Source organism: Lineus longissimus, chromosome 13 (genome assembly GCF_910592395.1).
Source record: "Lineus longissimus chromosome 13, tnLinLong1.2, whole genome shotgun sequence".
NCBI lineage: Eukaryota > Metazoa > Nemertea > Pilidiophora > Heteronemertea > Lineidae > Lineus > Lineus longissimus.
This window is the reverse complement of record NC_088320.1, coordinates 9,310,516-9,382,604: the sequence shown is the minus strand read 5'-3', so window position 1 is coordinate 9,382,604 and position 72,089 is coordinate 9,310,516. Positions and strand designations below refer to the sequence as shown.

The 72,089-nt window shown below is 41.2% G+C and overlaps 2 protein-coding genes and 1 long non-coding RNA gene across 3 annotated transcripts; all 3 read left to right on the top strand.

Annotated features, from left to right (window-relative positions):
- Positions 1–37,325: 37,325 nt before the first annotated feature.
- LOC135498391 (uncharacterized) lies at positions 37,326–38,663 on the top strand. Its single transcript, XM_064788647.1, has one exon. It carries the CDS (start codon positions 37,326–37,328, stop codon positions 38,661–38,663), a length of 1,338 nt encoding a protein of 445 aa, XP_064644717.1.
- Positions 38,664–48,280: 9,617 nt separating this feature from the next.
- LOC135498034 (uncharacterized) lies at positions 48,281–52,498 on the top strand. The gene is made up of 5 exons (XM_064788183.1): positions 48,281–48,563; positions 49,173–49,331; positions 49,431–49,646; positions 49,914–50,054; positions 50,346–52,498. Exons 1-5 carry the CDS (start codon positions 48,351–48,353, stop codon positions 51,441–51,443), a joined length of 1,827 nt encoding a protein of 608 aa, XP_064644253.1. The 5' UTR covers positions 48,281–48,350; the 3' UTR covers positions 51,444–52,498.
- Positions 52,499–63,474: 10,976 nt separating this feature from the next.
- On the top strand, positions 63,475–65,434 carry LOC135498230 (uncharacterized). The gene is made up of 4 exons (XR_010449024.1): positions 63,475–63,758; positions 64,429–64,564; positions 64,688–64,768; positions 65,000–65,434. It is a non-coding gene; the product is annotated as an uncharacterized LOC135498230 (long non-coding RNA).
- Positions 65,435–72,089: the final 6,655 nt, after the last annotated feature.

The window sequence follows — 72,089 nt, the reverse complement described above, 5'->3', positions numbered from 1 at the left end:
TTTGTTTTCTAACAATCCATTATTACAAAAATGTAATGACACAGGTTTTTCATTATGTAATCAGTCATTTAAAAAATCCAAACAAAAACACTTTTTCATTTTTATTTTTTTTGGAAAAAAATTCCATAAAATGACAGAACACACAATTCTAAGATCTTTCAAAATCGAACAAGCGATGGTGGAGATATAACAAAATAAATGCAATTTTATGGGACACACTGTGTAGACAACACAATGGTTTGCCATTCCAACAATAAAACACGTCTTTTCACGCCTACTGTTTTGATCCAAGTGTGCTCTCTTAAAATTGCCATATCTAGAGTTCTGATCGGTCGATTTTGATGAACTAATGGTCAAGATTCTCAGAACTCTGTCTTTTATCAAAAAGAAAAAGACTACAAAAAAAGTTCCAAATAAAAAAATATTTTGTAAGGTTTTTTTAAATGGCTGATTACATAATAAATGAAATGGCCAGGGCCATTGTGCTCACCTCATGTGGAGGAAAGATGGATAAAGAGCATGGTATTGTGTCATGTAGTGTTAGGTTTGATGTAGGTCCAAGCAATTACAATTTCCCCAAAATGGCCAATTTACAGTACATTCGACCTCTGTGACCTTGAAAAGTAGGTCAAATCAAAGAAGACACGGGTGACACATTGAATGGTTGTTAGAATTAGATGTACCTATGATATATAATTGGTGCCAATCGGGCAAGTCATTACTAGGAATAATGGCATTTTGAAGAACTAATGGTCAAGAAAAAAGAAAAAGACTACAAAAAAAGTTCCAAATAAAAAAATATTTTGTAAGGTTTTTTTAAATGGCTGATTACATAATAAATGAAATGGCCAGGGCCATTGTGCTCACCTCATGTGGAGGAAAGATGGATAAAGAGCATGGTATTGTGTCATGTAGTGTTAGGTTTGATGTAGGTCCAAGCAATTACAATTTCCCCAAAATGGCCAATTTACAGTACATTCGACCTCTGTGACCTTGAAAAGTAGGTCAAATCAAAGAAGACACGGGTGACACATTGAATGGTTGTTAGAATTAGATGTACCTATGATATATAATTGGTGCCAATCGGGCAAGTCATTACTAGGAATAATGGCATTTTGAAGAATTTAGGATTTGGCCACCTCCCTGGAGGCCAAACGGCAAATCAGATCGCACCAAACTTCGGTACCTAAGATCACCTGACCAAGGGGTACATGTGTACTTAATTTGTGATCAATAGTCATTGCAGTTAAGAAACGTGCCATAGTGTTACGGCCTGACGGCGAATTTACGCCATTTGACCTCTGTGACCTTGACAAGAAGGTCAAATTAAAAACCTGTGTGACATATACTGTATGGTGGTTAGATGTACCCATGATATCAAATTGGTGGCAATCGGGCAAGAAGTTAAGGAATAATCACATTTTTAAGGTTTTTGGATTTTGCCCCCTGGTGGTCAAGTGGTGAATCATATTGGACCAAACTTCGGTCCCTGAGATCACCTGACTAAGGGGTAAATGTGTACCAAATTTGGTATCAATAGTCATTGCAGTTTAGAAACGTGCCATCGTTTCATCCTAATGGCCAATTTACACCATTTGACCTCTGTGACCTTGAAAAGGAGGTCAAATCAAAAACCCGGAGGATATATGATGCACCTTTGCTAGAAGTACCTACCATATTTTTTTCAAAATTTCCCGACTACTATTAAGGGAGATATTGCATATTTTCACTTTTAACGTTTGGCCCCCTGGTGGCCAAACCATGAAACGAATCGGACCGAAACTTGGTCTCCAAGGTGTCATTACATAAGGGTACATGTGTACCAAGTTTCAACTCAATAGCTCTAACAGTTACGAAACGTGCCCTGCTAACGGACGACGGACGACGACGACGACGACGGACGACGGACGCCACGGTATGGGATAAGCTCACCTCTGCTAAGAGGTGAGCTAAAAACTTATGAAATCGAATTCCTGCTATAATGTATGATAAGAAAACAAAATTTCTGACAATATGCTAAAACCCGCATTGAATTTGGCCCATTAGTTGGTAAACACTGAATTCACCATGGACGGTGAACAAGACTAGTCCCTGCGAAAATAATTTTTGTTCAGATGGTTTTTTGGGGTATATAACTGGAATTAACAGCTCTAAGCTGGATTAGGCTGACACTTTAAGATTGAGAAAGTTTCATCGAAAAGTGACATCTCACATGGGCTGAGATGGGCTGGTAATCTTGGGATTTGTTGGAAATTTGTTTTTTAAAGCTGGAAATTGTTGTCACTTTCATATTAGACTATCACAACATGGAATAAGCTGGAAATGTTATATTTAGGTTACTGACAGCTATTTGCATGAAAAGGCCAGGGGCCATTGTGCTCACCATATAGATTTTTGGTGGTAATGAATTCATGCTGGTCAAGTAACATACTATAGTATATAGCCAAATGGAAATTTTATGACATTTAACCTCGAAAAGGAGGTAACATCGAAAATCGAAAAACGAAATATCACACTTTTTAGGTTTTCACTTTTAGCCCCCCTGGTGGCAAATTAGACCAGACCATAATTCCACACCGGAGAATCCAAATCTGGAACTCCAGGAATTATGTGCCAAACCCAAGTATTTTGGCACATTCCTGAGTCCCTCGATTGTGGGTCGACGAAAACAGCACTCCTGTTCTTCAAAGACGCAATATAATTCTTATTCAACTTGTGCATTCAAATCTGGGGATCTTGGGGAACACAATAGTTGAAATTTCACATTAAAGGTTCCATCCAATTGGCTGCAATAAGTGAAAAGCCAAGGAGGATACCGCGGTGACGTCACATCACGTGATCCCGACCCATATTACTGATCGCTATGGCCAATCAGATTCAGTCTACTGACAGCAGCAGCACTGTACACATCTCCACGTCTCACTGTCTGGTGCGCTCCTGTACACAAAAACACCAATAGACATGAAATATTGCAATACCGAGTATGGATTCTTCCTGTGAAAAATAAAATTTACAGAGCAGATTAACTTCCACGAATAAAAAAGACGTTTGGCGTGGCCAAAGTGCGGAAATAATGTCTCCGCTAAAATACACTACGAAATACACTAGGCAATGCACTACGCAATATACAGTAGAGATGCAGTTAAGTTTGTTATTGTTTTGACTTAGAAGCCCGCCCATATCATAATATATTCATGTATTCATGAAATATGAACTCATTTCTGTCCCATACAACTCTAAGAACAGTCAATTTCTCCTTAAATCATCACCGAAATCGCGATATCCGCAGGAAGATTTCGTTCTGGTGTCCGAAAATGCATGATCTTACAGGGGCGCTAACTCGACAAATAGAGGGGATCTATGGGGATCTATGCGAGTTTTAGGTCCTACAGGTCTCGAACTTGTAAAATCTGTAAACATGCCTCCAAATCCCATTATGATAATGAAGAGATTGCCCCATATCTGGGAGACTGTTTTAAACCATCGCTAATTTTGGAAGATCGGTGCCCGGCTATTTACTTTAAAAAACCCTATTTTTCCCCATCAAAACAGCACTTTTCATTATTCAAATGATAGCTTATTGTCTGAAGACTTATTTCATAGCAGAAAAGTACTAATAACTCTGATTTGATGCGAAAAATCTAACTTTTTTGATGACTTGATTTTCCCTTGGCCGTGGATCGAGTTTGTTTACAATATGCAGCGCCATCTTGGAAAAGCCGTGACGTCACCGCGGTATCCTCCTTGGTGAAAAGCTTTTGTTTTTGATGCTTCCTTTACAATCTTTTGCTTTGTCAAGCCGCCCAAGCAGAGATGTGGTGCTTGTAATCAGCCCATAGAGGGCCCAGTATCTCTAGAATGTGCGAAACTACAAAAGCTTTTCACTTATTGCAGCCAATTGGATGGAACCTATCATGTGAAATTTCAACTATCGAGCTTTACGATTTTGTGCTTCGTCACACCGCCTTATCAGTGATATATTGCTTGAAATCAGTCCATAGCAGGCCATTTAGTATATCTAGATCCAAATGTACGCATCAGTACAAATACTTTATTTAGGTATGCCGTGGGAGAGGCATTTTTGCAAGGAAACAATCTAGTGACTCAGTGTTCAGGAGTACAAGATGACTCGGAATCTGGACTTGGAACGAATTGACCGGAGTTCAGGATTTTGATTCTCCCGTGTGAATTCAGTGTCCGAGGTCACCAAACCTGCGGAAATGTGCCACTGTTTTTGAAACGGGATATACTTGACGACCACAACGACACTGCGGTATTTTATAAACTCTCCTACCGTGAGCCAAAAAGCTGGCATTTGCTGACAATGCAATTTGCTGTATGTACGTTATATAGTTTTACCCATAAACAAGAAGTCTTCTTGTCTCATATCACAGCAATCATATCCACAGGTCACAGCGACACAAATTAAACCAGCTGCAGAATGAGCAAAAGCACACGAACCCTGTGACACCCCGTTTTTGTTTTTTTCCCAGCTACATGTATTCTTAACAATTCCCAGCTATTTTTAATAAATGACAGCAAATGACAATCCCAGGGATCAGTTGCAACAATGCCAGCTATTTCCAATAAATGACAGCCATGACATTGGTAAAACAGCGGTAAGGTTGAGGTTCAGACTTTTCTCACCTAGTTCAAGCTCCAGAATTAGAAGCTCCAGCACATACCATCTTGACTCTCAATGTATTGATATTGCAAAGCTTTACAGACAATGTGCGTCAATCCCATGACGAAATTTACAGAACGCGTTTGTATGCAATCTATTTCAAACAAAGTTGATCCGCTATTATTCACTCATAAACAGCATCATTGTACACACAATGGTAACAAGTGAGCGTGAGGCCACTGACCATCGCTATTGCTCAATCAGCGGTTTGATATCTTGGCAAGTGCAGCATTTTTGTGTATCATTAAAAAAACCACAATATGCTTCAAGTTAAAACTTACGGCGTGGCAAGAAAAGATTAATAGGGCAAACCATGTGAAGTTATTTTAAAATCCAGTTCATATTAGCAGCGCAGTGGCTATGGAAATTGAGGTCCGTGTGATCGAAAAACGGGTTCACCATGTGCTGCTTTATTTACCGTATACGTGCACATTGCATACGGTAATGTGCATGTACTTTGACCTCTGTGACCTTGAAAATTAGGTCAAATCAAAAACCCGTAAGATGTGTGATGTATCCTTGCTCTGAGTACCTACCGTAAAAATAGAATAGAAAATAATTCACTATTAAGTGAGATATTGCACTTTTTACCTTTTTTAGTTTTGGCCCCCTGGTGGCCAGGTCGAGAATCAGATGACAGAAATTCGGTGTCAGAGGTTATATGAGTCATGTGTACAATATTTCAAGTTCATAGCTTTATTGGTTAAGAAACGTGCCACAGTTACACTCAAATGGTAAATTTACACCATTTGACCTCTGTGACCTTGAAAAGTAGGTCAAATCGAAAACACGTATGATATGTGATATATCCTTGCTAGGAGTACTGACCATAAAAATGTCATCAAAAACAAATCACTAATAAGTGAGATATCACACTATTTATGTTTTCAGTTTTGGCCCCCTAGTGGCCAAGTCAAGAATCAGACCGGACCAAAATTCAGTGCCAAAGGTCATCTGACCTAGGGGGTCATGCATACAAAGTTTTGAGTTCATAACCCTAGCGGTTAAGAAACGTGCCACTGTTTTTGAAATAGGATACGACTGACGAAGACGACGACGGACGATTTCTGAACAAAACTTATTAATAGCTGGACCAACCTTATTTGGAAAGACTGGAATATTTTGGGCATAGGAGGCCATGACAATGATGACACCAGTTTTTAAAATTACCCTGCAATGACAACATCACTGAAAAATTGTGGAGCCCTTTGTAAAGTAATCCATCTCTTGTTATATCTAATAGTAATATACTCACCCCGGAGAATCAAAATCCTGAACTCCGGGCATTATGTTCCAAGTCCAAATTCAGATTTGTCTCATATTCCTGAATTCCGAGTCCCTTGATTGTGCATCTAAGAAAACAGTGCTCCCTCCCTCCCTTCAAAGATGTGATAAAGTTTTATTTTAACTTGTGCATTCGGATCTGGGGATCTTGGGGGACATGATAGTTGAAGTTTTGCATTAAAGGTACCGTCCGATTGGCTGCAATAAGTGAAAAGCTTTAGTTTTTGATGCTTCCTTTTCAATCTTTTGATTTGTCAAGCTCCCCAAGCAGAGATGTGGTGCTTGTAATCAGCCCATAGAGGGCCCAGTATCTCTAGAATATGCTCACCAGTTAAATACTACCACATTTAGGTATTCCAGGGGAGAGCCATTTATATGAGGAAACCATTGAGGGACTCGGAATTTAGGAATACGAAATTACTCGGAACCTGGACTTGGTTCAGAATGACCGGAGTTCAAATATTTGATTCTCCAGGTGATTCTGTTAAATCTCTCTGAGAAAATATGTCCTTCAGACGATTTGATGAAAATTAAATCTTGTACCCCTTAATGTTGCCAACAAAAATCATCTTATTTCAGCCTTTTCAAGAAATTGAGACTACAGTCCTTTTTCTGCAACATTCAGGGCTACATTACATATCACAATTTGGAGGCGGCATAGCATACAGAGGCAGAGAATTCCATTGCATTGGCAGAGTTGTTGGCTGGTATATTGGTGCACCATTAACCAGAGGTGGTACATTGGGTATGCTTGAAGCAAGGTTTGGGACTCTTCCTGTAGGAGAGACTGGTACTTGTTGGAATCCTCCAGGGCAGTGTGGTGGAGGTCCTATCAAGAAATCTGAAAGTACAAGACTACATTTATTTTACTGTCCTAACATTAAAAAAAGAAATTTTTACTGTCGTATACTGTTGTTTCTTCGTTAAAGTCTTTAGTGCCGGACTACTCCTGGAAATCGTGTGAAATTTAATCTCAACAACCTGTTCAATGTAGGAGTTATGGATGCTGCGCATGCGCACCAGTGGCATAAGTGCCTGTCGCTTTGTGTCCATATTGATCGATGTCATCATGATTGGGCGAATTAGTGCTCAGTTAATTCAGAAATATTTGCAGTTTTTGACCATTTTGATGGTAAAACATATGCACTGTTTTATGATATTTCTTTACCATGATTTTGCCAGTAATTTTGATGCAAGTCAGCCTAATTAATAACATTAAATTGATATCACTTTTTTTTTCAAATAAGACTGTCAGGCCATTAGCAGTTTTCTACAAACCATGGCAAGTGTAAATTTTTGTGATAGTAATCGCCCTCAAAATCGTGTTAACACTGCATCAGACAAAATTAACTCGTCAAAGGTCAAGAAAATGGTCTGAAGAATATATTTGTAGTATAAGTTTGGCTGATTATGGGGAGACCGTGCATCTAATTGAAACAAACTTGTCGCTGTGTCGCAGGTTTTGTGTTTTGAGATTTCGCAAATCCTCGACTTGGAATATTCGTCGGTGCAAAGTGTGGTTGTGTCAAAAGCACCCAACAAATCTCTGGCTGGGGTTAATTATAGTTGAACAACATATTGATAATAATCTTTAGCAGAGTTTGTCAGAACTTATGCGATATCCAATCAGAAAGTTCTGAGAAACCGGCAATCGTGGATTGCGATTATCCTGATAGCTCATAAAACAAAAGCTAATGGTTTGGTGAATCTATTCTGGCTGGTTTGCCGGGTTTTTGGTGGGAATTGGGCATGGCACAAGGCAGCAATAATGACAAAAAGACAGTTGTCTTCTTTTACAGCGGAGGAGTTGACTGATGCATTTATGAATAACTTAGACGGTGGGGATGATGATATCGATTTAGGAGAGTATGGTTTGAGTGACTCTGGTGGGGAAAATGATTCCAACTGGAAATCTGATCGTGTTGATCGGAGGAAGACTTGAGAAATTCATCTACATTTATTTCCAAAATAATATCAACAGCAACAGGGGTGGGCATCTGAGGCTACTGCCTTTGATGCCTCCAATAAATTCGATCCCTGGCATCTTGAATTCTTTTGGATATACCTCATGAAAACTGCATCAAAAATAGTGCCAAGGGCACTATGTTCCCCTGGTAGTAGGAATTCGGGGGAGGGGATGTTTTCAAACTCGGTGAAATCAAAAACTTGTATTATATATGATGTAACTGTAGTAGCTGCACCTACAGTAGAAATATGGGCATCTTAGCTCAAAGGATATATAGCTCAAAGGATATGGGAGTTAGACCAGTTTTGAGTTTTTCAGAAAAAGCCACCTAGTGGGCAAGCTAAAAGTCACACCACTTTGAACAAGACCTAGATTTTAGGGTCTTATAGATACATATGAAAAATAAAAAGGAACAAGAGGCCCAAGGGCCTGGCGCTCAGCTGAGTTAATATCATTAATATCTTCCCGGTGTTTAGTTCATTATGCATGAAAATGGCATGATTGCTCCATGGTATTTGATATCCTTTTGCGTTCACTACGGTACCAATGTTTTTGGTTGACATAATTATGCCACTGTTCATTCCTCAATCCTGACCATAATTCGGGTGAAATCATCGTATGAAAATATTTACCGAAACATAAAGTTTATGCCATGAATGAGGATACTCATTGTCATAGCCTCGTTTACAAGTACGAAGTATTTTCCCGCGAATATTCAAAACTGCTTGGCTCCTTGCCAGTTAAATAACATGTGACTATACACAAAATAGAAAACTTTGATGGAAATTGTAAATCATTTTTTTATCTATCAGGGGAAACAAGCTGATGATGATCAAATAAATCATTCATGAGAAATCGTTTTGTTGCTGAAGCTTGCATGACGAAGTTAATGCTAAACCTTTTCTTGTGCTCTACTGCGCCACCGTAGTTTTCTATTTAGACCAGCGATGACGTCATTTCTGGTGATTCCCTACGTTGTCCAATGAGCGCTTTTTAAAATGTGCCATTTGGTATTGTACAGTATGCAATGTATTTTTTCAGCGCTGCCAGTTGCCGAACAGAATGCCGTAGCTCCCTCAATTTCCAATCAATTTTTATGGGAGTGACATTATTGTATTGCTTAGAATGTCTACTTTTTACTCATGAAAGAATCGTAGAACTAAAACATAATAGGCGAACAGAATCATGCCGATTCACTGCACATACTGTGGGAATTCTCCACTTCAAAATACATCGGCGATGTCATCGCGAACAGAGCATGCACTTCCATTATCGTTTTCACAGAAATGTGGCCAAATTTTCAAGAACTAATTTCTGAATTTAGTCCCTAAAGACCTTATGACGACCACTGAAACGAACTAGTGATAATATCGCCTACCAGACTACTTTTTAAGCAGAAAATTGGGTACTTGAGTGTCATTGAGCTCCAAGATTATTGCACATGGCGTAAACAACATGCCGCCATTTTGTCTGCGCTTCGGTATTTCGTACACCGCTTATAATGCACCTTCTCAATTAAAACCAACATAATAAGGCCTTACATCGTTGATTGAATAGGAACATCACACAAAACACAATAAGGTGGGGGTACAATCGATTACGAAGCTGAAGTGAACAGTGATTTATTCCTGGAGCTACTGCTTTTGTTGTGTAGCTGCCATGTTTTGAAAACTGGCAAATAGGAGACTTCATTGATGGCTGACGTCATCGGGCGGGAATTTGAATCGGCAGAAATAATTAAAAGGCAGGTAGCGTCCTCTCCTGTTAAAATTTTGAACTTTTTCTCAATAAAATAGATTTTCAAGAATTTTATCTTAATATTAGAGCATATTTCGACTAATTCTGCTGCTCCTAGGCCGATATAGGCCAGTTTCCTTCATGCACTCTCGCTCGCAGGAAGTAGGTCGAATGGCGACAAATTTTGTTTTGAAAGTAGAGTTTGACCAGAAGTATCCAGAAATGCAAAATTGAAGTCTCTAGGTCTTACGGTTACAAAATGCCCAACATGGCTGGAAGGAAGGATGGCTAGATGGCAGGATGGAAGGACGGACACCAATCCATTAGCTATTTGACTAACTCCGCTGACTTTGTCAGCTGAGCTAAAAACTGAAGACGCTAGAGCGCTGACAAGGGCACCAATAAGGCATCGGCCATTTTTCACCATTTTACCAAGTTTTGCACTAAAAATTCAGAGATGCATTTTCAATTTCAAGGCTTCTTTATTCAATCAACTTGTATGATACAGTTAAACAAGACCAAAACGCGAAGGACAAATCAGCTAAGATACAGCGTCTCCTTTCCCGATCCTGTCAATCTCATGGCTGACTGGTTGATTGGTTTCTTGTCACCAGTTCCACAGCATGCACAGCAACACCACTTTACCTGCGGATACCACCCGAATGACTGGTAGATGATAGACTGAATCATCCTATAAAAATGAGAAAAATAGCACTTTGTAAAAAAACACCATCAAAATAAGACTAGATATAGCGAATTGCAATGTATATCCCCGCTCCATGGGCACCAGTGTCCACAGGCCTGTCACTAAACTTGTTTTGAAGTTACGGGGTGTAACTGTTAAGGAAAGATGGCCTCTTGCTGGTAATATTGAATTTTGGAGTGCGACCAAAATCGATGGGGAACCTCCCCCAATCCACCCTATTAAACCATAGAGTTTAGAGATCAATCGGGATACCTGTTCTTGAGTTATAATCCGGAATGGGAATATTAGATATATTGAATATATGGCCATATTGGATATCAGATTGGGCCATAAAATATAGAGCACCACCCTTACCCTAGGTGATCATACCACAGAAATATCAGCTCCCTCACACAAGTGCTTCTGGAGTTATAGGTCGGAATGCTAAAAATCCAAGATGCCAACTGATGGCCATCTTGGATTTCGGATTGCGCCCAAAATCAGTAGGGAAACTCCCCTACCGTAGGCCATCACACCACAAAAGCTTGAAGTATGTCGGACATGTGGTTCTTCAGTTAATGAGCGGAATGCAAAAATCTGAGATGGCGGCTGGTGGCCATATTGGATTTCGGAACGCACCCAAAATCGATAGGGAACCTAAAGTTTGAAGTCTGTCAGACCTCTAGTCCTTTTGTTAACAATCGGACTACAAAAATTTAAGTTAGTGGCTGGTGGCCATATTGGATTTTGGATCGCACCCAAAATCAGTAGGGTATCTACCCTACCATAGGCCATTACACCACAAAAGTTTCAAGTCTGTCGGACCTTTAGTTCTTCAGTTAACGAGCAGAATGCGAAAACCCAGGATGGCGGCTGGCGGCCATATTGGATTTTTGAACATACCCAAAATCGATAGGGAACCTCCTACACTGAAGGCCAATACACCAAAAAAGATTGAAGTCTGTCAGACCTCCAGTTCTTCAGTTAACGAGCGGAATGCGAAAACCTAGGATGGTGGCTGGCGGCCATATTGGATTTTGGAACATGCCCAAAATCGATAGGGAACCTCCCCTACTGAAGACAATTTTACCACAAAAGTTTGTAGTCCGTCGGTCCACAAGTTCTAAAAATCTAAGTTGGCGGCTGGTGGCCGTATTGGATTTTGGATCGAGCCCAAAATCGAAAGGGACCCTTTGACACACTAGGCCTACACCCCCTAAAATTTCAATTCAGCCGAACAAGGGGTTCCTGAGTTATAGTCCGGAATTCAGCACGGCGGAGGCGGACGTGGCGGCGGCGACCAGAAACCACCCAAGTGCATAATGCCCCCACTATGGCGGGGGCATGATAAGACTGTCCACTCACAGATAACCCTGTCGACATTTATCATTGACATTCCCGATTATGTCACAAAAACAATGAGTTGTCTGTGCTGATACGCGAAACCGTGAGAGGATATGCAAAAAAAAAATCAAAACTTGTGTGCAAAATTTCAGGGTTATTAAAGAATGTACATGTGTTATGATAATTGGTTGACATCTGTTCAACAGTTTAGGAGTAATACTTAATAGGACTTCGTTGGATTTTCAAGATGGCGGCCTGGCGGCCATATTTTTAATGGGATTTGACTGAAAATTAGGGATATTGATAAGAGTACATAGATACATAATGACATGAAGTTTGGTTTAATTTTCAAGATGGCCGCCTGGTGGCCATATTGATCAATGGATTTGACTGAAAATCAGGGACGTTGTAGGGAGTACATAGATATACAATCACATGAAATTCGGTTGCAATACGACTTTGTTTAATTTTTAAGATGGCCGCCTTGCGGCCATATTTGAAGTCTGAGCGAGACAAATTTTTGGGGTACAATAGAGGGTCCTTAGATATGTCCTCACAAGTTTAGAACCTTCTAGCTCAAATAGAAATGAAAAGTGCCACCTATTGGTGATAAAGTGAACTTTGACCTATGTGACCTTGAAAAGCAGGTCAAATAAAAAACCTGGGTGACATGTCATTTAACTTTATTAGATACACCCACCATAAAACTTTTGTCACAGACTCTTCCTACAACCATTAGCTCCAAAAAGGCAGAAAAACAATTTCCAAGATGGCCGCCTGGAGGCCAAAAACTAGGTCATATCGCGAAAAAGAAAAATAAGCATGGGCATATTGCCCAAAGCTACCATCACACCAAGTTTTAGCAATCTAGCCCTAGCAGTGACAAAACGTGCTCCACTAATGGACGACGGACGCCACGGTATCTAATAAGCTCCCAAGAGGTGAGCTAAAAATGAATCAAGTTGCAAACACGTCAAGAAATGGCGATCGCACGCTGACATTTAGCGAAAATTCCCAACTTCCATCGGTGATTATGAAATGATAACACAACGGCACAGAGAGATACAGAAGTATGTATCTAATAAGAGTCTTAATTACGTGAAACGTGTTAGATATTTCATTGTCTGTGGTTTTGTTGGGTGCAATAAGCGATTTTATTGGGGCATGTTTTCGTGTGCGTGGTCACGTATACAGAATGAGGTTTTGCATAGCATTCTCGATCAGCCGAAACTGTTGAGCTGAAACAAATCGATTCACCGCATACACTTTTACTCCGATTTTGCTGAAAATTGGTGACAAAGAGGCTTCCGCACAATTCGTAGGAAGCGAATTTCGAAAAAAATGATTAAAAATATTTTTTCTAAGTAAAAATGGCCGTTGCTAGGCATGTTTGCTAGGCATATGCTGCCACAGACATATCCACGGAAAAACTGACGATAATGGTCTGCACTGCGTTACCGACGACCCAATATTGCACTTTTTACCTATGTTAGTTGAGTTGAGTACCAGATCAGATCGAAATTCTGTGTCCGAGGTTACATGACCTAGGGAGTCATGTGTACCAAATTTCAAGTTCATAGCTCTAGTGGTTAAGAAACGTGCCATTGTTACACTCAAATGACCAATTTATGCCATTTGGCCTCTGTGACCTTGAAAAGCAGGTCAAATTAAAAACTCAGATGATATGTGATGTATCCTTGCTAGGAGAACCTACCATAAAAATGTTTTTGAAAACGAATCACTAATATTAAGCGAGATATCACACTTTCTAGGTTTTCACTTTTGGCCCCATGGTGGCCAAGTCAAGAATCAGACCAGACTGAAATTCAGGGTCAGAGGTCACCTGATCTAGGGGGTCCTTTGTACAAAGTCTAAAGTTTATAGCCATAGGGGTTAAGAAACGTGCCACAGTTATGCTCAAATGGCCAATTAACGCCATTTGACCTCTGTGAAATCAAAAACCCATCACATATGTGATGTATCCTTGCTATAAAGCGTATCTACCATTTTTATCAAAAACGAATCAGTAATAAGCGAAATATGGTACTATTCAAATTTTTGGTTTTGGCCCCTGGTGGCCAAGTAAAGAATCAGACCGGACCGAAAATCACTTTGGTTTTGGCCCCTGGTGGCCAAGTAAAGAATCAGACCGGACCGAAAATCACTGTCACAAGTCATGTGACCTAGAGGGTCATGTGTACCAAGTTTAAAGTTCATAGTTTTAGTCGTTAAGAAACGTGCCATAGTTACACAAAAACGGCCAATTCACACCATTTGACCTCTGTGACCTTGAAAATAAGGTCAAATCAAAAACCCGTAGGATATGTGATGTATCCTAGCTCTGAGTACCAACCATAAAAATGAAATTGAAAACAAGTCACTATTAAGCGAGATATTGCACTTTTTACCTTTTTTAGTTTTGGACCCCTGGTGGCCAAGTCGAGAATCAGATCAGACCGAACTTCGGTGTCAGAGGTTATATGATGTAGGGAGTCATGTGTACCATATTTCAAGTTCATTGCTTTATTAGTGAAGAAATGTGCCACAGTTACACTAATATGACAAATTTACGCTATTTGACCTCTGTGACCTTGAGAAGTAGGTCAAATCAAAAACATGTATGATATGTGATATATCCTTGCTAGGAGTACCAGCCAGAGAAATTTTATCAAAAACAAATCGCTAATAAGTGAGATATCACACTATTTATGTTTCCAGTTTTGGCCCCCCTAGTGGCCAAGTCAAGAATCAGGCCGAACCAAAATTCAGAGTCGAAGGTCATCTGACCTAGGGGGTCTTGCATACAAAGAGTCCATAGCCCAAGCGGTTAAGAAACGTGCCACTGTTTTTGAAATAGGATATGACGGACGATGGACACTGCGGTGTCATATAGACCCACCGTACCAGCGAGCCAATAATTTCAAAACATTTAAAAAAATCTCATTGAATAAACAATTCAATGATATTTTTGAAAATGACTTTTTCAGTTGGATCAAATTTTTTTTGAGATTTTTTCTTTTCCGACTCTTTTTTTGTTGGATGACTTTTTTTAAATGTTCAATTACTTTTATTGTTCAATGTCTTTTTTGTTGGATGACTTTTTTTAAATGTTCAATTACTTTTATTGTTCAATGTCTTTTTTTGTTGGATGACATTTTTTAAATGTTCAATTACTGGGGCATAATAAGCGAGATATGGCACTTTTTACTTTTTCAGTTTTGCCCCCTGGTGGCCAGGTCAGTAATCAGATGGGACCAAAGTTCAGTGTAAAAGGTCAACTGACCTAGAGGGTCATGCATACAAAGTTTTGAGTTCATAACCCTAGCGGTTAAGAAACGTGCCACTGTTTTTGAAATAGGATACGACTGACGAAGACGACGACGGACGATTTCTGAACAAAACTTATTAATAGCTGGACCAACCTTATTTGGAAAGACTGGAATATTATCTGACATTGGGAGTCCTGTGTGCAAAGTTTCAAGTTCATAGCCCTTGCGGTCAAGATTAACAAGCCACTGTTTTTGAAACAGGATACAGACGAAGATGATGGACACTGCAGTACGTATAGACTCCCCTACGGTGAGCCAAAAACCGCTGATTTGTAAGCTTATTTTATGGTATCTTGCTTATATTTGCCATCCTACTAGGACTTTGGTGCTTTTGATGCTTAAAGGCCCAGTTTTTTAAGATCGGATTCCAAAGAGCAAAATGTTGTCAGACAAACTCATCATCTAGTATGTTCCAAATGAACATACTACATTTAAACTTCAAAAGCCAGCCATAAATGTTTCCATTGTGACAATACCAGAAAAGTGGTGTTCCAAAGAAATTAATGTGGCTCCTGTCTTCACACAGAACATACTTCACTTTGGCTAATTTAGTTAACTTACCACTCCATTCATTTTGAACAACGACACCAGGTGGGATATCACCTTCCGCACATTCTGCCCAATACTCCTCAGGTGGAGGGCAATGACTTCCTTGTAACATCATCCGTCCATTTGGGTAGGGGGGCACCTGTGGGATTGGGGGTGCCTGAGGGATCTGACCGAGGTGGATATTGGAGAGTCTGTGGCACTGGAAGAGGTTAAAGCTACTGAATGAAATGACCAGAGTCATTGTTCTCATGTATTGTCAGGACCATATTACATCATCACTGGTAATGACCCTGTAGAGGGCCACATGGACAACATCAAGGACTGTTCCGAAATTAAGTGGTTTAAAGAGTAAGGAGATTAGAGCCACACTGCTTTTCATTACCGTAGTCACAGCAAGCATTCAAAACGACCCATAAATTTTGGATCGGAAATCAGGTCGCATATGACTTATATGGGCCCATTTACGTTTGCGTGGCCTTTCCCGCCAAAAAAACTACGCCACAAAATTGTATTTTACGTCATATCGAGCTCCATTGCACTGAGGTGTGTAAATTTCACAAGTGCCCAACCTGACCTGTTGGCGACACAAGGACGTCCTTCTTGGATTTTACATGGTATGAAGTCATTTTCCAAAACATGTCCGACCTCTGTCTTTGGCCCCAAGATCTTGCCCCTTGAACGTCCGATTTAAATCCCCAATATAGGCCATGAGGCAATATTTCAGCAGGGAAATTTGGTCAGTTGTGATATATCGAGTTACTGTCTCTCGGGTAAACTGTATTTCGAACGATTTTAAACTTTCTATTTAAGTCAGTTTTACATTTTGTTTTCATTGAGCTAGTTGGCAAGAATCAAACTGGACAAATATTTGGTAGTTCGCTCTTCCAATGCAGATGTGCGCTCATCATTTTGAGGTCTGCCCATTCGGCAGCAACAGACAAAAAGCCTCAAGATTGTATAAATATCCTGACTATGCAGACACATATAAATATGTTGTGCAAGACCTCACATGCCAGTGTCTGTAATATAGGAACACACAAAATTACCTAGTTCATACTGGTAGAGAACTAAGTTTGCATGTCAACTTCACAACTGAACTCATAATGTTATTATGTATTATGTATGGCATTCCAAAGAAGACCAATCAACAAAGCTCCTTTAACCTGTTAACTGCGTAATTTGTTATTTGTTAACCGTGTCCTATTGCGTAATTAATTAGATTACACATACACATCGTCATCTAACAGTCGCTTCGTCTTGCCTCTTGTAGCCATGATTCAGCTAAAAAACTGTTACCAGTGACGGCCCGTAGTGTTCTGAAAGTAAATTACACGGTGCTGACGATCTAAGTTTTTTTTTTTGAGTTTCTGCGTGTTGCCTTGGCTTAGGTGAGTCACAAACATAGGACGCCATATGACGTCTTAAGCAATGCACGACCTTCAGGCCAAGACGTCATACGGCGTCTTACTCAGTTAACAGGTTCAATTTTGAAATACTACACTCGTTTTGGAGTATATGCAATGATAGATAAATGACCGAATATTTGGAAACCCTACCTCATAACCAAGATTGTAGAAATACCTTAGGGTCGAGGGGTCTGAAAATAATGACAATAACAATACTAACATTGATAATGATTAACATCACCAAGAAATAGGTGATTGCAAGACAAAGGTTGTTTGGAAATACTAAAATGTACTCAATTTTGTCTATTATATGACAGAATGGCAAAAACTGCACCAAAATCTTATTTGTAGTTTTTCGCTTGTAAGGAGAAGATTCAGCTTTTTTAGTGGTACAAGATAAATAGAATATGGTGCGAAGTATTTTTTTTCTAAAACTTGGAAGGGACTAAAAGGGACTATTTTGGAAAATATTTGAGGAGCAACGAAGTTTTGAAAGTTTCATGCCCATTCTAATCTGACCTGATTATAAACCTACCTGATATTGGCAAGTCATTTCCACTTGGATCCTGAGATGGCCCAGCAGTATAATTAACCGGGCTTGTGGAGCCACCAATGGGAGGCAGCACAAAGTAGGGGTACATTGACAATGGATACGCTGTTGGACTGCCTCCATAAGTTGGTGGTGGCATTGAGAGAAGTGGAGGCGGAACAAATTGGTTGGAGAAGAGTTGTGGTGCGACTGTGCCATTTTGCACAGTCATCATTGGTGGCAAGTTTCCATTGTTCACAGCTGTATCATTACTTGTGTGCTGGAAGCCTGCAAAATAAATGACATTGATTATTACTGTAAAAACAATTCATTGGCTTCTTTCCAGTAGTATAAAGTTGAGTCAAACAGCAGTAAATAGAAATGAAACAGCCAGGGGCCATTGTGCTCACCGTACAGATATTTGGTGGTTAGGAATTCATCCTGGTTAAGAAACATGCTACATGTATAGTACAAAGGTCAAACCAAAGTCGGTATGACATGTGATGTATCCTTGCTTGGAGTACCTACCATGAAAAAATTATCAAAACTAGTCACTAACAAGCAAGATATTGCACTTTTTACATAGTTTTGGCCTCCTGGTGGCCAAGTTGAGAATCAGATCGGATCAAAATTCGGTGGAGGCAACATGTGATAGGGAGTTATGTGTACCAAATTTCAAGTTCATAGCTTTAGTGGTTAAGAAACGTGCCATAGTTACACTCAAACGGTCAATTCACATCATTTGACCTCTGTGAACTTGAAAATTAGGTCAAAAACCGGTAGGATATGTGATGTATCCTTGCTAGGAAAACCTACCATATATATGATCGATAACAAGTCACTAATAAGTGAGATATTGCACTTTTTACCTTTTTTAGGTTTGGCCCCCCTTGTGGCCTAGTCGAGAATCAGATCAGACAGAAATTCACTGTCAGCGGTAATATGACACAGGGAGTCATTTGTACAAAATTTCAAGTTCACAGCTTCAGTGATTAAGTAAAATGCCATAGTTACACTCAAACAGTCAATTTACACCATTTGACCTCTGTGACCTCAAATCAAGGAACTCGTATGATATGTGATATATCCTTGCTAGGACAATCTATCATGAAAATATTTTCGAAAACGTGTCACTCATTAGAGAGCTATCACACTTTTTAGGTTCCACTTCTGGCCCCCTGGTGGCAAAGTCAAGAATCAAATTGGACTGATATTCACTGTCCGAGGTCACCTGACCTGGGGGTTCTGTGTACAATGTTTCAAGTTACAGGATACGATGACGGACTACGGGTAGGGACTCCCCTCCGGTGAGCCAAAAAGTACATTCTTGTTTGTCATTGTTCCAATTGCAGTGATCTCCAATGCTTTAAGTATTTCACGGGAAATATCTTGGATAAAGGAGAGTTACTGCTGCGTGGGCAAGTACAATAAAACCTCTCAAAATTTACAGAAAATATCACACTTCATGGCAATTAGTGTATTTAAAAGAAAAATGCCCATGTCAGACGATTAGCTACACCTAGGCGGTGCCTAGTTGTTGGTATTCGATGCAAAAGTCTGACCTGGGTAGAGTATGAACGACATAAAATTTCCATTTGAAAATGTCTGACCTGGGTAGGTATGAAGTAATAAAATGACATTTCCAAAGGAAATGAAAATTTTATGTCATTCATACTCTACCCAGGTCAGACTTTTGCATCGAATACCAACAACTCAGCAAGGTGGATAAACGTTGACTTTCCATGTAGTGAAGTGAACTGTCTCCAGAGCCGCATAGCAGAACCCAACGGGTGAGACCAAGGGAACCAAGAAATATAAGCATGGGGGCAACCCAGGCTTATGGTCAAAAGACCCTTTGAGAAAAAACAAAGTCGAGCCAAACTGGGGAACCCACCCTTCCCTAGAGAAGGGGAAAAAACCTTACATGGTAAACGCTCAGCACATTTCGTACACTGTGGAATTACAAGAAATGCTGCGATTTAAAATGGGGGGAACCCAAAAAAGGGACCCACGGAAAAAACTCCCAAGAGTCTTAGGCGGCTCAACCCTAAGACATCTAGACGGGGCAAATGTGCCGGCATGACAGCCCGGATAAATGTCTATGTCCCTCCCCCCCTGCTCTTTTGAAACTCAGGGGGGAGGATGACACCAGGAGAGAGAGAAATTCGACGAGTGGACTAGACAGGGAAACACCGAGACCATGTGCTGAGCTGTGACAATTGGACCGAGAGACAGCATACTGTCTGTTAACTTGGAACAATCGGGCATATGATACTGGGAGAAAATGAAGTGGGAACTCCACGTAGCCGCATCTAAAACCTCGTTTAGCTCCACTCCCTTATAGTCGGCCCAAGAAGTAGAGATGGCAAAAATCCCGTGGGCCGTTATGGTGCCCAGGCGGCAAAGCTCTGGAGAAACGATAGTCATAGAATAGGCCAGCCGGATGGTGGCCACTAACCACCTAGCGACCGTAGCAGCAGCTATTTCCCTAGTAAACCCCTCTCGATAAGACACAAAGAGGAGCTGCCTGGGGAGGCAAACGGCACATTCCTTAGTCTTATCAACATAGAACTTCAATGCCCAAACCAGGCAGAGAGTTCTGTCCGGGAGATCCCTGGAGACCCTAGCACACAAAGAGGGGAGAAAAACCGGGCGCCTCAAGGTGTGCGGCGCCTGGTTCTTGCAAGAAAACCTGGGACAAATCCTTGAAAAAGGGTCACCGACGCTCGACGTCAAGCCCTCCCCAGGGGGCACACACCCATAAGGAAAGTTCTCAGCCTGGGGGACGGGGTCAGGAGAGGGCGAAACCTCTCTCGAGCCCGGGGACCTTGCCACTGACCAGCGGGGGTCCCGGCGGAGGAGGAGTAGGGGGGAGACGAAGTCTTCCCCCGACCAGGCTTTCTAGGCCCTCTCCGCACCGACTTCTTCAACTTCTCGCCGGAACCACCGGGAGAAGGAGAAGTCCCCCGGGGGCAGAAAGATCCGACCCAACAGGGGCTGACTTGTCAGAACCCTGACCCGGGGAAGAACCGGGGAGGGGACTATGAATCCCTGAAACACCGGACACAAGGCCATCACAAACCCCGAAGGGAGAGGCCCAGAAGACACAGTGGAAACCCCGAATAAAATAATAAAGAAGTCAATAATGAGTGGACGGAAACCATCCTCATATAATTCTAAACCACAAAGCTATGCAGCGAAGTGCAAGGGTTAGTGACCAGAAGCGCAGGAAGATACTGGAAAATTTTCTGTGAGAGACGAATAAAAACCGCTCACAAAGGCAAAACGGGGAGAAAAGTGAAAAAAGAACGATCTCACCCGTGTCCAGAGGTAATCTTCCTGCGTTAGGCATCCACGGAAGGTCCTTCTTTAACCCAAAATTACCTCAGATGGCTGAATAGATGGGAGAAACTCGGCACAGTCTTTAACAATGCGCTGAGGAAAAAGGACTGAGTAATGGCGGCTTTCACGAGGCAGATGCTGTATTTGGGCACCGCCTGGGTGTAGCTACGTGAGAAAGCTAATTATTTTTCTATTATAAATAGATTAATTTTTCCTCAGGTGCGTCCGATAAGAGTACTCATGCAAAAGTCTGACCTGTGCAGGAACGACATAAAATGACACTGTGATTGACAGGTCATGCAAATATAGTAGGCCAGCTGCCTAAGACAAGCTGCAAAGTTGGTTAACGTTTCGACAAGCTCAAAAATATTTGTTATTAGATCCCTTTTGATAAGTTTGACGATCTATTCACAACTTTGTCATTACTTTCGTCATGCCACTCTTCCATATCTTGCAATGAGCCGAGATCATGAAAATCAAGTTTGTAGTAGCGTGACATTATTTGGAAGACTGTCTTTGGCAATCAAATCAAAGTCAGCAAATCTGGGTCCCGCTCTTCTAGCAATGTATGCATAATTGATGCGTTCACACTCGTCAGTGATGGAGTCTTGGTTCAGTACCAAATGCCTCCGTCGGACTATGAAACTGACAATCTCTCAGGCAATTTTGAAACTATAATATCATATGAAAATGTCTCAGAACACATCTCACTGAATTTAATTTTCAAAATTTTCTGGGGGAGGACCCAAAGACCCCCCTTTCGTAGCACGCCTAGTTCGGTGGATTATTCCCAAACGCGATACAAAATATCAAAATAATAATCTTTTCACGCAGAAAATTTTCCCAACCAGAAATCATTGGCAATTTTGGATTTCTTGAAAAGACACTATTGTTTTGACGAGGACTGTATTTTCTATTTAAAAAATCTATAAAGTCAAAGGACTATTTTTACCAGCAAGCTTTCTTTTAAGTAATTGAAGTTTCCACCCGCCAACAGTCAAGGGGATCGGCACATCTGTGGGACTTCTTCAGATTCAACTCGAATCTCGTTCCAAAGGTAGTGGCACCGTCACGGATGAGTCGAATCTGGCGTAGGATGATCCTCTTGGCTGGCACAACTTCTGGACGGGTCGCTCATAGAATCTCTCCTCCAAGGGCGTTGTTTATAATTGTGGCTTAAAGCCTTAATATATGACGATTTACGATTTACGATTTACTAACAACGGATTTGGAAGACGGTGCTTCACACAAACACAAACACTTATCTAAAGTTGAGGACTTAAATCATATATGAGTAACACGCTAAGCGTATTATAATTAAAATTGAGGTTAGTGTCCGATTGTAGCAGTGCGATCTAGTATCTAGTAAAAGACTGGCATTCCCGAACCGAGATCTGTGAAGAACGTCCGAATAAAATCTAATACTAGATCGCAAAACGTTGTATAATTCCGAAGGAACTGTCTCTCCTAACGGAACATTAGCAGCATCTATAACTAATCTGCTTTACAGGAACGACATCTAGTACTCTTGATGATCAACAGGTGGCGACATCTGTAGCTATCGATGACTGGCAGGTGGCGACATCTGACGACGATCAACAAACGGCGGATGACATCGAACAACTGCTACTGGCAAGTGGCGACATCTGTGGATGACTATACTGACGGTGGCGACATCTAGACACGACTGTATGAACTTCCACGACAAGTGGACCTGCCAGATCCACAAAGGGTTAACCCGCCTAAACTGCTGCACCCTAAACCTCCCTATATTGCCTCAAATCAAACTATTAAACTATCCAACTTGTAACTTTAACTTTAAACTTCAAACTGTTTTTGTTGACAACTGTCTATTATGGTTCATTTTAGCATCAACTCAATTGACTCCCGAACTAATTTCGGCTTGAAAGGGCAGCCAATGTTTATACATGGAAATGGGTTACTATCATGACTATTGTATATGCTATATGGTTTGATGTACAATGATGTACGTAGAATATATTATCTACGGGCGGCCGCCCATTTTTGAGTATAATATAATTATAAGATTCAGTTTATATCATATCTGACACTGAGTGACAGATTTCACAGATCTAATTTTACAGACATGTCATGCTATCACTTGACTATCTACAATTCATATAACAACCATACTCAAAGAGCTCTGCCCGCTCTTTTCTTCTCCTCTGACGAGGTCTTCTCCGACATATAAATGCCGGGCAGAAATCGGTGACTGCACTGGCTCACAGTCAAATCGGGAATGCGCCGAACAACTAACGATTTCCCGCGAAATCAGCAACTTGTTTACCGACCTTCGACCTATAAAATATTATTATTCTGCAACGATTTCCCATGGGCCTTTTCGGCCGGAAGTAAACAAATGGGGATTCCCCCGACAAACTATGTACACTATACACACGCATGCATGCGTTTCGTCAAAACAACTATGTTGGAGCAGTGCAGGACGAATTGTTTTCATACAAATATTCTTTAAAACTAGCATTATACACATAGCGCAGGGAGGTATAAATTGGCTGTAACTTCAATTGCATGTGTAAGATAGTTTTCAAGGCAGTAGGTCCTCTACATTGTCATCGGTTATACCCATTAATTCATAGTATAGGCCCGAAAGGGTTATGTTGGCTGCCTGGGTGAAGTCCTGCACATATCTTATTATTCAGGCCATGCATTATGTAATTGTAAGGCATACCCATTACTGATCAGTGTGACCACTATATATTATGCCTAAGATGAGAGTATAAGGAGAAGGCCTTGTGAGTCGGAACAGGACAGACGAAATAAAGCAGATACCCGAAGTTGAGTTGTTATGTTGACTTGCTGAGATAGGAAGTGGACCTAAAGGACATGGCCACACATGAGCCGAAAGAATGAATTGCAATGAAAATCTAATGCAATATCACAGGGGCCATATCAAAGAGACAAATTAAACCAACCAATTGTCCAAAGACCAGGGCCCAATCTCATGAAAGGCTGCTAAATTAGCTGCATACTAGGGGTTAGTTGGCTTCTAAATCACTAGTTGCCATCTTGTTAGTTGACTTCTAAATTTCTTTTCACGAAACGACACTAGGGACCCAGCTAACTAGTTGCCAGGTAGGAAAAGTAGTTGTTAACTAAAGTGTGGAGAGACGTCCAAACCACATAAACCACAGCATGTCAATTTCAATTTCAATGGGCCGAGTGCTGACTTTGAGGACATTTAGGTCATTAGGGGTCAGTCATGGGGATAAATCTACACATTGTGTGCAATCTTCATGTCTATCATAGCACTGTGCTGCACAGACAGACTGTGCTTTTCGCCCTACAGTAAAGATGTCCCAGAAAAGGCAGCGTAAGGCAAATTACAGCCAGGATGAAAACCTTTTCCTGTCGCAGAAGTACGAGGAATTTAAAGACAATATAGATGCAAAACAAAAGGATGTAAACACAAATCGGAAGAAGAAAGAGGCCTGGGAAAACATCCTCACGCAGCATCGTGCCCGATTTCCAGACACTAATCGGTCATTGGATGACCTTAAATCTCGGCTGACGAAACTGAAGTCAGAGTCGCGGGAAATCGCACAGCAGCAGAAAAAGTCACGAGCAAAAACAGGTGGTGGAAAACCGGCATCAGAGCCAAATCCAGCACAACAGAAGATGCTTGATCTTTGCGCAGATACTCCGGGGTTTCAGGGTTTGACTGGGGTCGAGTCTGGAGTAACAGCAAAGTCGGTTGGACAAGATGACTTTGGTACTAAAAATAATTAAGCGTAGCCACTTGCTTCCTTTTAAAATCCACCTCTCTTGATGAACACTTCATACTAGTATTACAACTGAAATTTTTCAAGTGTCTCCAAAGGAGTTTAGTCTTAGTGATGTTCCACTTTCTTTACAGAATCGGATAGCAGTGATGTACATGTAGGAGAATTATTAACCGATGTCCATGAAATTGATACGCCTAAGCCAAGTTCATCAAAGTCGGCTACCAGGGGCTGCTGCAGTCCCACGTCATCCAAGAAGCTAAAGAAAGATGAAGCATACAACAGTCTCATTGAAACAGAAAGGGAGAACATGCTCATCAAACGTCAGAGTTTGGTACTAAAACAAGAGAAGCTGAAATTGCAAATTAAACTGTTAAAGCGCCTATAAAATGATCAAAACCCACCATCGCTATTGCAGACTGAAGAAGGAAGTGTTTTGTTTCAGTTGTAATTATACTTAGATTTGGTGTATATCGTAGCGGCAGAGACAGGGAACCAGTCTAGTACAGCAGTGAAGTTCTGCTATCAGTGAAGTTCTACTTTTGGTACATAACATATGTATAACATCATGTAGATGTGTCAACTATCATTGTCTAGATAGTCCCATTAAAACCTATTCTGAATCAACAACGTTCTTGCTCTATGTCCATTAGCAATGTCAAAATTTCCGTGGTAGTCTTCAGCTCGCACCTCCTCTCGTACTGGTCCAGGGTACTCAACATCCGGCTCATTTCGGTCCACTGCAATGTTATGCAGCACAGCCGTGGCAGCAATAACCTTACAGGTACTCTCTGGGTCTTTCAATCTACTCTCGAGATGGAGAAGATAAAAGCGACGCTTCCATCTCCCAATGGTTTGTTCCACCAACACCCGTGTAGACTTATGGGCAGCATTGTATCGACGCTCTGATGCTGTGGTTGGATTCAAGAGTGGTGTCATCAACCAGTTGCGACATGGATAACCACTATCACCAAGGATGAATGCTTGAACCAAACCAGCCTCCATTGTGTCCCAAACCTGGCTTGATCTGAGAATTCGGCTATCATGCACCGAGCCAGGCCATCTAGCAACTAGATTTATCCACTTGCCCCTATGGTCACACATCACCTGCACGTTAATCGAATGATAACCCTTTCTGTTCACATAGTCAACTTCGTTTTGATGTGGTGAGATAATCCAGACATGAGTCCCATCGACACACCCTATCACACCAGGAAAGTGTCGCATTTGGTAGAAACCATCCTTAATGGGTCCTAATTCATTCCCCTCCGGAAATTTGATGAAATCATTTATCCTTCCAGCCAAGGCATTGGAAACACGATGGATTGCTCGGTTAGCAGTTGCCGGTGACACTTGCAACGGATCTCCGACAACCTTATGGAATGTCCCTGTCCCGTAATACTGCAGGGCAATGAGGACTTGTTGATATGGAAGTAGGGCACTGCTTCGTCTTGTTGGATGCTCAATATGTGGGGTGACTAAGTCAGTGATGAACATGATCCCATTTCGAGAGAATCTGTATCTCTGAAGCAATTCCCCGTCACTAAAGATGTCCAGAGGATTCCGACGATCTCTAAAAACTCGCTCTCGTCGTAAAGCGTGGCGCCTCTCCACAAGTTCCGCAAGCTCAAATATCCTTCTTGCCATGTTTACTTGTTCTCTCGTCGATGCCAGTCAGGCAAATGATAAAATAGTTGACAACTAGAGATTTAGAGGTGCCCCAGATCATCTCTAACTTTAGCAGTCAACTTAGCATGTAACTAGGCCTAGTGACATTTCATGAAAAACACTTAGAAGGCAACTAGGGATAACAGCCAACTACAGGCCAAATTAGCTGTCAACTAGGCTTAGAAGCGTTTCATGAGATTGGGTCCTGGACCCTGTGCTGTGTTGCTTGCATATAAACGTATATCAATTGGTCGGATAGATCTCTCATGTGGCAATGTCAACATGCCCCGTCCCTAAGTCAGCAATAGCCCCCTTTTTATAGGGAGAAGAAGAAGGAGAACTCAGATAGGCTTTCACATTTCATGTTGGCTTCCCAATGGCTCAAATCAATCACAATATCACTACTGTAACTTTAAAATGCGTGCTTCTCCTAGCAAGGTCTCGGGCAAGTCACTTACTCGACAGGCAAGCTGGAGCTTCAGCACTGTGAGCAGTTCCTTGATAGGCCATGCCAATAGTGACTCTTCAGATACATCAAGTATTGCAAGCAGTTGTAGAGCACTTTTAGACAGACCATGCTCACATTCATTTGAAAAATCCCTTCAATAATCAAGGGCTAGCTCTGGCTAACACAGCACTCATAAACAATGCCCCTATCAGGTCCCTCGGAATATCCCCTCAACCAGAATATTTTCACCCCATCAGGCACCCCGGGATACCTGCTGTACAAAGAAGAGGTTCTCAATCTCTCCAAAAAAATAGATCAGTCTATAAATACATGAATGCTTAAAGTGCCAACGCCACAATGTATGTAGATCCCTTATCTTTTTGTGTGCAAAGAGGCTAGTATAAAGTTTGCATATTTGCATATGGTGAAGATGGTGGATGACATGGTCACATGCAAAGCTATCAAATGGTCAGAGGGGTTGTTTCTCTCAGTTAAAAATGAATAAAGCAACTTGAATTAACATGAAATGGTGGAATAAATAGCATTAGTAAGTACCTGAACAATTTACACTGATATTGGTTTAAAAATTTGTTTTTTTTTCAGTATATTTCCGCACTGTTGACTCATGAAATGCCCCCATATGCTAATGAGAACTCCTGTTGACTTTTGACAATCTACCTCACGATGATGACCATGCCCATATATGGAAGCAACAAAAAATGCAATTTCTAAATAATCGCTCCAGAATTCTAAAATTAAAGCCGGCCAAGCCATAGTCTTTATCAATTGCGACTCTCAGGAGAAGTTTTGTTGACATATGATCTAATGCAGCAGTCAATTAGAACTCTGAACAGCCCCCTGTCCGACATTCAACATAAATGTGACACCCTGAAGAAAAGTGGACGTCCCGGGATCGATGCTTATTGACCCAGAACCCAATCCCTTTGCTCCAGGATTTCACTCTTTCCTCTTTTAGTTAGGTTCAGAATACTTTTTTTTCACCTGAGAGAACACTGAACGCCAGGAATTCACCACAAACTCACACTTATATCATTTTATGGTAAAAAGTCTATTAAAAAAAACTTTTGAAATACCAGGTACTTGGTGTTCGAGCTCAATCTCAAAGTGGCAGGTGTCGATATCATAGATTTTTGCATGTTTATTCAAGCTCATGGCAATACTGTTAACCTAAAACACTATCTACATGATAGGCTGATGATGCTGCCAGAGAAATTAATCCATTATTGATTTAAGACGGGAAATTCCTGAAAGAACAGCAAAATTCGGCACTGTCACCGCTCTGCGCCAACATGAAATCGAAATCGACGCTGCAAAAACGTGTTTCGGCGATTTGGCGATCGTCAGGCATGCGACGCCCGTTCGACTACCGTCCCAACTTTGTCGACAGGAATTCACCAGAGACTATTTCTTTTTATTTCAGACATTCAATGGAAATTCGACGCAATTCTTTTCTCAGTTCGTCAGAAATTCAACATTCATAAATATTTTGAACCCTCAGGAAGCGACGCTAATCGGCGTCAACCCCTGACAGGTGGGGGGGGGGTCCGAGTTATTACTGACCACTGCATAAACTGACGGAGGAGATGAGTTAGATTACAAACTATTACACCTCTTCGTCCATTACAGTAGTAACTGAAATTCCTCTTTCGGAGATGATTCTGTGAGGGCTGATCAGAGTATTTGGACAAAACAACGATTTTGGATAATCATGTAGATACTACAGTAGGCCCAACAAACTTTTTTCAAAGCAGTAGGCCTACTGAAAAACAAGGATACCAGTTTCATACAAACATACCGCTGTTAAGCGCTGTATTATCAGGAAAATCCTCCTTATGGACATGGTCAAGTCTCCTGGCTCGATGAGAGTTATCCTGCTGATATTGTGGTTGCCGAGAGTCTCTCTGATCTGGCTGTGATGGATACTGAAATCAAGACATCAATATTGTTAAATCAATCAAACACAATGGATGTTTGAAGCACCGGATTTGATGTACATTTTGTGGGGGTAATGAATCAATTTGATTGACCACAAACATATATAAATGAAAATAAATTTATTGATTTTAAATGTGCTAAATAATGAAGGAACATTTCTTGAGCACAGCTCAACAGTTTACCTAAAATACATAACATGTATGATACAGCACATGTCTAAACAATACAGAGGAAGGACCTAGGATAGGAAAAAAAATAATATAAAATTTAGCCTAAATAGTCTATAATGAACAGGGTTAATTCTATAGTGTCTTGATGTGGCGCTGCTCTAGAGTGTCTTCCTGTGGCGCTGCACCACGCCTAAATCTCCTCCGCCAGGATTGCCCTTTTAAACACCAAAGGTCGCCACAGCTTTTTTTTTTGAGTATAAAGCCAGCCATGTTTGCCCCTTTCCTTAACCAACATGGCCAACTGACGCCCCTCCATGCCTATTTGACAACTACGAAACATGCGCCGGGAAGACTGCTGAACGATCAATACTGTTAGCTATCTCGCTAACAGCCAACCCTGTATCCACTAAAAAGCATGTGACATGCAGAGTGTGCATTTATCTAGTCAGCCTCACTTTGCCAGTTGGCAATTATTCCCGATTCCACATTTTAGGTTCCTCCCATGATTGCCCTGGCATTAAAGGGAACTGAAACCGCCAAGCCAGTTCGTATGACCTCGTTTTCATTTCCCGCGTATCGGGTGCTCAGAACGAGGCATGAATGAAACATGGCGCCTAGCTGTCAATCATTGAGTGACGTCACTACTATGGAATTTACTACGAAAATTAGAGCAGAGGTCACACTGTAAACCGTTTGATCATCAGTCGTCAGTCATCTGCTGTGATACCAGTGCTTTGCTTGATGGTAATTTGTCACTGTCTATTGCGAGGGTGCCTAAAGCGTGCTGGACTGGTTGATATAGTGTGTAAGACACAACATCTATGAGCGGGGAGGCTTTAAAGTCAATACACATTGGTTTGGGCCTACATTGTCCAATACAGAAAAGGCCTACATATAGCACAAAATAAGAGTTCGGCCAGATGGTGAATAACTATATGGTCGTCCGATCCCATGTAATATGTTGCATGATTATTTTGAGGAGTGGCTCCGTTTATTACACCCGGACTTATCCTACATTTGTGTCCCACAGTCAGGTGTATGGGTAGAAAGGGAAACCCATCAAGGGTGCCTCACAATATCAGCATGTTTATCAGTGGGGTGATCCCTTTACACCAATCCATTTTTGGCTTGCTAAACTGGCCCCTTTGCCTTCCTGGAAAACCATTGCCATGTTAGGAAACGCCCATTTTGATGGTATTTGCCCTTTTCAAAACTTATAATGTATGCCCAAATGAAATCCTACAATCAACCCTGATGAAACGGCCAGGGGCCATTGTGCTCACCGTATAGATATTTGGTGGTCAGGAATTCATGCTGGTTAAGAACTATGCTATATGTATAGTATGTAGGTTAAGTCAATATCAGGAGGACATGTGATGTATCCTTGCTTGGGAGACCTACCATAAAAATACTATTTAAAAAAAGTAATTGATATTATGAGAGAAATTGCACTTTAAACCTTTTCAGTTTTGGGCCCCTGGGGGCAAAGTCGGGGATCACATATTGGATCGAAATTCGCCGCCTAGAGGGTCATGTGTACCAAGACAGTGTCAAGTTGTTAGCCATTGTGCCATTGTTACACTCAAGCCAATTTTAACCATTTCACCTCGTTCACCTTGAAAAGTAGGTCAAATCAAATGAAATGGCCAGGGCCATTGTGCTCACCTCATGTGGAGGAAAGATGGATAAAGAGCATGGTATTGTGTCACGTAGTGTTAGGTTTGATGTAGGTCCAAGCAATTACAATTTCCCCAAAATGGCCAATTTACAGTACATTCGACCTCTGTGACCTTGAAAAGTAGGTCAAATCAAAGAAGACCCGGGTGACACATTGAATGGTTGTTAGAATTAGATGTACCTATGATATAAAATTGGTGCCAATCGGGCAAGTCATTACTAGGAATAATGGCATTTTGAAGAATTTAGGATTTGGCCCCCTCCCTGGAGGCCAAACGGCAAATCAGATCGCACCAAACTTCGGTACCTGAGATCACCTGACCAAGGGGTACATGTGTACTTAATTTGTGATCAATAGTCATTGCAGTTAAGAAACGTGCCATAGTTACGGCCTGACAGCGAATTTACGCCATTTGACCTCTGTGACCTTGACAAGAAGGTCAAATTAAAAACCTGTGTGACATATACTGTATGGTGGTTAGATGTACCCATGATATCAAATTGGTGGCAATCAGGCAAGAAGTTAAGGAATAATCACATTTTTAAGGTTTTTGGATTTTGCCCCCTGGTGGTCAAGTGGTGAATCATATTGGACCAAACTTCGGTCCCTGAGATCACCTGACTAAGGGGTAAATGTGTACCAAATTTGGTATCAATAGTCATTGCAGTTTAGAAACGTGCCATCGTTACATCCTAACGGCCAATTTACACCATTTGACCTCTGTGACCTTGAAAAGGAGGTCAAATCAAAAACCCGGAGGATATATGATGCACCTTTGCTAGAAGTACCTACCATATTTTTTTCAAAATTTCCCGACTACTATTAAGGGAGATATTGCATATTTTCACTTTTAACGTTTGGCCCCCTGGTGGCCAAACCATGAAACGAATCGGACCGAAACTTGGTCTCCAAGGTGTCATTACATAAGGGTACATGTCTACTAAGTTTCAACTCAATAGCTCTAACAGTTACGAAACGTGCCCTGCTAACGGACGACGGACGACGACGACGACGACGACGACGACGACGACGACGACGGACGACGGACGCCACGGTATGGGATAAGCTCACCTCTGCTAAGAGGTGAGCTAAAAATCTTAAGACATAAGATATAGCCTTGCCTGATGTACCTACCATGAAAACACTATCGAAAACAAGTCACTTATAAGCACGATATTTCACTTTCACCTTTTCAGTTTTGGCCCCCTGGTGGCTAAGTCGAGAATCAGATCAGATGTAAATTTGGCATCAGAGGTTATCTGATGTAGGGTATCATGATTAGCAAGTTTCAAACACATAGCCTGTGGTTAAGAAGTGCCATAGTTACACTCAGACGGCCAATAGACGCCAATAGACCTCGGTGACCTTGAACATTTGGTCAAATCAAAAACTGGTTTGTAATGTATCCTTGCCAGGAGAACCTACAATAACGTTTTTATTGAGAATGAGTCACTTATAAGAGAGATATCACACTTTTTAGTTTACCCCTTTTGGCCCCTCGTGGCCAAGTCAGAATCAGATTGGGCCGAAATTCAGTGTCAGAGGTCACCTGACCTGGGGGTTTGTGTGTACGACAGTTCAAGTTGATATCCATCGCGGTTAAGAAACATGCCACTATTTTGAAACAGGATACCGATGACGACGTACGATGACAAAGGACACTCGGTATTGTATAGACTCCCCTACGGTGAGCCAAGAAGGTTAGGTTCTGAACGCATGCTTAAACCCCCACCTGGGGTATAGAACGTTGAGGTAAACAGGTCACCTTAACACTTGCTCCTGGGCACAACAGTGCTAGGTTCTCATAGTGTATAATGCCATGCATTATAGAACTATGCACTTGAAGCTAGCTGGATGAGTTATCCCTAGGGCTCGAGTGTTGGGGGTTTAATGCCAGGGAGTTTGGCAGCCGGGATTGACTCAAACTCTGGTCTCAATATTACCATATGGTTCTGATGATGCTGATCTCCTAGTTCTCCACGGCTCCCTTTTCCATTTCTCAGTCCTTGTCTACAGCAGAGGCTTTGGTGTCCCTCTTGGTGATGGAATTTCTTATTGAAACCTGGTCTGAAATCATAATATAAATATCATAAACCACTACTAATTTTGTGTAAATTTCAGTGTAATAAATTGGTCACTTTGTTCCTTATTACATAATGCTGTCATGTTCGATGGCGATGAATATAATGTGATTTAATAACACAGGCAAAAGTGTCCATGCAAGCATAGATTTTTGGTGAGGCCATGGATGGATCAATGATGATTATCACAAACCACCTCATTATATATTCTATGTTGGCCCAAGGTAGATCCACTGATGGATCATGGACAATCCATTGATGGGAGTTCCATCATAAGCCCACACGGAGGGCCCCACCAAAACGAACACATGCAGCAAAGTACAAAGCAATTTGAGTAACAGTACCCAATTGAGTAACAGTCTCCAGAATTCTGGAAAGTATGCTCCATCAAAATATTTCATCCATCAATTGATCAATGATTGGCCAATGGTAGATACGACCATGGATGAGCCGAGCCTATGGATGGAATGTTGATGATTAACCCTTTAACTGTTTTGAACGAGTTAACACGTCAAACTTGATCTTTTCGCCAGTGGTTTGGACGTATTAATACGCACCCCCAACATAGACTTGTTCTCCCAGTGTTCTAGATGTTCTATTGTTGTTCTCATTCATTCTTATTGTAGTCAAAAATCGTATAGATGTCAATACTGGTGCGTCATTGTCTCTGACACCTCATTACATGGTCTACCATGTGCTGAAATGCAATATTGAGCACAGGGTAACCCCCACAAAACAAATTAATAAATGAAATGGTCCAGGGACCATGTGCTCACCTGTTTCAAAGGACATTGAAAAGTAGTAAAAAAAACTGCAGACGATATATGATGTATCATTGCTAGAAAGACCTACCATATTTTTTTCAAACCTTCGGACCAGTATTAAGCGAACAATGGCATATTTTCACTTTTGACGTTTGGCCCCATGGTGGTCAAACGGTGAATTATATGACGCCACAATTCAGTCTCTTAGTAGCGGTCATCCAGGGGTACATTTGTAACAAAATTGAGCGGTTCCAAACCGTGCCGCCTTTGTCTAACAGCAGTGCCGCCGACAGCCTTTGACCTCTGTGACCTTGAAAAGTGAGTCAAATAAAAAACCCGGTGGATATGTGATGTAGCATTGCTAGAAGTACCAACCATATAATTTTTTTTTAATTCGGACTAGTACTAAGGGAGAAAATGCATGTTTTCACTTTTGACATTTGGCCCCTTGGTGGCCAAACCGTGAATCATATGAGGTGGAGATTCGGTCTCTGAGTAGTGGTCAACAAGGGGTACATGTATACCAAGTTGGATTTCAATAGCTTCAGGGGTAACGAAACGTGCCACCCATGTCTAACAACGGACGACGACAGCCAACGGACGACGGAGATAGACAAGGCAATGGTTTATTGGCAAGGCCTTATTATTTTATAACTCATTTGCATATTACAGATGAAAGTAGTGGTTGGTTGATTAGTCTCCAGTTAACATGGATCGCTTGTTTTCGCAGCTTGATGACCTCACTGTCCTAAATCTGTCACAGTTCTCTTCATCCAGCAAGATCTATGAATAAAGAATGATATTTTAAATTTTAAATTTGCAATTGTCTATAAGTAGGCAGTACCTAAATTAGTCTGTCCAGGGTCAGTCAGCTGTGCATTGTTGTCAATGATATCATTCATGAGGCACCACCCTTTTCAAGTTACAGGTAGTGCTATAGTGCACACAGATGTTCCAACACATGTGCGGTGACTATTATCACGATTATAGCAAAACATCAGTGATTTGTCTGGTCACTTACTTACAGTAGAACCAGGAAATGGATAACTGCACCAAAATACCCGACAAAACCTCAAAATACAGAGCATCCTAGTCTTAGAACCGTCAAGTACAACATTAGTCAACTGTTGGGGTATAAAAAGTAATGAAAACAGTGTCAAAACATACAATAAACCTACTCAAACTGCCTAAAAACAGCTGATCTTCTAATGCTTATTCAATTGAATTGTTGAAGATGTCAAATTGCTTTCATCAAAATGGTGGTTTATACTTACAATTACCGCTAGATCCGTATAAATATCTAGAGGATTTCAGAAGGGAAAGTTAGGTGGTGTTTGGGAGAGTCAAATCTTCAAAATGTCTAAATCGGTAAATATAGAAGGAACTTCATCTGGTTTTTCGTTTCAGTATCGGAGTTCATTTCCGGCTAGATAATTTACATACGTCACCTGCCCTGTTGCGGAAAGGCGCCAACGGATTGTGGAACAAGTGACAGCTGGTCACTCCTCCCGCCGTCAACATTAGAATATCGGTGTGGCGGATATTGATGATCATCGTCATGGCGGCCAAAGTCGTGCATGATTTATAATTTCTCGGCAAAGAGTCCATGAATTTCTTTGAAATTTGCGAGAATGAATGATTAGATACCTGTTTACCTTGGTTCTTCGTGGTTTCTCATTACATCACCGATAAAATGCAGAAATTAATTGATCTTCCAGAAGTGTAAAAAGTTTTTGGAGTCATTTTTCGTACACGATTTGAAAAAGCACAGACGCTACCAGCCTCGCTTTACCAGTTGGCATCTACAATTTACAGTTGTAGCATTATCCATTAAATCTATGTTTCATATCAATAATAGTTATTCATAAGTTTAGGTGCATCCTTGCTTTGCAAGGTGACAATCATTCCCGATTCCACATTTTAGGTACCCATCTGACTGAGCGTGGAAATTGCAGTGGGTGTTGCTCAATAAGCAGAAGAGTCATCTCAGCAATAGTTTGCCTTCCCACCACTGGAACTTGGGAATATGGTATGGTGTGGTGAGTATCATAGGGGTGTCGTTGAATAATGGATGAGCAAACCATTAGTTGTTTGGCAAAAGCCGACTTTCGGACTACATGTTGATTTCACCGTCAAAACTTTAAAAATTCGCCTAAATTCAGGTTTTGATTCATTTCTGCCCATAAACAAATAACTTCTGGTCATTACACATATCAACAATCCTTGAAAGGTTCAGGGTGAAACGTGGTTTAAATGACGTGGCAATGTACGTATATTTACCTTGGGAACATGAAATCCACAGGGGCTGGGTGCACTGATGAAAGCTTCATGGAGCTGAAGCCCATTAATAATGCACTCTGAAGTAAGTGCGGGGCCCTAGGCCCAAATGGTTGCGACAAAAATCGAGTGTGAGACTTCCTCATCACAGGCACTACAGATGTGCAGTGCCAAAGCCAGAGCGCCCTGGGGTGTTCCCAGACAGTGGACACCAAGGAAATAATAACAAATGATGTTGACGTGGCAATTTGGTGTCCACTGCGCCTGCATGACCGCAACTGAATGAAGAGATCATTCAGGGACTGTCTGACAGCTGTGATTGTTGATCCGACGTCATGACATCATGATGATGTCATGGCATCCTTGTGACGTCATCAGTGACATCGTAGCCTGAGCCTGCATGCTCTGTTGCTCATGGCAACAAGAGAGGACCAAAATGAAGGATTTTGGCTACTGGGCACCGTGCACTGATGGTATGAAGCAACCATGTGTGCCTGATAGGTCAAGAAGGTGCAGGAAATGCGGTTTCGTCAAGAGAGACTCATCAGATGCGTGTGGCGACAAAGAAATACGGTTAGATATACAGAGGTATCCTGATAGCGGGACCGCAAGGAGTCAATTTCTCCCCTCGATTGACCTAGAGTAGATCTTGGTCAGTCCATCCAGGCAGTATGGCCTGCTTTGTCACCACTGGCATTACGCCACGTCACTCAGGAGCATGCATCTGAAAATCCTGAGATTCAACGTGTCATCACCGATCAATTCTACATGGATGATTTAAATGACTCTCAGAGAGCAGAGGACAGTGTTCAACAGTTAAAGACCGATCTTACCGGTACCCTAGGGAAGGGTAAACTCAAGTAAGTGGCTGTCGAATAAACCAACTGTATGTGATCCGGAATACATCCCACGCAACGGAGAAACGACCGTTCTCGGAACCACTTGGAATATCAAAGATAACAAAGATATTTTACCAACTAAACGTAAAATCCTCGCCAAAACTTCATCGTATTATGATGTCTTTGGAATGTTGTCAGGCATCATCGTTCAGCCAAAGATGTTACTGCAGAAAATGTGGCGCTTCGATCTCGATTGGGACACTCCGATGAGTCCTGAAAGTGACCGGTTTACCGAACTGAAAGCTATCTAACGAGATCTGACCAACGTCAGTGAACTCAAAATACCGAGATGTCTCATCCCAGAGAAGTATCAGTATAAACTTTTACCAAGTGTATCCCTTCATTGAACTAGCGATGCATCCGAAGACGCAATGGGAATTGGTGTTTGGTTGAGATGGGAGGAATCTGAACAATCTGATGCTGAACTCTCGTTTGTGTGCGCACGCGGTCGCCTTACGCCGCTTAAACAATGTAGCATCCCGCGCAAGGAACTCCAGGCACTACTGCTGCTGGCCCGTCTGATGGTTACAGTTCGTGATGCGCTGCGCCTGGACATCCAATACATGAAGTTATGGACAGATAGCATGACAGTTTTCGCATGGCAACGCACTCAGTAGAAAGCATTCCGCTCATATGTTGCCTGTCGAGTCGGCGAAATAACCGGCGATTTCAACCCAATCACAGATGTTGCCTACGTACCAACTGACCAGAATGTAATCGATCTGGTCTCTTGAGGAGTCGATGTTGAGGGCATGAAATGCGTCATCGATGGACCTGCATACCTACGCCTACCTTCGAGCTCTTTGCCAGAGACACCAAGCAATGTTCGAACAGATCATGAAGACCGAACTGAAAACGTATCACATTCGAAACGCCAAGGTCCTTGCACTGAACATTGTTGCTGTAGAACCCATCATTGATCCTACCAAATTCTCAAGCTGGACACGTCTTGTCATGGTTACAGCACGCATCCTATCGTTGAAGAATTTGCCAAAGCATCAATGGTTAAAGCAGTTGATGACGAGGAGCGCAGCATGGCCATCGATGAGGAGAATCAAAGAAGCTGAACTATACTGGACCCGCTACGCTCAACAAGGCTTAGATTTTGACCAGAGAAGCATAATGAAGCTCAACCCGTTTTTAGACGGCACTGCTCAAGTCTACCGCGTTGGTGGTCGGATCGATAAGGCACCAATTTCATACGATATGAGACACCCGTACCTTCTACCAAAATCGAGTCACATCTCTCTCCTCATAACTCGCGAAAGACATCGACACGCCTGCCACAGAGGACAGATCAAGACAGTTGCTGAGATACGTAAAACCCACTGGATCATCAGAGACGTCAAGTTGGCGAAGGTAACCATACGAGATTGCAAGATCTGCATTCGCAACCGAGGGAAGGTACTCCAAAAGCAGATGGCTGACTTACCGTTCTACAGAGTGAGACCATTCACTCCAGCATTTCATGTCATGCTAGTTGACTATCTCGGCCCTGTTATCGTCAAGGTCAACTGTAACACAGTATCGAAGGGATATGGCGCTGTCTTCACTTGCGCTACTGTACGAGCTGTCCACCTCACCTGCGTTCAGGACTTGACTACCGAGGCTTTCCAGCAAGCATTGGAACGATTTGTTAGCATCCGAGGAGCCCCGGCCAAGATGATCAGTGACAACGCCACATGTTTCCGAGGAGCCAATAAGGAAACTCGGCAGCTCCATCTCCAATTAGATGAAGACAAAGTACGTGAAGCCAGCCTAAAGTTCCGAATTGAATGGAAATTTGGTCCACCCGATGGCCCTCACCGCCAGGGGGCTGTTGAGAGAATGGTACAGGAAGTCAAGCGCGCCATGAAGACGATGGTCAATTCCGACAAACTCACATTTGTGGAATGGGAAACAATGTTCGCACAGATTTCTGCCTTGATAAACTGTCGTCCTCTAACTGCCGTATCATCGTCACCAGTCGATGATCAGCCTGTCACGCCAAACCACTTTCTCATCGGTAGAGGAGAACTACAGTCGCCACAAGTGCCATGCAAGCCTTTTACCGGAAACCATCACAAACGTCGCCAGCTTTGCAACAACATGGTAGACAACTACTGAAGACGCTGGATGACCTCGATTCACAAGCTGTCGCCTCGCCTCAAATGGCCCAAAGAAGAAGAGAATCGCCAAGGACATGACATTGTGTTAGTTGTGGATGAGAAAGCAAAACGAGGAGCTTGGAAATATGCCGAAGTCGTAGCCGTCTACCCTGGAACCGACAATCTTGTTAGGATTGTCAATGTGCGATTGGCAAGCGGATTAGCCCTGAAGCGCCCTATTTCCAGACCGATTCTGCTGATGAAGGCAAAAGATAGAACCGATTTGATGGACACTTAATTGGACTATATCATGTCAGTGTAGTTATGACGTGTTTTGGACTACGTATATCATGTCAGTGTAGTTATAACATGTGTTTTGGACTACGTATATCATGTCAGTGTAGTTATGACATGTGTTTTGGACTACGTGTATCATGTCAGTGTAGTTATGACATGTGTTTTGGACTACGTATATCATGTCAGTGTAGTTATGACATGTGTTTTGGACTACGTGTATCATGTCGGTGTGACATGCATTTGGACTCTTATGTCAGTATAGCAAAGACATTTGCGTTAAGTTTATCGTTTACAAGTTCTAGTTACCGCGTTCATTTAGAAGTTACCGTTTAAAAGACATGCCTGTCCATGATGTCCCCTGGGTTGTCGCAAGCTACTACGCACAACCACGCCGAAGACAACGGCAAAGACGGAATTCGACAAAAGGGATAAACAACGAATTCAGACATGATTGAAAAATTTTAGATTTCTGGATGAAAATCGATGCTAATACAATCAGTAAACGTGTATATCGACAATAAACGAACCGAAGAGGCAATACAATATTATTTCTTCGTGTCCCACCACACCTCCCCCTGCTCCATAATCCTCTGAAATGGCTCTACCAAGAGAGAAGCTTGCAGCCTGGAGATCCAGTACTGGTGGTAGATGACAAACTTCCCAGGGGCTTGAGGAAATTCAGATGCATTGCTGAAATGCACCATGGAGATGACAAATTGGTACGTGTGGTAACGGTGAAAACTTCCAATTCCACTGTTTTCAACAAAAATTAAAAAATAAAACAAATCATCAAAGCTACTTGCATTATATATCTCCTGAAAGGTATTTCTGAGTACTTTTCTTTGCTTCACAGCTTTCCTATTTAGGTAAAACACCTGATTTACAGAATTTAAAAAAGAAATATAGTTTTCATCCCTCACCGAATTCTGAAATAATTGACAGAACTAGACATTCCAGAAAGCCACAAAAAGTCATAAAAACAACACAGAAAATGTTCCTAGAACTCCCTAGCAACTAACAGCATAATAAAACATTGTCTAAAGCATCCAAAACCTCATGGGCTGTAAATCTGAATTTACCTGACATTTTGACAGAAAATTGTCTGCTAGCTATCACCACCATATACACCCAACCATCACCCGACCACAGTAAGAAACAACGGGCCTGGCACTCAGCTGGATGACCTAATAGAAATAACATAGGACTGAGGGTGTGAAGTAGTAAATATCCGTGGCGCAGACAGGTTCAAATTGGCTATATCTTGAATAGATTGAATTGCGATGAAAATCTAATGCAATAAAGGAGCAATATCGAAGAGACAAATTAATCAAACCAATTGTCCACAGACTCGGACCCTGCAATGGCGTGATGTATGCGTGCATATAAAAGCATATCAATTGGTCCGATAGAGATGATGAGGCAATGTCAATATGCCTCATTCCTTAGTCAGCAATATGCCCCTTTTTATACGGAGAAGAAGGAGAACCCAGAAAGGCCTTCACATGTCGGCTTCCAAATGGCTCGAACCAACTGCACTATCACTACTATAACTTTAAAATGCGTGCTCCTACTACATGTAGCAATGTCTCGGGCAAGGCACTTAGTCGACAGGCAAGCTAGAAGTTCAGCATCGTGAGCAGCTCCTTGATAAGGCCATGTCAGGTTCAGCGCGCCTCTTCAGATACATCAAGTATTGAAAGCTCTAGTGAGCACATAAAAATACCATGGTCACCTTAATTTGAAAATCCCTTCATAATCAAGGGCTAGCTCTGACTAAAACAGCACCCATAAACAATAGACCGCCAATTTGACCCCAGCTCCTAACTGCGGGAAAACCCAAGACCAGCAACCAAAAGTACCAACAAGAGGCCCAAGGGCCTGGCGCTCAGCTGAGTTAATATCATTAATATCTTCCCGGTGTTTAGTTCATTATGCATGAAAATGGCATGCTCCATGGTATTTGATATCCTTTTGCGTTCACTACGGTACCAATGTTTTTGGTTGACATAATTATGCCACTGTTGGAACATTCCCATGGTTTATGGTATGCACCTGTTGATGGGCCATATGAATAAAAACTAGCATAAGCTTTTACTCCAGATTTTGAAACATTTAGTATGCTTCAAAAATTGGAATAGTTTAGTACTTGTGAAAGCAAAGGATTTTTAGAAATCAGTATTTGCTACCAAGTCAAGTAAATGCTAGACTACATATGAACGAAAATGTAGGATAAACCTTTTACTTGGTAGTATAAATGTATTTTCTTGGAATCATGTAGCCTTTAAATGTCGAAATGAATGGTTGGTTGTTCCTCTTTGCCGGACTGCATTCACATTTTGTTTGGTGGACATGTCATGCAAGAATTGGTCAAACCATACATCCATTTATGGAGAATCAGAGTGCATGGATTCCGAGTCATTAAAAATGTCTAAAGAATTATTCTTGGGTCATGAAGGGAAACCTGCGTTGTTTAGTATGAAAGTGAAAAATATGAAAGAGTTAAGAAAATTATGTTTCATTGAACAATAGTAAGTTTTGATTGTCTGCTTGGCTCCTTGCCAGTTAAATAACATGTGACTATACACAAAATAGAAAACTTTGATGGAAATTGTAAATCATTTTTTTTTCTATCAGGGGAAAACAAGCTGATGATGATCAAGTAAATCATTCATGAGAAATCGTTTTGTAGCTGAAGCTTGCATGACGAAGTTAATGCTAAACCTTTTCTTGTGCTCTACTGCGCCACCGTAGTTTTCTATTTAGACCAGCGATGACGTCATTTCTGGTGATTCCCTACGTTGTCAAATGAGTGCTTTTTAAAATGTGCCATTTGGTATAGTACAGTATGCAATGTATTTTTTCAGCGCTGCCAGTTGCCGAAGAGAATGCCGTAGCTCCCTCAATTTCCAATCAATTTTTATGGGAGTGACATTATTGTATTGCTTAGAATGTCTACTTTTTACTCATGAAAGAATCGTAGAACTAAAACTTAACAGGCGAACAGAATCATGCCGATTCACTGCACATACTGTGGGAATTCTCCACTTCAAAATACATCGCGAATAGAGCGTGCACTTCCGATACCGTTTTCACAGAATTGTGGCTAAATTTTCAAGAACTAATTTCTGAAAGTATTCCATAAGACCTTATGACTACCCACTGAAAGGAACTAGTGATAATATCGCCTACTTGACTACTTTTTAGCAGAAAATTGATTACTTTCCGTGTTGCAAAATCAATCTTCCATCTTTAGACTGGTCACAGTGGGTATGCTGAAATATACCCTGGTTCCTTGGCCAATTCAATGCGCAGAATACAACTGCGCAACTATACGTCATAACCCGGGCTTTTGAATCGTCAAAAACGCAGTCAAATGTGCCTGTAGCGCCAACTGGCGGTGAAAACTAAACTAATTCCATTACAAGTCAAAATAGAAAATTATTAAAAAATATTCGGCCAGATTTGAAAACAATATTTCCTCTGTGGACCGAGGTATATAGGAAAGAAGTTTAAACTTCCCGATGACCTCATTCGCCGAATGTAGGTCGGATCGCGCTGATTTTTGGTTTCTGAGTTCCCATTGGGCTACTCCTAATTTAGCAGCGTCAACAAAGTGCCTAGGTCTTACGGTTACAAAATGCCCAAAAGTGACACGGATGGAAGGAAGGAAGGAAGGACGGATACCATTCCCTTACCACAATGACGTCATTTTTGCTCATTAACATAATGTAAGGCAGCAATTTTGAGAAGATTTGGCACGGTTCGGAAAATGCTTGGTTTCTATTTTTTCCTGCAAACCACTGCTCAAAGCCGTGTGACACAGATTAAGAATTACCTTAGCTTATTTGTCGATCCAAATATTGGTAAAGAAAGAATGTGTTCAATTTCTACTGGTTCTTTAAACACGGGTTTGATGATAAAATTTTGAGAAAATCCTCGCTTCTTCGCTTAAAAAGAAGATGATATATACGGTTGTCCAACTAGAAAAATCTACATATCGATATAAACATCATGAAGATTATCCTCTGCAAAAAACGTATAATTCTGTTATCAAAGACTTATTTTCGGGAAAGTTTTATGAAATGTGACAGAACCGCTGCTGAAACTCGCGACTAAACAGTGCAGTCACGTGACGTAAACAAATCGATCGAAACAAAAGGTTATTTCGGGCCCAAAGAAATCACTGCTATATCTTCGTTCAACCGTCGAAGTGACTCAATATGCGCTGAATTAGTCGATTTAGAGTCAATTTATCATGTAATATATCATTCATACGAATAGATAAACTCTTTGACTGTGAATTCAGTGTTTTTGTAAGCTCTCTTTTCCGCTGATTTTCATTTCCAGGTTCGCCGTGTATGTATACATGTAACGTGTGTAATACACATTGTATATAGTGTAGACTTGCTTGCTGTGCACAGTACCTACACAGAGTCGCAGTAATAGTGTGTATACATGATGAGCAAAACACCTTGAGGGTATTTGAATGTCTCCCTTTTTCATTCGTTACTAGAGTTTACCTGCAGGGCCAGGGGCCATGATATAAATTTATCGGCATCGCTATAAATCGAAATATTCTTATTCATTTAATTGCCGTTAGTGTAAGACTGTTTACCTACAGTAAAACCAGTAGTGGTGCGGCAAGCCTGACACACAGTATCGACAAAGAAGTTGTGAATGTGTGGCGTTGACATGTTTGACATATAGATCATCCATTTTCTCAGGTTATGCATCTTTGGGCATGTCTCAGGTCAAGGAAATCAAGACAATAATTCTTCCATTGCATCACTTGTCCCTTACGTTAACTGCCCCTTTGGACATTTTATCTTTATTACTCCATGATCAATAGAACTCTTGAAATGGGTACTGGGTAATCCATATGCACTTTTACCAAATTGCCAAGTTTGAGAGTTCTGCAGCCATTCAAGTGTTCAATTAATAATCTTTGAAAGACAAGGATTCATTGTCTAAGGTTCATGTACAGTATGTCCCAATCATGCTGTGCAAACATCTGTTGTCTATGGCATAAAGATTCGCTAAGAAAGTGTGGGAGTGAGGGTCATGTGTCCCCCATCAGATGCACTACCTTATGAATGTCAGAGAATTATCATGGGATGTGAATATTGTGAGGATGTACCAGGCTACAAAATAAACATTTGTGGTACCCCGTCAAGGTTGTGACAAATGTTGAAGACAGTCCCAAGGTTGTGTCTGTTTCCTGGAGAAGCTACCATGTACGAAATAGTCTCATCTCCTTGATTGGACAAGTTTGGAGTCCTGCTGATAAAGACCGTTCTCTGGTTGACCATATGTGACTATGGCCATATCTTTTATTGGTCTCCCTCACTGGTATGTTTGAGACACCAGACAATAATTGGCTCAATCAGGTATTCAGAGCCAACATGCAGTGTTAACACATGGAATTCTATTCTGAAGAGCAGGGCTATGATGGAGGGTCGTTCCACACTGTTACTTTAATTCAAACGACAGGAGCGGCTAAATTTGAAGTAACCATGAATTCATGACACATTGACCATTTGCTTTCTCAGTGAAAACAATTGCTTTCTCAGTGAAAACAATTTCAACCTACTAGCAGCTTTTTCTACAGCAATGGTCATAAGACACGCCAGATGTCCTGTATACTAGATGGACTAGGTTCAGAAGCAACATGTCACAACCTAATACCTCATAATGTGGAGGTCACAGGCAATCAATTAGTTGTTCAGTCTCCAAGAGGATAGTCTGAGAAGGACAATGTAACAACCTTTTGTTACATAAAGATGGCTGGTCAGTCTCTTGTCTCCTAAGAAGGAAATCTGAGAGGGAGAAAGTTAAAACCTCTTTTTTTCTCTTCTCTCTGTCATCAGATCCGATAAATGTTTAGAGAGGGCACAATGGTGTGCAAGATTCTGTCGCAGTATTCTGTTCATTTTGTCATACTTACACGGAATGTAGGTGGAGCTTGCAGCTGGAATGCCAGAGAAAGGGGCCTATCCCTCACATTAGTATTTATGAGGGATAGTTGGTAGGCGCAAGGGGATCAAATTAGTACACATTATGCGACTCGTACTCAAAGACAGTCGTCATGATGCCCTGAGTTAGGGACCTTGGTTCTTGTTAATACTTAAGCTGGCTCCTGCCTATAGTTTCCCTTTGATACTCTTATCTATCTATATCATTCATTTCATGCAGCTGAGTGAACAAATTAACAGCATAATTAACCGTTGGTTACATGAGCATTGCTTACATGTATGTTGACTAGACTCGACGGACGACACTGAGACAGCTACAGACCTAGACTAGAGGCAAACAATGAAGAAAAATGTGCTTTATATTTCTAGAATATTGTTTTTAGAACTATGGGTAAAGTACATTTGAATTAGTGTGAATGTCAAAGCACCATGATGATGTGCACCATACAGTATGAGAGTATCAGCAGTCCTGGACTCCATATTTTCTGTGTTTCCTCATATTTCTGTCCAGATTCCCCAATTCACACAAAATCAACACAAACTTCAGCTTGAACTTGCCGCCAATGTTTTGATCATGTGACCGCTGAAACTATGTTGAAACTGATGAAATGAACCGAATAAACGGCATCTTCTGGGGGCTCGTACTAGAAATCTACCCGCGTGTCCAACGCAAAATTTTGACATTGGATTCCTTTCACTTTTATCTTTGGATGCCAAAAAGCTCGATTGCTGACATTATCAAAGGATTCTAAAGGGGAAAGATATTTGAAGCGTACTTGGCAATACTTGGAAAATGTACCTCGCGCTAGATTTCGAATTATTCTGTGAATATAACACGGATTTTCGTGAAATAAACAGTGAAATGTTCCTCGATATCACTTTCATGCAGCCATATTTGTTTACGTCACTAGCGTATATCACTTCCCATGCAAAATGATGCTTTTGGCGGGCCTCGAAAATTACAATTTTTCATGACACCATTTCCTGCTAGGTGCCGACACTGTGAAAGTGGTAAGAGAAATGCTTTATTTGGTGCTGCGATCCCTCCGTGGCCGGCTGACTGAATCTAGAATGGCTGAAGATGTCTCTCGGATTGATTCCAGACAGTGCTGAGCACAGCTAAACCGTGTATAGAAAGTAGCAGCAGGTGCTTTGTCTGCGACAGGAGGAGCCACAGTAGTTGGACTTGCTCTTGAACGACACCGACGCGTAGGATTGCCGATTTTCTTACACAAATCACACCGTAGATTTTTATCGGTTGACAACTAGACCTTGAACATGAATCATCAGAGTTTACGGCAGCTCTGCCCTGGGATCCAGACTTATCCTAGTTTGTCTATGAAAAGACTTATATATGACTTAGGCTCTTTTGCCTAGTACCAAGAGAGATGTAGCGAATGTTATTGGTTACTGTTCCGAATTGACAAAGCTGCAATATTATGGCATTGTTGGGTAGAAAGGGTGTTACCCCAGACATAATGAGATTGTTCGTTGGCTTTCCAACTGGATGAACGTCCACGAACTGTCCACTCACAATCAACCCATGATCGAGCAGCAACAAGATTTGCTTTTCGCTCACATTTTGAAGCAGCGACAATACTCTCCGATCCGACAATTTTTGCTTTTGGAACTAAGTTCACCAAGATAGCGTCATCCATAAGCCTGCAATGTATTCCATGTTCTCGGCTCATACCCCAGAAAGGGTCCTCTTTGATCATTTGGAGTCATTGGATCATTCAATACCTCCATAAATGACTTAGGTGTCTTATGTGTAGGTCTATTGCATGGTGTAGTGTATGCCTTACTAGGCCCAGGACCCAGGAGAATCCTACATGGTTTGGAAAACAAAGTTCCCCAAAAGCCCCAAAAGGGCACAAAAAGTGACAACTAGAGGCCTGGCGGCCTGAATAGCTACGCTGGCGGAATTTAACAGCAAGGAATGAGATGAATGACAAGAAAATGTAGCAAGTAGTATATGCGAGTACCATAATGTAGGTTTATGGTAGATAGGGAGATGTGGACAGACTAGATGGAATCAAGCTTAGACAAATGGGGCCAAATTCATGAAGGGCGTTCAGCTTAAAACAGCGTTTAACTACTGAATAGACAGATTCAGGTCCTTCATATCAATCTTCACAGAATATGAATAGGCCCTATAACTAATCAGGGAGAAGTTACACACGTCTAATGAATTTGGCTTCTAGGGTGGATGACAGTTATGAAGGTTTTATTTGAACTGCAGTGAATGAAGTAGTTCAGGGCTTCTTTTGTCATATCCGCTCTTCAATACTTTTAGTGCCTTTGCTCCAACTGTGTTTAAGCAGGCCAGCGCAAAACTGCTCTTTCAATACCTTTAGTTTGATACCATTAACGCGACTGCCTAGCAAAAACGGTGTTCAAGTTGATTAGTGAGTCATAAAAGTACATCAGGGTAAACCTACTCTTAAACACTCTTTTAGTTTGATATCAAACACAGATGACACCTTTCGCTGTAACCGTCTCCAAGTTGGTCAGTTGTTAATGAAAATGGGTTAGCACAAATCTAACATCACCCTCTCTACTCTCATATCAATCAGGCTACAATGCGGTCTCTTACTTGATTGTGACATGAGGCATGATGCCGTCTCTTTCATCACCCGCTTCTCTTATATCAATCAGGCTACAACGAAGTCTCACTTGACTGTGACAGCTGGCATGATAACGTCTCATACATCACGCTTTTCTCTTATATCGATCAGGCTACAATGTGGTCACTTACTTGATTGTGACATCACCCTCTTGTCTCATATCATTCAGGCGACAATGCGGTCTCTTACTTGATTGTGACATGAGGCATGATGACGTCTCTTACATCACCATACCCCTTGCCTGACCTCTTCTGAAAAGGGGCTTGACGTTCAGTTGCAAGTTGCGGGAAATTTTCATGTAGAAACAATTTGGTTTCCTGGTATCAAATGATCAGACGCAGTGCCATCTTTACACTGGCAGATAAACTAAGCATAAATGACTCCAACTGCCCCGTGGATAATTTATTTTCTGAAGCATTTCCCTCTCTCTCGACCCAGGGTCGAGTGCGACAGTAAAGGAGTAGGAATTTTAACTCGCCCTAAGGTCGAGCATGACACTATTATAAGGGTTAACTCACTCGTGCGCCAGGCGGTCGCAAGCGACCGCCTTGTGGCATAAATTAAAAAATCAATAATTAACCCTGTAATCCTTACTGGCTGGTGCTGCCGTGCTCAGAACCAACTTTAGATACTATAACCTACTGATTTATTGTATTTCTGATAGGTGTCACTATTTACGGTAAGGTTGGAATCTTTGATTGAAAAATAAACAAATAATCGCACAACAACAATGGCGGACGTTGACAGTGGCTGACCTCATGAGGACAAGTTTCACTTAGTATTTTATGGTTCAACACCTAAAATGTCTAAATGAGTGGTCGATTTGGTGTAAATGAGGCTTTAGATCTGTTAGATGATCTCCCTGAAGATTTTTCTGACACCGAATTTGAAGACGGGAGTGATCTTGAAGAGGATGACCTTGCCTGGTTGCGCGAGACTAATGTCAACGAAAAACACAATGAGGAAGCTGCATTCCGTGACTCCGTTCTGTACACTGCAGATGATTTACTGACCCAAAACCAGGTTAGTTTACACTTACAGATAACAATCTGAATATGTCGCGACTCTGGGTTGTTTACAATCTGGACAAATGACGATTTGATGCACTTGTGTGCTGGCAACATGTTTGTTGACAATGGTTGAGTGAGCTCGGCCTAAATCAAAGATGGCGGCGCCCATGAATCAAACATGTGAAAGTAAGCAACCAGCTGTTTTATGACCAGAAAATTGTTTTGGGCAGATAGTGCTAGGGCTATGCATCTACGGCGCATCTTGGTCTACCTCTATTGAACATAAGTGTAGGTGTGGGAGGCCCTGGTGTAAGCTTAGGGCTCTATCTATGACATGCCTGTGCTGCATGATACTGTGCTGTCAGTGTTGAGAGCTGTGCGGTGGCGCTGGTGATGATAAGCTTACCTTGGGCCTAGCATGCATTTAGCACTTAGACAAGCAGTGTCTGTACTTGTGTTACTATTGTGCAGGCTAGTCGCCCTTTCATCCCACATTTCCCAGGCCATGGCCTATCCCAGCCCATTCCCATTGGCCTGCATCATGGCATAGTTGATACATGCCTCCTCCAAGTACTATGCCTAACATTGCTGCATAATTGATAAATCTTATTTTTATTATTAGGGTCCCGGTCAACATGATCTCGTTGTTCAAGAAGACAGGAACCCTCGTATTAGTCGTTGCAATCCAAGAGGCTCTCCGGATACTGCTGCGTCGTGCAAGTCTTTTTATAGTCACCATAGGCCTACCAGTAATGCTCCTTCTTCACATGCTCCAGCACAGGTAAGTATGTTTCACTATCACTTAGGGAAGTGGCACGTTTGAACTATTTATCACAAACACCTTGATCACATGTAACAATCGGTCAAAATTCTTTTTTAGGCTCTGAGCAAGAATCGAAACAGCAGTGACAGCCAGTCTGATGACAGTAACGGTGACGAGGAGTGGTTTCCTTCTAGTGTTCAAACGGCCGCTACCAGCAAATATCGAGGTCGTGTCAGAGTACGAGGAGGTTCTGGTCGAGCTTCAAGTTCAAGTAGCCGGAATGTCAGCAGGGCCTGTCATTCACATGAAGTTCCACTACATGACGCTCAACAGGTTAGTTTATATTATCTTCTTGATTTTAGGTGATTTATAGTTGTAGGGCTTGCTGATTGAGTGGCACATTTATACCTCTTTTAGCTGGTGTGTGAGATGTCCATTGTTGATGGGCTGTGGACAAGGACCTACAGGCCTAGTTACTATTTGAAAAATATTGCTTGCTTTCCACAGGAGCCGTTTTTCATTTCCATAGCTGGTCAAGGCCAAATATAATTTATTAATTTATGGTGATTGATCAAATAACCAAGCAATCATTATTTCCAGACTCAAGAGGCATTGCCTGCCCTTCCACCTACTAGCCAGGGAGTTTACCAGTGTGGTCGCAGAAGAGGTCGCGTCCGTGTTCGAGGTTGTGGAAGTAGGAAAGTGTGCAGAGTTTCAAGTACCCTGGATGTTTATTCACAGGTGCGTTTTCTGTTCATCTCATGTGTTTCTAAACTCAGTAACATAGTTTTACTTTGGCTGGTATACTCTTGTGTGAGCAGTTTCTGAATTCCAAAGTTAGAAAAAAAGGTATTAGTCGAGGAAAACTCGATGATGTCAGTTTTGAATGAACACTGTGACATACTAGTAAGTAAGTCACCAATATTTCCTGGGGATATTTTCTTGTACCAGGCATGATGAATATTTATCATCTCCATTTCTATCTTCCCACAAAACAATCATCATCAGTTGAACATTTGTTTTTGTTTTCAGAGCCAGAACGAAGGCACTGAATTTCATCGAGGTGACAATGACAACACTGGTGTAGAAAGCCAAGCTGACACTAGCACTGATGAGGAATGGTTACCTGGCTCTCGTACCAGTCAAAATCGTGAAGGTTGCCGTGGCATTGGTGCTAATGCATTGCCTGCTGCAAATCGTGGACGAGGTCGTGGTCGTGGTCGCGGTCGTGGTCGCGGTAAGGTGGCCAACACAGTGGCCAGGGATGGAGAACACGTTGTTCAACTTCAACCAGAGACCGACGATACAGATGATTCAGGTGTTGACAAGGATATTATTGTGGCTGGTCAAGACATAGTGTGGGAGGCGTTTGATGGCGATGAAGTGAACCCTAATCATGCTATTCCTTTTACTGCTAGGAGTGGTGTGTGCGATTGGGTTTTAGCCAGAGAGCCTGTTCTAGCCTCCGACTTTTTCAAACTCTTTTGGGATGACAACATATCCCGTGACATTTGCAGGGAGACCAATTTGTATGCAGATCAGTGTAGGGCAGCAAATCCATCAAACATGCGGTGGATTCAAATTGACAGGATATCACTTGATGCTTTCTTAGGAGTAAACATTGCCCAAGGCATTGATCGTCGTGCCCATCTGAGGGACTACTGGTCCACAAAGCCATGGTCCCGGACACCGTGGTATGGAGAGGTCTTCACTGGGAAGGATTTTTTTCAAATCCATCGATACTTACACTGTTGTGACAATGTACAATATGATCCAAATGATCCGAACAGAGACAAACTTTTCAAAGTCAGGTTTCTTGTAAATAGATTGAGTGAAAACTTTCGGCTGATGTACACACCTGGACACCATATTTCAGTTGATGAACAGATGATTGGAACAAAGTGCCGGGTTTCTTTCCTCCAGTATATGCCGAAGAAGCCAAAGCGATTTGGTATAAAACTTTGGGTCCTCGCTGAGAGTGATTCTGGCTATTGCAGTCGCTTCCAAATCTATACTGGGAAGGTTGCTGATCGCGTTGAAGTTGGCTTGCCATCACGTGTTGTAATAATAATAATACGAGTCTTATATAGCGCAGTATCCAACCATCAACTGGCCGCTCAAAGCGCTTGATAGGCCTCTTTAAAAAGCAAATGTTTGAGTTGTCCCTTGAAAGATAACAGAGAGCTGCAGTTCCTAACAGTTGAAGGAAGTTTGTTCCACAGCTGAGGGGCTCCAATTGAAAATGCTCTACCACCGACTGACATGACATTGGCCTTTGGGATAGACAGAAGAACGACCGATGAAGAGCGCAGAGTTCGAGAAACGGTATGAACGGAGAGAAGTTCTGAAAGGTATTGGGGAGCAAGTTGGTGAACACACTTGTAAGTTAGAAGGAGAACCTTGTACTTGATGCGCTGTTGCACAGGAAGCCAATGTAGAGACCTGAGTACTGGGGAAATGGAAGATTGTTTCTTGGTCTTGGTAATTAGGCGAGCGGCCGAATTTTGTACCTTCTGTAGGGGTATAATTGTTGAATTGGGACAACCAAGGAGAAGGGAATTACAGAAATCCAGGCGAGATATTACAAGAGCCTGGACATATAACCTGGTGGTATTTGGAGTTAGATATTTTCTGATTTTCCCGATGTTACGAATGTGAAAATTGGTGGCCCGTACACAGGTGTTAATGTGTTCTTTGAAATTGAAATCACGGTCCAAGATCACACCCAAATCTCTTGCAGAAACAGAAGAATATACATTTGTATCAATGATACGGATGGCGGGGAGATTAATAGTGCTGCTGAACCTGCGGGAACAGATTAGCAGAATCTCGGTCTTGTCGCCATTACAGCTAAGAAAGTTGTCAACCAACCAAAGATTTAGATCGTGGACAGCATTAGAGATCTTGGAGCAGGTGGTACTAATCTCAGTTATAGTGAATGCCACATACAATTGACTGTCATCAGCATATAAGTGGTACATAATGGCATGCTTACGGATGATTCCACCAACTTGGGTAGTGTAGACAGTAAAAAGTACTGGTCCCAGTATAGAACCCTGGGGAACACCGAACTTGATAGGACTAGGTCTTGACAATTTGCCGTCAATGCATACCTCTTGTGATCTGCTATCAAGATAAGACGAAACCCATGCCAGTGCTGTGCCAGTAACACCCATAGCAGCAAGTCTCTGAAGTAGTCTGGAATGGTCCACGGTGTCAAATGCGGCGCTCATATCGAGTAATACAAGGAGTACACACTTCTTTTCATCAAGTGCATGAATTATGTCATTGTGTACTCGCAATAGTGCCGTTTCAACACTGTGAAGTGGTTTGTAAGCAGATTGAAACTTGTCAAGAGCACCGTTTTCAGCAATATGGCTTGATAACTGATTGCAAACCACCCTCTCCAAAACCTTTGAAAGGAAGGACAGCTTAGAGACAGGCCTGTAGTTTTTGAGTGTGTCAGCATCTAAGGATGGCTTCTTAATCAAGGGATTAAGAATAGCTCGTTTGAAAGAGCTTGGCACCATGCCACTTTCCAATGAGGAATTGACTATCTTGCAAATCAGGCGCATAATGTCTCCTGGTAGGCACTTCCTAAGCAAAGATGTTGGGAGTGGGTCTAATGCACACTGTATTGGTTTCATGACACTAATGAGTTTGAGTAGCCCGTGTTCAGTTACAGGCTTAAATACATCAAGGTATGAAGTCAGTGAATAATGTTCATCTAATGATTCATTCAAAACTGACGCTGGAAACTTGTCTCTGATGAGTTGCACCTTCTCACTGAAAAATGAACTGAACCGTTCAGCAAGTTCAGAAGAACACTCATGACCAGGCAGATTAACAGACCCCCTTCCATACAGAAGTGATTTAACAGTCTTGAAAGTCTCTGTAGTTGGTGAATTGAGAAGACGAGCTGAAAAATGTTCCACCTTGGCAGCTTCGATCATTTTGTCAACATTACGAGCTTGACTCTTCCATACCTGGCGATCAAAGGTGAGTTTACTCCGGCGGTATTTTCTCTCGAGCTTGCGCTCCAGCTTCCTGGCAAGAATGATATCATCGTTGAACCAGGGGACGTTGGGTCGCACATGCACAAGTTTCGACTTGGCAGGTGCATGCTTGTCTAGAAGGGAACCAAGCAATCGATCATAGCTATCAACGAGTGACTCGAGATCGGAAGACAAATCTAAGCCTTGAACACCATCAGAAACATCAGAAGCAAAAGATTTGATGTCAATTGATTTGACCTTCCGGTATCTAATAGTTTTAACAGGCAATGGCGGCTTGGCCATGTTGACCGTGAACGACACTGCATAGTGATCGGAGATGCTGGCATCTGATACATGAATGTTGGACACAGATGCATCACCGACCCTTGAAATAACAGCATCTAACAAGTGGCCCTTGTCATGGGTTGATTTGTCAACGTGCTGTGGAAGATAATGATGTGCGAGAATGTCAGTGAATCTCAACGTGTCTGGGTGGTCAGTTTTTTCCAGATGAAAGTTAAAGTCTCCAGTGAGAATCAACTTGTCATGTGGCGTCTTTAAGGATATAACACTAATTAACGTATCGAACTCCTCAAAGAAAATTCCACGGTTTGAGTCGGCACTTGGTCCTTTCTCCGGCCTATAAACCAAGAGAAGCGAATACACACGAGTGTTCCAAGTAATCCTTGCTTGAAGACATTCAAAACTTTTCGGCCACGACACGGATTTCACAGTGCACTCCAGAGATGACCTGAACATTATACCAACTCCGCCTCCTCGTCTCCCAGGCCGTGGAACATGTCTAAAAGTATATCCATCAATGTTAATGGCAGCAACTGAAACCGTATCAGTATTGGTAAGCCATGTTTCTGTTATCAACACAATGTCAATGTCATTATCAATGACAAAGCATGTCAGTCTACCAGCCTTGTTCCCAATAGACCTTGCATTGACTATAAGGCATATTTCAGAAATCGAACACCTTGTAATGACAGAGTAAACTTATTTACTGACGCTTGATTGTTTGTTGGATCAACACTAATAAGTCCATGAGTCTTTCTTCCACTTCTCTTTGATCGTCTAGTCTTCTTTCTTAACAAGTGTGATCTACTCAGGCAAGTCGACAGATTAGGCGAAATTGACCTGCTGAGATCACATTTCCTGAGCTCATGAAGTTCACCAGGTGAATACATTTTGACAGCACCAATGTACACAGTGTGTTGTATGTACAATGTACAGGGCTTATGAATCCCTAGAAAGGGCAAAAAGTTGCCAACAAGGAACACAAACACTGCAAATGTTATCACCACACAAACCATCTCAGAATAATCCCATGATATTCATGAAACCGTAGAAACAATCCTGGAGCACAGTTCTCAAAGTATCCAAGTGAAAAACTGAAACTTTGGAGGAGCAGCTACCAAGCGCTCACATACAATTAACGATGCAGTTATATCAAGGAATAGGACCGCGAATCGGGATGTTCTCAACTGGAGCCAGACGAGGCCGACCACGACCAGGTAGATCTCTGTTGGCACGTCGCTCTCGCTGTGGTTCTGTCAGTTCCGCTACCAACATTTCACGAAAAGCCTTTTGCTCAATGTTCTTTCCTGTCACTTTTTTGTACCCTATGTATGAGTTAACTATGCAAAGCTCCACAAGCCTCCAAAATACATGCTTCCACCACTTCAGGTTGCGACGACTGACGGTATAGTAACACAAGTGTTGATCAAGTAGATCTACTCCTCCCATATGATCATTGTAGTTGGCTATCAACGTTGGCTTTCTACGTTCGTCCTGCCCTTCTCGACGTGGTGGTATGACTGTCACTTGGTTTCCATGCATTGTGGATAAGGCTGTTACATCCCTCTTGTCTTTCCAACGTACTGCAGTCATCAATCCACCATGGCATTTTCTGAACTCCATTCCACCTCTCTGAAAATGGTCACCTTTGACAGGCCTTAGCTCCATTGGGAAGCCTCGTCTATTCAGACGAACTGTTCCACAGCATAAGATACCACGGTTGAGAAGTTCAAGACACAAGGTTGGCGATATGTAGAAATTGTCAGTATAAAGACGGTATCCAGAATCACTAAAGTCTGCAGTTAGATCATGTGTTGTATGTACAATGTACAGGGCTTATGAATCCTTGCAGTTGCAGCAAGAACAACTGGTGTCCACCCCATGACAACCCAAAAAGATGGTGGAATTAGGAGAATGTGTAGAGTGTGTGGCTATGAAAAGGATTAAAATGGGAGAAAATCTCAAAGGAAAACGAACAATTACTGTTTGACATGTGAGCGATATATTCATAGGAAAGACTGTTGGAATCGGTGGCACAGAGACCCTTTGCTCTAAACACTGCAGTGAAAGTGGCCTCTGAAATGGCTCATCCATCAGTGCATCTGTGGTGCATTCATGAGTATATCTTCTTAGACTGCTAGGCACATTACGGGGCTGGTTTCGTGAAAATATGCATTTTATGCACATTTTCAAAATGTATTTGTGATTGTTCCGTACATTTTCCTATTCCATAAGCGTATTCGACAATATCAAATTTGATCCGTCCATTATGCGCACTGTTGCAGTAATCAGTATTGTTGATCCGGCCATTCTGCGCTCTGTTGCAGAAGTCAGTATTGTTGATCCGTCCATTATGCGCATTTTTGCAGTAATCAGTATTGTTGATCCGTCCATTCTGCGCATTGTTGCAGTAATCAGTATTGTTATTTATAAGGAATCCTACTGATGACATCAATTCATGTGACTGACCATCAAAACAACATAATTGTTGATACACGAATGTGTGCTTGTAGACGCAAATGAAAATGTGTATGTGCTACAATGTGGTTTGACTTTATGACATGTGCCATGTGGGATTCCTTTATGTTTACCATGTTTACTTGTTACTTTATCATAAAGTTTGTTTCTAACATTTGTGGGTGCAGTTCAGGGAGTGTGATTGGTGTACATAGCTTCCTGTCAATCGGGCAATTGTTGAGAGTAATCATTTCTCAATTTCCTTACTAATGGAGAACCCTTGTTATCTGAGATGCATGTTTTCTCAGTGCTCTTGAATTGGTGATTGTTGCCTTTGAAACACTGTTTAAATTTTTTTAAACACATATCTAAATTCTGGGGTCGGATTTGATGTATATAGGTAGGACATATGGACAGGTAAAATCATTTTCTATCATGCGTTCATTCAGAAGTAAAATATTTGCGGAGTTCAAATGTTACCATGGGAACGGTGCACGATTAATTTTCGCTTTACCGCTTACCCTGGTAACCGATATATAGACCTAACAAAATGTCATTACAATTACCCCTACATGTATTTCAGTTTGGCTACACTGGCTCTTTGAAAAAGATTTGTGTTGTTTTGCATTTCGATAATAACTCGTTCTGTTGTCAAAAAAATATGTCATTATGTAAAGGAGAAGCATAAACAATGTCATTCTTCCAGAAATAAGCATCTTGTCTTGTTTCTTTGGTGAAATTGTCCAGTGAATTCAGTTCTGGGGTCAGATTTGGTGTAGCAAGGCAGAAAATAGGGAAAAATCAACTTGTTCTCAAATATTCAGTCAAAAATCAAATATTTGCAGAGTTTGATCGTTACCATGGCAACGGTGCATGATTTATTTTCGTTCTATCAGATACCCTGGTTGCCCATATATAGGCCTAACAAAATATCATTACAGTTACCCCTCTATCTTTTGCAGCTTTGCTACACTGGCTCCTTGAAAAAGATTGGTGTTGTTTTGCACTTCCATGAAAATTCACTCTAAGTCCACACAGTGATAGATTATGCCGTTATGTAAAAAAATAGCATAAACAACTTCATTCTTCCAGAGATATGCATCATGTTCTGTCCCTAGGGTGAAAAGTGCCCAGTAAACTCAATTCTTTGGTCAGATCTGGTGTATCTAGACCAACAATATGGTAAAAATCTACTTTTTCTCGAATAATCTCTCAAAAATCAAACATATCCATAGTTTGATTGTTACCATGGCATCGGTGCATGATTTATTTTCGCTCTACCGGTTACCCTGGTAACCCACATATAGACCTAACAAAATGTCATTACAGTCATCCCTCTATCTTTTTCAGCTTTGTTACATTGGCTCTTTGAAAAGTATTGGTGTTGTTTTGCATTTCAATAATAATTCATTCTGTTGTCCACTCTGTGAAATGATAAAGCCGTTGGGTAAAACGAAAAGCAAAAACAATGTCATTCTTCCAGAAATAAGCATCATGTTTTGTCTCTAGAGTGAAAATTGCCCAGTAAATCGAATACTGGGGTCAGATTTGGTGTAGCTAGGAAGTAAATGTGGTAAAAAGCCACTTTTTCTAAAATAAACAACCTTATTTCATAATTTTCACTGTTTTGATACATATTATAACGGTTACCATGGTAACCAGGTAATGTTTTTCCAATATTTGCTGATGGATTCTGAAAGGTCAATCAAAGACCTAAACAATATTCCATTACAGTACCCCTGTAAAGTTTACAGGGTTGATGCACTGGCTCTTTGAAAGAAATTGATATGATTCTGTGCAAAATGCTCTGAATAATAATGGTGCATGAGAGGGTTAAAGGTTGCATGTTCAAGAGTATAGGTTTAAAAGGCAAGCTTTTTTTAATATCATAATACATTATATCATAATACATAAAAATTCAGAGATGCCTATTCAATTTCAAGGCTTCTTTATTCAATCAACTTGTATGATACAGTAAAACAAGACCAAAACGTGAAGGACAAATCAGCTAAGATACAGCGTCTTCTTTCCCGATCTTGTCAATCTCATGGCCGACTGGTTGATTGGTTTCGTGTCACCAGTTCCACAGCATGCACAGCAACACCACTTTGCCAGTGGAGACCACCGGAATGACTCGCAGATTATAGACTTCATCATCCTGTAAACATGAGAAAAATATCACTTTGTAAAAAAACACCATCAAAATAAGATATTTATTATCAACATTCCAATTACGTTACAAAAACAATGAGTAGTCTGTGCTGATACGCGAAAACCGTGGGAGGATATACAACCCTGTATGGCTTGCTGTTCATGTTGGTGATAAGGTAAAACATAAATGTACAAAAAAAGATCAAAACTTTTGTGAAAAACTAGTGAACTGGTGGGGGGGGGGATAAAATAAAGCTAATAAATTTTAAAAAGTTCACCCTTATTTACTAACGTTCACCTTGGTAGAACTTGGACACACGGCTTGTAATGCATACTTTACTTCCCTGCACATATGTTGCTGTGTATTGCATTTGTTCATGTACCGGTATCGGGTATGTAACTGTAATGTATGGTAAATAATGTAGGCCCAGTTCATGCAGCTTCTCACGGTTTTCCGTATCAGCATAGACTGAGAATGGCAGTTTTATTGTTCGTTGAAAATACCTCGCAATTCCAGCAGACTACTTCGTCGCTATTCTTTGAGTACTCTGACCAGTGTAACTATCAAAGGTGTACGATTTCATTGTTATTTTGACAAGAAACATGAGAAAACATCAACTTCTTGTGAAGCGGTCTGCCATGTTTCTTCATATAGCGTTCGGGTTTGTTTTGATTACATCGATGATGTTTATAAATACAAAGAGCCTATTCTTATAACAAAGTTTTGTCTGGATTTCAAAGTCATTCACCTGTAGTTATATCTATGTGTAATAGATAATTGTGAAGTATTACGATTATTTCATTCTGATGATTGGGAAGAATTTTTTGTAACACCGTTTTGAGTATAAAATGTACTGTGGCGTTCATGTGTGTTTTAATCTTCGACTTCGACTCAACGACTGAGCAAATTAAACGAGACAGAAAGCCAAAAAACGGTAACACTTCCTATGTAAACAAGCTACGGGAGTCATTCTATACTATGACTTTTCAAATAACAGTTGTAATGGCCAATTGTATCTAGCAAATCAAGAGAAAATACAGAGAAAACTCACCCTGGTTTTCTGTCAAAACATCTACCGTACGTAGATGAACTGAGCACATGAATCTGGGTTTCTCTACGTGTCTTTTATCGGCAATATTGATAAGAATTAGACAAAATAACCCCACAAAACGACATGTTGACATTGAGAATCAAAATATAGGGAAATACTACTTTCTAACTGCTCGTTATGAAAAATTTAGATTGGAACTATGTTTTGAAGTGAACGTACACACTCTATATACATTCGCAAAATGGCCATCACTTTATCAGCTTCAGCTGCAATGCCTTAGGGCAATGCCTTATGTGTAGCGCGTTCAGTACATTACAGAGACAGGTAGGATCTAGGCCGTTTTGCGACTTTTGACCAGACGACAATTTCCAGCCTAAAATCTGCCAATTACTGCCAATTACGGGGCGTTTAGTCTTTCTGCTGTGAATAGCTATAATCCTATCGAAACAAGAGTTCAAAATATTGGTATCCTGGCACATTTTCTGGCCCAGCTACAGCAAATTCGGATGAAAATGCAACTATTTTGCTGGAACTACTTTCGGCCAGCTCCAGTACAAACCATAAGCTCCACTGGAAGCCAGCGTAGCTAAAAACTTAATAGATAGAAGCTAGCCAGAATGTTAACAAAAATAGTGCCAAGGGCACTGTGCACGCTTGGCCGTAGGAATTTGGGGGGATGTTTTGAAATTCAGTAAAATCAAAAACTTGACCTATATATGTTGTTCCTTTAGTAGCGGCACCTACATTAGCAATATGAGCATCTTAGCTCAAAGGATATATAGCTCTAAGGATATGGGAGCTAGACCAGTTTTTACGAAAAAGCCACCTAGTGGGCAAACTAATAATCACACCACACCCAAAATCAACATAGGGCTAAGCTGGATGCAATGCCAGTGAAAACATGGCAACAATGACATGGAATACTTGCTGAAAAGCAGGATATTTTTGCGTGATAATATTTTGGTGAGCATGACCTACTCGCAATGAATATTATACTATGCAGTATATAAAATGATCCGGAACATCTGTAACCATGGCTTATAATGAGGCTATATTTTCCAGAATTCTCTCAGTGTAACGCAGGATACTACACTATATCGACAGTATACTTAAGAAATCACACTATATGCCCAATATATCTCATTATAACATCTTTCTGTGTCATTATATGGTCGGGATATGTCTGTTATACTGGCCATATCATGGGATGTATTCAGAAATGCTTACAAATATTGGGTAGATATCCTGCAGTATGATGGGAATTACAGTATAACAAAATTAACACAAAATTTCAACCAATTTCATACAGTGCTTGCAATTGTCGGAACAAAACTGCCAATTCTTGCTATTTGGCCTCTGTAACCTTGAACAGTACGTCAAATCAACACATTATACTTACTAAATGTACAGGTGCTGAAAAAGTTGTCATAATACAGTCCAAATCACAATTGACATCCATCCTGCTTTGCAGGGGGTTGGAAGGGGAAGAGTGGCAGAATGGTTAGAGCGCCAGGCTTATAACCAGGAGGTGCTCGGTGCGATACTCAGACGGATCAACATTGTTTCATCTCTGTGTCATTGGGAAAGGCACTTAACCCTACTTGCTTCTCTCCACCCATGACTAAATGGTTATCAGGCTTGGCTGGAAAGTTAACCTACGATAGACCAGCATCATATCCAGGGGGAGTAATATTCTTAGTTGCTTAATGCTATGAAACAGGATAAGCTCTGGCCAGATAAGCAGTTTGCGGTTGGGTAATAGCCGAGCTGATTTTAATTTCCTTTTTCTAACTGCTTCATTTCAGTGACGCGCGATGTACACTCGACTAGCGCGCCAAAGTCGCACAGGTGACATGCTTATCCCTCTACATTCAGCGTATATTACGCTCTGCCTACGTGCGACTTCAAACAACATACCCTCAGGGTAGCGCGTCGAATTTGGGGATGACAATTTGTGACTTGGATATTACGATCATTAGTTTAAGACTTACGGCATATTTTACATTTTCAGTTTAGCCCCCTGGTGGCCAAATGAAGAAACAGATTGGCCCGCACTTTGTCGTGCACATAGTTCCAAGTTCTTAGCCCAAGCGGTTTAGAAATGTGCCACTGTTTTTTAAATAGGAGAAGAACGATGGACACTGTGCTATGGTATAGACTCACAGTATCACTGAACCAAAAAGTGCTCAAGCCAACTGCATGGCATGCTTTGTGACCTTTTTATTGTCAGCAATGGCCTGTAATCACATCTCAGCATATCTAGATTTTCAAAATTTCCTATTACATGTATATATGGTTGTTATAGTCAGTACCAGCAAGTAGTCTTTTACAAACAAGGTACTTTTCAATGTTGAAAATGGTCAGAAACCGTATCTCAGAGTATCCGAATTTCAAAGAAGCTAGTCAGTGTGCAGAGTTATGCCTTTCGGTCAGTACCCTTCATTACCAAATTTCTATTTCCCCACCTGTGAAAATAGGCATTAACAGATGAAAGTTAAAACTAACTATATTGATTGTTCACATACCTGTTATCATGTTGACTATCGTCATTGTGGTTTTGCTTGTGACCAAGGTATCCTTTGTTACTGGTATGTCTGACAGTTGGCCTGAAAAAAGAAGTCATGGCACATGCAATTACTTTAAAAACAATGGGCGGCTTTTTTTTTGTGGGTTTATTCTTCTCCTGTTTCATTAGCAAACTGTACTTCTGAATGTTTTTGATGATTTCTAAATACTCTTTTACTCTTATAAGTATAAGAAAAACTAGATTTTTGTTAATCGTCACCCTTATAGGGTCAATAAATTCCTAGCACACCAATTTCTTTACTGCTCCCGAAGGTGGTGGAATTCTGTGGCGTAATTTTGAGTTAACCTCATCAACGGGGTGGGGCCACTGAGGGCGTTGGAAGCAGTGTTGTTTTACCGTGATTTGGGGGGGGGCTGAAGCCTTGAAAATTATGCCTTTTCCAGTCAGCCCGCAATGTGTCGTTTTCGGACAAATGCTCTAACCACAATGACGTCATTTTTTGCTAATTGTTCTTTCTATATATGGGCATACTCATGAACATAAGGGGCCTTTTCAGCAGGTCTCATTTGCATATGGGGTCATCTGTTAAATCAAAAGTGTGGGATTATACAAAAATAAGCCGGGAAAGTATTGGGGCCACTATATGTTTAAAGCATTCATCCATTTCCGCAATTTTCCCCCTTTATTTTGATCGTACTCTTTCACCTTACGTTGTTAATCGCTCTTAATTTTTCTAAGTACCTTATGGGAATTCATCACGTGATACACGTCTCATCATAACAAAACCGCCTCACCCGACCCAAGCACTGGGCGCAAAGTAGTGCACAGCTCCCTATATGAATACCCGGGGCATTTGTTGTACTAAGTTCGTAACACGACAACTCTTCACCATTCGCGAAATAGTTTGTCAAAATAAGTCGAGACCACTTTGAAGAGTGGTGGAGTTTGATTTTTCCGGTCGTTTTGGCCAAAAACGCGTTTAGTGTAAGTAATTTGGAGGAATATCATCCCCCCAAATCATCATGTTCGATTTGTAAACACTTGGGCCGGCACGGAGTGCTCCACATCACACATCGACCTATTTTACGCACATCAAAATCAAGACAACATCACAACACCCAGACATATAATTTCATTTCACCCAAATTGCCCCGACCCCACAGTAAGCCATCACCCCAAAACAACCCGCGCCACGGGTATTATGCTCGTTAACATAATGTTAGGTGGCAATTTTGTTATGATTTGGCACGGTTTGGAAATACTTGGTTTCTATTTCGGCAAACTACTGCTCAAAGCCGCGTGATATAGATTAATAATAACCTTTGCCAGTCAGCCGGCAACACGCAGTTTTCGGGCAAATGCTCTGACCACGATGACTTCATTTTTTGCTCATTAACATAAAGTTAGGAGGCAATATTGCAACGATTGGGCACAGAAGATTAACCTCTGTAAAAAGACTTATTTTCGGGAAAGTTTTATGAAATATGCGGAACCGTGGCTGAACAACACAGTCATGTGACGTGACAACGCGATCGAAACGAAAGTTTATTTCAGGCCCAAAGATATCACTCACAGCTGTTTCAGCTAAGCCTAAACATGACATGGAAATAAACCATTCTGCCTACTAGCCTGCTGCCCAACGATTGGTCCATGCGAAAAGCCTGTTAACCGCTATGTAAACATTGTCGCCAATACACATCTCACACATTATCGCAATACCCATTCAGCCAAAGGGTTAATGCATTGGCATCGTTCAAACATCAGCGCGCTTCTGTACACGTGCTCGAATTAGATACGACGGTTTTCATTGGCTCATAAGTTGTGTCACATGACCATTCACCCGGCAAGAAAATTTCATGAAATTTGGACCAAAATTAACGAAACAGTGGCGATTTCCATGTTTTTTATCGATTTTTCGACAAGTTACAGATTTTGGAATTCTTCAAGACTAGATAGCCGGGTAGGCATAATATCATATATCATAAATACCCCGGCTGTTTTGCATAACTCATTTCAGTTTCGTACAGAATCGTGCGTTTATTCTGAAATTTCTCAAATTTTGATCTGCTCAAATTCAAAATGGCCGACTTGCAGACGGAGATTGAGATTGGGTGCCAAGTTCATCGTACAACATCGAATTCCCTTGATCGTTATTCAGCAAAACGAGTTACTTCCAGTATTCATTTAAATCTTTACTTTTAAAATATATATCTTTTTATGTTAGTTTGCTGTCTATTCATGCAGAAAATGCATTTGAAAAACAAATGTCTAAAAATAGTTGAGTTTTGAAGTTCGATGGTCGGGTCTATTTTGGTGAAAGGGGTACAGCATGGGTAATAGTACAATAATAAGTCATGATCGTGCTTATGAACAAGCCATGAGTTAACATATACCATAGTTTATGTTGAAAATATCTTTACAGATGTAATTGATAAATATAGTCTTAAGAATTCGCCAAATATAGAAAAGTTCTTGGTATATTATCCACCTGTTAGCAAAATGAACTCGCCCATTGACCCACATTCCAGTTTGTTGTGGTATTTTTGTACAGGGTGATGCCAAAACAGTGCCTTTTGTTGACTGGTAAGGAGTCCTTCAGTTACTAAAATGCCTTTTTCCTTTAATTTCAGCTGGTTGCATGGTGTGTACTGCAGATAACTTCTCGACTTAATCCGGCTGATGTGATGCTTTAGTTGATTCGAGAGGCTACATGTATATAGGCCCAGTACGTCGACATCATTGATCCGGCAGTGAACAAGATAAGTGGTAAGTTAAGCGATGTTTCCCTTCATCTATGTATTCACAAACAGATGATTGAAATCATTATACTGTATTCCCGTAGGCTTTGTATGCATGTATTCTATTCTAATAAATTACTCTTTATTTCAGGTTCAGCCTCCAAGATGTGTCACCAGAAATGCAACCGACATTATAGACAGGCGTGATTACTACTCTGATTTTGGACTGATGGTAAGTTCCGAGGCTATTTTGATTGCAATTAAATATTCTTTGAATCTACATTGAAATAAAAGTGGACATCTGTAGGATACTTCCTTTCTTTCTCTAGATTCAACACTGGTCAGTGTCAGAATTGAATTAGAATAGAAGCTGTGTCTGTTGGAGCCACCCCCAGTAACCCCCCCCCCCCCCTCCCCCATTTAGCCACTGCCATTATGTTTACACTCGCCTTTACACTTCCAGGTATACTCGTCTTCAAAATGGACCTGACTAGGAATGATGATGGTGACTTCCCTCCTCAGAAAAAAGCTCGGTTGGATTCGAAAGTTGGTGCAGGCGGTCATTAGCGATATTTCGGTCGTAAACGCAAGAAGTCCAAGAAATCCACTGACAAATCAGGAAAAGGTATATTCAATGTCGGCGACACGTGTTTGTTCAGATTGGACTCAAACGTTTATCTTGGAACCGTTCTTAGTCAAGTTTATGAACATCATTTCCAAATTGAGGACTATACAGGAACAGTGCGCACCTTCATTTGTCTGTCACTTTGATTAAAAGAAAATTAAAGTTGAAACTTCTATAGCAAGGAATATGAAGATGTGAACTTTGTATTATTATTTTTTGAATGTATGAGTCTATTGAATGTAAATTAAATGCATATTGTGAATAATTAATAATAATAATATTGTGTACATTGAAATCATGACTTTTAATTTTTGTGTACTGGTACTGCCTTGATATGTTGTCCTCTGTGACTGTTGTCTCATCTCTCGGAATAACAAGACCCCAAGCTGGATGAGACACCTACATCCCCTGCATATAAAAGATAGGTTGTGACATAATGTCCTCTGTGACTGTTGTCTCATCTCTCTTAATAACAAGGCCTCAAGCGGGATGAGACAACTACATCCCTTGCCTATGATAATAAAGGTTGTAACATATAATGTCCTCTGTGACTGTTGTCTCATCTCTCAGAATAACAAGGCCTCAAGCTGGATGAGACAACTACATCCCTTGCCTATGATAATAAAGGTTGTGACATGTCCTTGGTGACTGTTGTCTCAACTTCACTCCCGGAATTACAAGACCCCAAGCTGGATGAGACACCCGTTGTCCTGCCTATGATATCATAGGTTGTGACCTGTCGATTTTTGCAACTAACTGTCTCATCTTGGTAGGCCTACAATAGGACACATTTGTCCTGCCTATATATACTATAGGTTAAGACCTGTTCTTTGCGACTATTTGTCTCATTTGTGTACAACAGGGCACCAATCTTTCATACCACAACATAAGTAATGGGCATGGTATTTTCAAATGACGACCATTCTTCACAACGAATAACGAAGTAGGCCATTTTAAAATGCCTTTTATTTGTCTTTGCCTGAGTGCAAACCTAATCTAATCACAGCCATACAAAGCTATGTTATATGCGGAATATTAAAATGCTTTTTACAGAAGAATTGGTATCTGGGCTGAAACATAATAGAGGTGCCAACAATCATCAATATTTTTACAGAAAAACTCCATCAAAGTCATCTTTTATACACTACACAGTGCAGGCCCAAGCCTATCCAAAATGGCAGCCTGAATATAATACACAAAGCTTGGTTCAGGTCAAGTTGGTTCTAATAAACGCATGCAATCTTAATTACTACTAACACAATTAAGGGGCATACATGGGTGGATTCAGGCCTTTTATGTAATCCTTAAGCGGTTGGGGTGAGGAACTGGGTTGTTTATTGGGGTAGCAATTAACACCTTCATGCCAGCACCTCCCTAAAAAGCGGCGTCTGGTGCCGTCTGATTAAACTTGCGTTTCTATTCTAGCTGAAACAGCTGTGCACTGCTATATGTTTGTTCAACAATCGAACTGACTCTATACGCCCTGAATTAGTTGATTGAGATTCAATTTATCATGTCATACATCATTCAACGAATAGATAGGCTCTTTGACTATAAATTTTGAGTTTTGTAAGCTCTCTTTTCTGCTGATTTTCATTTCCGGGTTCGCTGTGTGTGTATCACAGTGTATAGTGTAGACTTGCTTGCTGTGCACAGTACCTACAAACAGTCACAGTGTAATAGAGTAAATACATGATGAGAAAATTACCTTTAGGGTATTTGAATGTTTCCCTTTTTCATTGGTTACTAGAGTTTACCCGCAGGGCCAGGGGCCATGACATAAATTTATTGCTATAATCGAAATATTCTTATTCATTATTAGGCTACCGTTACTGTAATAAGGTTTACCTACAATAAACCCTGAATCGGTTCGGCAAGCCTGACACACAGTATCGACAAAGAAGTTGTGACTGTGTGGCATTGACGTGTTTGACAAGACATCATCATGAGTCTCAACTTTCAACATATTTTGTTCAGAACCTGAAGAATAATTCAATATACAATCTTTGGCCATGTCTCAGGTCAAGGATATCAAGATAATAATTCTTCCATTGCATCACTTTTTCCTTTACCTGAACCACCCCTTTGGACATTTTATCGTTATAACTCCATGATATTCAAAACTCTTGAAATGATATGGTGGGTACTGTGCAATCCATATGTCCAAACATTCGTTGTCTATGGCATAAAGATTGCTCTATGAATAAATGATTGGCTCAATCAGGTATTCAGAGCCAACTTGCAGTATTTTCACATGGAATTCTATTCAGAAGAGCAGGGCAATGGTGGAGGGTTCTTCCACACTGTTGCTTTAATTCAAACGGCAGGAGCAGCTAAAATTGAAGTAACCATGAATTCATGTGACACGCTAGAGGTCCTCTACTAGATGGACTAGGTTCAGAAGCAACATGTCACAACCTAATACCTCATAATGTTGAGGACACATACAGACAATTAGTTGTCCAGTCTCCCAAAAGGATAGTCCGAGAAGGACAATGTAACAACCTTTTGTTACGTAAATAAAGATGGCTGTTCGGTCTCTGGTCTCCTGAGATGGCAATCTTGGAGGGAGAAAGTTAAAACCACATTTTTTCACCTCTTCACTCTGTCATCAGATCAGATAAATGTTTAGAGAGGGTACAATGGTGTGCAAGATTCTGTCACAGTTCTCTGTTCATCATGTCATACTTGAATGTAGGTCGAGCTAGCAGCTGGAGGCTCAGTGAAAGGTGTCTTTTTCCTTGACATTAGTATTTACGAAGGACAATCAGTAGGAGCAATGGGCTCAAATTATAAGTCAATATGCGACTCGTACTCGTTCTCATATGGACAGTCACTGAGTCAGGGACCTTGGTTTTTGGTAATAATTAAGCTGGCTCCTGCATTTAGTTTCCTTTTGATGCTTGTTTATCTAGGCCTATATGTTTCATTTCATGCCGCTGACTGAACAAATTAACCGCATAATTAAAGCCGTTGGTGACATGTATGTTGACTCGACTCGGCATTGAGACAGCTACCTAACCAGCCTAGAGGCAAAGAAAAAAAACGTGCTTCATATTTCTAGAAGTACATGTAAACTTGTGTTAATGTCAAAGCACCATCTGATAAACACCATACAGTATGACAGTATCAGCACACATCAATTTCTGGAGTCCATATGGCATATTTTCTTTGCTTCCTCATATTTCTGTTCACATTCCCCAATTTACAAATTATCAACACAAACTTCAGCTTGAACTTGCTGCCAATGTTTGATCACCTGACCACCGAAACTAGGTTGAAACTGATGAAATTGACTCAATGTACGGCATCTTCTGGGGGCTCGTACAAGAAATCTACCACTGTGTCCAACCCAAAATTTTGATATTGGATTCCTTTCGCTTTTATCTTTGGATGCCGAAAAGCTCAATTGCTGACATTATCTAAGGATTCTAAAGGGGAAAGATATTTGACGTGTACTTGGCGATACTGGGAAAATGTACCTAGATTTCGACACGGATTTTCGTGAAATAAAAAGTGAAATACACCTCGATATTATTTTCATGCAATCATGTTTGTTTACGTCACATGCGTATATTTCCCGCGTAAAAATTATACTTTTGGCGGGACTTGAAAATTATGATTTTTCATGAGGCCATTTCCCGTTAGGGGCAGACACAGGGCAAGTGGTCACTCCGTGGCCGGCTGACTGTTGCTTATTTGTCGAACCAAATATTTGTATAGAAAGAATGTGATTACTGGGTCTTTTAACTCTTTCAGTGGCATACCCATCGATCGACGGACAAGAAAATGCATCAATTTGTGCCAAATCCGTTGATCGACGGAAAGGGTTAGTTTTGGTATATAACATTAGATGGCGATACCCAAGCTCAATAAATGCAAGCTCTGCTCTGGCCTTAGCGAAGCAGATGACAAATTCGTGTGGCAAGGCATCTTGGGTCAGTATGATAAGCAGAAAGAGCGGGCAGTTCAGCTGAAGTCGCAGAAGTGCCAAATACCCTTTGATATGGTGATTTGCTCAATAACTACCATACCCAAAATAAATATTACTAGCTTGGAAGTGTTAGACGACTGGCGAATTCAGTAAAATATTTTAGGGATCACGTCCAAAGTCTGCACGCGAATATTTGCTGCACGAATCGGGGCAAAAATTTGCCTGGTCGAATATCGCCACACTCATTCGCCTCCAAATCGCTGCCTGCTTTGGTGATTCTATTATGATCAGGCGAAAATTCAGACTGAATGAAAATCGCAGGCGAAAATCTATTAATAATCGCGCCTAATTCGCTCTCACCAACCATCGGAACAGAGCGAATATTACATGTGTTGTAGTATGCGAATTCCGACATCAGCTGATAGCAGACCAAACAAAAACACTGGAATTCCTTGTCAACCTGACTCCAGTAATGAAATACATCGCATCTATCCACGAGGTGCTACACAAATTTGGCACAGAGGTTTGAGGTTGTTAGTATCATGGTATGCATTCTGAAGGATTGTGACGGAATGTACCGAATCATACAGCTAATCATAGTTAGGCTTATGTTTCCGAGTCTCAGCAAACCAATCAAGATCGTTGTAGAATCTGGACATCCCAAACACGACCATCAGCGCCCACCAGCGTCCACCAGGTTTAAAGTCGGGTATAAAGTCATCAAAATAAAATTTAGTGGCAATAAGCATAATAAGTACATGATAAAAACACATTCCCTAAAAATTACATGACTTTTGGGTGTAAGATAAGGGAGATATTGTCTAAAATCACAGGGCTCCTGTTGTATTGGGAAGCCCTATCTTTTCCTCCAAGTCAAATCCAACATGGCTGTCGACTAGGTGGTGGACGCTAGTACATTTTAGACAACAACTCGCTAATCTAGCACACAAATATCATGAAACGATCAGGAAATGTCCTGATTATTTCGTTGATGACCATAAGATTTTACTTTGATGACTTAAAGTATGTTTTTAAACCTGGTGGACGCTGTTTAGTATGACCCGATTTGTTTACGTCACGTGACCGGACTTTCCCGCCAATAAAACAAGGCAAAAGTCGTTGCAAAATCGTTACCGAATATCGGACAAGCATGCAAGAACCACCAATGCCGTAAAATCGCTCCGATAACGCCTAGAGCCATTTTTGGGGTGAAATCGAAGAATAGGCGCGATTGTGGGCGAATTTCGCATCTTACTTTTCGGCGATTTCAATCTCAACGCATTCACCAGTCGATTTTCAGACAAATTTCGCAGGCAAAATTCTGTAGGGTGAATTTCGTCGGTGAATATCGCTTGCAGACTTTGGATGTGATCCCTCATATCTTTTTTAATCATATTTTTTTAGAATTTTACAAAATCTTGAAAAACCTGCGTTTTCCTGGCATTCTTGCAGGCCACAATTGATAACACTCTGGTACTGAAAGAGTTAAAACGGGCTTGATGACAAATGTTGACATTCGTTTGAGAAGAAGATGACAGATACGGTTGTCCCACAAGAAAAATTAATATTTATATCGCCATAAATATCATGAAGATTATTATCCTCTGCAAAAATGGTATTAATCTGTTTTCAAAGACTTATTTTCGGGAAAGTTTTATGAAACATGACAGAACTGCTGCTGAAACTCGCAGCTGAACAGAGCAGTCACGTGACGTAAACAAATCAATCGATCGATTTAGAGTCAATTTAGCATGTAATACATCATTCATAAGAATATATATACAGTAGAACCTGCCTTAGTGGAAACCTCTCTACTAGTTTTGGTCCCAAAGTGGTCGTTTTATTAAATTTGACCTCTCTAATCAGGACACCTCTCTATTCAGGACAGCACTTGTGAGTCCCGAGGGTGTCCCTTATAGAGACGTTCCACTGTACTCTTTGACTGTAAATTTGGTGCTTTTGTGAGTGCTCTTTCTGTTGATTTTCAATTCCAGGTTCGTTGTTTGTGTATCAAGTCCGTGTGAAATACACTGTACAGAGCAGAGGTAGTGTACAGTGGAACCTCCCTTAGCAGACAACTCTCTACTAAGGACAACCACTCTATTAAGGACACTAGTTTTGGTGCCAAATTGGTCGTTTTCATTCAATTAGACCTCTCTATTAAAGGCCATATATCAAGTTTTTTTGCCATTTTCTGCTGTAAGACGATTTCAAAAGTGTACCTAACACTTTATACAATACAGAAAACCAAATGCAATTAGCTCCATCCATTTTGAAGATATAGCCACTTATGTGTTTGACAACTTGATTACCTATCAGGCTAGCAACTGGCTTGTTAGAGCCAGGCGGCGGGTTCAGCAAAAGTTGTGATGTAGATCAGGTTATCTGTACATGTCATGCAATCATAAAATCATAAAAGCAGGAGGGCCTTAATTAATTATACACACCTGGAAGTAATGTGTTTCATTCACTATGGTGTATTGTGTGGCTCCGAATTGTGTCAAGGCTAGCACAAAGAACAATCGAATGACGGATGGGACCCATTTTCATGAATTTCCAAAGCCAGTTGAACGAGAGAGGAGGAAGCTGTGGATTCGGAAGTGCAAACGTACCAGTGACTTATGGTAGGAACCTTTTCAAAAAAGTACTTCTATATCATACATGTAGGTTGAGGATGCTCCTTGAAAATGGCCATATATAGAATGGGTGACAACATCCGATTGCTTGGCAGAGTGCCAAAGTAGTGTTGTTGCAGTCGTCTTCCTAGCCGCTGATAAAGACTCTCGCCTAGCAGTGGTTGGCACGGTATATGAAACCAGGGGCGGGACATACCACTGCGGTGGGAGTGTACTCTATTAAGGAGAGCACTTGTCAGTCCCATGGGTGTCCTTAGGGACCATCTCAAAATTTACAGATGCAAAAAAAGAGGAACAGTGTTTGTCTGGGGGGAGTTTTCTAGGTGCTCAGTGTTCACCGAGAGACTAACACTGTTCT

Coding starts and splice junctions, on each gene's coding strand:
- LOC135498391 (XM_064788647.1), top strand. CDS start 37,326: ATGGACCTGCATACCTACGCCTACCTTCGAGCTCTTTGCCAGAGACAC.
- LOC135498034 (XM_064788183.1), top strand. CDS start 48,351: ATGAGTGGTCGATTTGGTGTAAATGAGGCTTTAGATCTGTTAGATGAT. Junction 49,647..49,913: donor CACTACATGACGCTCAACAG/GTTAGTTTATAT, acceptor CATTATTTCCAG/ACTCAAGAGGCATTGCCTGC. Junction 50,055..50,345: donor CCCTGGATGTTTATTCACAG/GTGCGTTTTCTG, acceptor TTTTGTTTTCAG/AGCCAGAACGAAGGCACTGA.